The sequence below is a fragment of the Bos grunniens genome, chromosome 23 (assembly GCF_055505025.1).
Source record: "Bos grunniens cultivar Pamir isolate PY7600 chromosome 23, Bosgru_T2T1.0, whole genome shotgun sequence".
Classification (NCBI taxonomy): domain Eukaryota; kingdom Metazoa; phylum Chordata; class Mammalia; order Artiodactyla; family Bovidae; genus Bos; species Bos grunniens.
Window position 1 is genome coordinate 11,905,972 of NC_141187.1, and position 56,501 is coordinate 11,962,472.

The 56,501-nt window shown below is 49.1% G+C and overlaps 2 protein-coding genes, 1 non-coding gene and 1 pseudogene across 4 annotated transcripts; 3 read left to right on the forward strand and 1 right to left on the reverse strand.

The window, feature by feature from the left end:
- The first annotated feature begins 1,044 nt into the window (after positions 1-1,044).
- Positions 1,045-2,602, forward strand: LOC147346694 (BLOC-1-related complex subunit 8 pseudogene; annotated as a pseudogene). The gene has a single exon (XR_015152650.1). The product of XR_015152650.1 is annotated as a BLOC-1-related complex subunit 8 pseudogene (transcript).
- A 3,894-nt stretch (positions 2,603-6,496) lies between these two features.
- Positions 6,497-6,602, reverse strand: LOC147346695 (U6 spliceosomal RNA). Its single transcript, XR_015153307.1, has one exon. It is a non-coding gene; the product is annotated as a U6 spliceosomal RNA (small nuclear RNA).
- A 2,253-nt stretch (positions 6,603-8,855) lies between these two features.
- RAB44 (RAB44, member RAS oncogene family) lies at positions 8,856-47,261 on the forward strand. The gene is made up of 14 exons (XM_086371424.1): positions 8,856-8,928; positions 19,781-19,998; positions 26,589-26,700; positions 28,410-28,584; positions 30,266-30,412; positions 31,180-31,270; positions 31,677-31,772; positions 34,032-34,219; positions 34,975-36,425; positions 39,979-40,060; positions 41,393-41,507; positions 42,609-42,710; positions 44,891-44,967; positions 46,616-47,261. The coding sequence occupies exons 2-14, from the start codon at positions 19,792-19,794 to the stop codon at positions 46,704-46,706; spliced, it is 2,934 nt and encodes a 977-aa protein (XP_086227550.1). The 5' UTR covers positions 8,856-8,928; positions 19,781-19,791; the 3' UTR covers positions 46,707-47,261.
- A 4,952-nt stretch (positions 47,262-52,213) lies between these two features.
- LOC147346697 (galanin receptor type 3-like) lies at positions 52,214-54,449 on the forward strand. Its single transcript, XM_086370504.1, has one exon. It carries the CDS (start codon positions 52,557-52,559, stop codon positions 53,583-53,585), a length of 1,029 nt encoding a protein of 342 aa, XP_086226630.1. The 5' UTR covers positions 52,214-52,556; the 3' UTR covers positions 53,586-54,449.
- The last annotated feature ends 2,052 nt before the right edge of the window (positions 54,450-56,501 follow it).

Sequence of the window (56,501 nt, forward strand, 5' to 3'; positions counted from 1 at the left end):
CAGTCGTGTCTGACTGCAACCCCATGGACTGTAGTCTGCCAGGCTCCTCTGTCCATGGATTTCTCCAGGTAAGAATACTGAAATGGGTTGCCAATCCCTTCTCCAGGGGATCTTCCTGACCCAGGGATCAGACCCAGCTCTCCCACATTGAAAGCAGATTACCATCTGAGCCACCAAGTAAGCCCTTTAGGGAATTGAAAATTAGGGACTCCCTCCCTTCCCTGTTCACTTGAAACTATCACAACATTGTTAATCAGCTATACCCCAAAACAAAATAAAAAGTTGAAAAAAAAAAAAGAAAATTAGGGATTCCCTGGAGGTCCTGTGGTTAAGACTCTGGCTGGAGGACTAAGATCCTGCATGCTGCACAGCTAAAAAAATATACATGAAAATCAATCAATCAATCAATCAATAAACAGTTCCCTCCTGGTTCAGATGGTAGAGCGTCTGCCTACAATGCGGTAGACCCAGGTTCGATCCCTGGGTTGGGAAGATCTCCTGGAGAAGGAAATGGTAACCCACTCCAGCATTCTTGCCTGGAAAATCCCATGGACGGAGAAGCCTGGTAGGCTACAGTCCATGGGGCCGCAAAGAGCCGGACACGACTGAGCGACTTCACTTTCACTTTCACCTTATACAAATTTTTTTAAAAGAAAATTAGTAAGCGTGGAATTTTGCATTCACAAAACCATCTCACTGTCTTTGATGCTCGTTCCTTCATTCCGTTTTTGTAAAATTTTGTAAAATTTCCGAGCTTAGTCTAGTGACGTTGCATTTTCAAGTTAGCTCTACTGTGTCCCAAGAGGCCTGCATCTAATTTTTCCCCTAGCATCAAGCTATGTCTTCCTGCCAGCTGTCTCACGGGCAGGTTCCTCCCCTGGGGCCGGTGTGAGGGGGGAGGCCAGGCTGAGCTCTCACCACCTACAGATTGACTCTGTGACACAGGCTCCATCAGAGATGGCTGGACCTCCCCCTGCTGTCTCTGTGCCCTTTTGTTTCCACTGTTGGGCGGTGGGGTGGTGGGGGTGGGGGGAAATGGACTCGGGATGCCTTGAGATCCTGGGGACTTGATCTTAAAAATCCAAACTCACTCTACTCTCAGAGAAATGGGGAGAGTCCCTTGCTGGCGAGAAAAAGGTCCCAGATCTCCTGCAATTGCCCAAATACAGAAGCAAGCACGGTGGCCCTCCTTCCAGAATATATCCAGAGTCCAGTTGCCTCTCCTCATTACTTGTGGCTGCCCCCCTGGTTCCAGCCATCACTTGTCTGGATTATTGTAGCAGCCTCCTCGCGTTAGTCTCCTGCTTCGTTCTGCCTCTGCGTAACACAGTTTATTCTCCACAATGAAAGCAGCCACAAGGATCCTTTTAAAACCCACACAGGCCCTGTACCGGCTGCAGGACCGTGTGTGCCGCTCTCTGCCTGAGTTGGCCCAGCATAAGGCTGACATGCAGCGGCGGGAGGAGCAGAGCCAGGGAGCCATTTACACCGTGGAGTACGCCTGCAGTGCCGTGAAGAACCTTGTCGACAGCAGTGTCTACTTCCACAGCGTGGAGGGTCTCCTCAAACAGGCCATCAGCATCCGGCCATGAACGCCACAGCCCAGGGCCACAGCCCTGAGGAACCACTCCCACCCTCCTCAGCCTGATCCCGGAAGAGACTTGGAGGTGCTTTGGCCCCTCTGACCAGCCTGACCAAAGCTGGACTCTTTGACACAGCCTTATGGGACTTGGCAGGGACCGAAGACCAAGCAAGTGTGGCCAGTGCATCCCTCCTGCCTCTGGGCCAGCCATGAACGTGCTGAGACGAGACTTTGCTGCCCTTGGATTCTTACCCGCCCCTCACTGGCCCTGGACATGGCCATGGCCCCTCGGACCAATAACTGCTGCCACGACCACGCACCTGCTGTGTGTCCAGCTCTGTGCCGGGTACTTCACAGTGGTCATCTTTCATCCTCAGACAGCCCTGTAAGGGAGATGTCACCCCGAATACAGGTGGGAGAAGAGAGGCTCTGAGAGGTGGCGTCATTTGTGCAGCATCACACAGCTAGGGGAGAGCAGACCCTGGTCTAATGTGGCCCCAGCCCTGCCTCTGACTTGCTGTGTGACGTGGGGCCTGGCTCTCACCCTCTCTGGTCCTACCTTTCTCCATCTAGACAAGAAAGTGTGGACTGGAGCCTTCTCTACAGGCTGAGGCAGACATTTGTGTAATTTCCTGCCTGGACTGTGTTCTACCTCAGCAGAAATGCCCACCCCACTCAGGCCATATAGAGAAGACACCCTGACCCCAGGGGTAGATGTGGGACCCTGGCCTGACTAATCAGAGCGCCCCATCTCCCAGGTCACAGTGCTTGGTTTGAGATGGGTACGTGATCCAACGAGAGGTCTTCCCTGAAGATTTTTCTGGAAAAGTACAAAAAGTACCATCTTCTTTCTCGAGTTGGTAAGCTCAGCAGATGGAACGTGGAACCTAAGAACATCCAGCCTGGGACCTTGGATCTAGCTGTACCTAACACAGAAAAATCTTAATTCTTCAGTTTCATGAGTCCCTAAAATCACTGCATTTGCCAACATTGAATAAATAAATAAATAAATAAAACCCACACAGGATCTTGTCATCCTCCAAGTGGCTTCTGTCTCACTTAAAAAGCCGTGTCCTTACAGGGTGTACAGTTCGCACCTCTGGCCTCATCTCACTCTGCCCTCCACTACCTCTTCAACCACAGCGGTTTCCTCACTGCTTCTCATGTACACAAAGCAAGTTCTTGCCTCAGGGCCTTTGCACTCCCTGTTTCCTCTCCCTGAACATGCTTCTTCCAAAACTTCTTCCTCACGTACTCTATCCCAGTATCAGCTCCTTGGACAGACTTCTCCTGACCGCCACCCCTCCACGCCATCTAAAATATACCTCCCACCATTCAATCCCTTTGCTCTGCTTTACTTCTCTTCATACCACTTATGGCTATCAGATATTATATTGTATATGGATTTTCCCTATTTTTTTCACTTTTGTATTCTCAGTGCTGGCTCATATTAGACATTCAATAAATATTTGTTGACACAGGCCATAATAGCCATCATCAAAAAAAATCTACAAACAGTAAATGCTGGAGAGAGTGTGGAGAAAAGGGAACCCTCCTCACTATTGGTGGGAATGTTAATTGGTCCAGTTGCTACAGAGAACAGTATGAAGGGCCCTTAAAAACCTAAAAATAGAACCCCCATGTGACTCACCAATCCCACTCCTCAGCACTGCCCAGAGAAAACCATAAATCAAAAAGATACACGCACCCCAGTGTTCACTGCAGCACTATTTAAAACAGCCAGAGCACGGGAGCAACCTAGACGTCTGGCAGCAGATAAAGATACGGTACATGTATACAATGGACTATTACTCAGCCACAAAAAGACAAAATCATGCCATCTGCGGCAACGTGGGTGAACCTAGAGATTGTCATACTGAGTGAAGTAAGTCAGACACGGAAAAACAAATATATTGCATAATATGTGGACTCTAAAAAAAATGAGTACAAAAAGCCTTATTTACAAAATAGAAGTAGGGTCATAGATATAGAAAGAAAACATGGTTACCAGGGGTTAGGGGTGCGATAAATTGGGAGATTGGGATTGACATATACACATTACCATATATGAAATTACCAGTAGTAAGAACCTGTTGTATAGTGTAGGGAACTCTACTCATCCTCTGCAATAGCCTACATGGGAAAAAAGTCTAAAAAAAAGAGAGAGGATATGCATATCTGTATAACGGAATCGCTTCGCTATACACCTGAAACTAACACAGCATTGTAAATCAACTATGTGCCAATAACAATTACAAGAATAAAATTGTGAACAGATTTTTGTTGTATTAAAAATGAATTTTTATTTAGCTCAATAATGCCATGGAAACTCTGAGTACCAATTTTTCAGCAGTAAGAAGGGAGTGAAAATGATGGTTGGTTGTGAGAGTATGTAGTTTTTTAGAACTTAAGTTTATTCATCTTGGAAACTGTTTGTTTTGAAATCATTTCAGACATACAGAAAAGCTGCAAAAATAGTAGAATCATTCCCATAGAGCCTTCACCAACAGTCCCTAAATGTTAACATTTTACCACATTTCCTTCATCACTTTCTCTTTGAATATGTATGAATGATTCTTAAATTTATTTTTGAATGGATATTGTCTAACAAAATAAATGAAACATAAATCTCCCTGTTTGTCCATCACGATACTTCTTTCCAGCCTACCTGTTACCAGCTTCTTGTCTTTTCTGTTAGAAATATCCTATGCATTTACAAACATGTACAACTGTGTGTGCATTTATATAGCATAAATTCATCCACACACATGCACTTCTTCATGCAGAACACACTATACTCAGTGTTCTGCACTTCACTTTTTTCATTCAACAATATCTTCTGAAGGTCATTCCATATCTTCTCAAAGTCTTCCTGGATCTTTCTCGTTGTCCATCATATGCTTACATCAGAACTTATTAAGTATTAATAGTTTCCTGTTGGTGGAAATTTAGGTTGTTCCCAATCTTCTGCTACGACAGACAGTGCTGTAATGAATATCCTTTTATATCGTTATTTTGTACATCGCGCATAGGACAAATGAGTAGAAGTGAAATTGTTGAATAAAAGGCTTTTTGCATTTTAAATATTGATAGATATTATCACATTACTTTTCATGAAAGATGTACCAATATATATTCTTACAACTTGTGAAAATGTTTTCCTACATCCTTTATAACAGCATATTATCCCCTTTTTGTTTTGTTTTACCAACTGGTTAACTTAAAATGATATCTCATTATAGCTTTATTTTTTATTTCTTTTATCCTAAGTGAAGATAAACATTCTTCATGTATCTGAAAGCCATTTTATTTCTCACAAATTGTATATTCATAAATGATACCAATTTCTCACATGTATTACTGGTTTTTCATTGATCTATAGGAACTCATGATATATTAATAAAAAGGAAATTAGTTTATTTTCTATGCTATGTGAATACTTTTTCATAGTATGTTTACCTTTTGATTCATCAACGGTGAGGTTTTTTTTTGCCATTCAGTTGTTTTATTTTTTTCTTAAAAAAAATTTATATCTAGTGGACTAGCTCAGTCTTTTCTTTTATGGCTTCTAACACTTTGTAATATGACTGGAAAGGCCTTGAATGTGCCAAGATTAATTTTTAAATTACCCAGTAATTTCTTTTGGCATTTGTTCAAACATACACAAAAGTAGAGAGAAGAAAGGAACCAGCAGTACCCTCAACACTTCAACGGCAATCAGAACACGGCAGAGTAGGTTCTCTTGTGGCTCAGAAGGTAAAGAATCCGCATGCAATGCAGGAGAACTGGGTTCGATCCCTGGTTTAGGAAGATCCCCTTAAGGAGGGCATGACAACCACTCCAGTTTTCTTGCCTGGAAAATCCCATGGACAGAGGAGCCTGGTGGGCTACAGTTTATGGGGTCTCTAAGAGTGGGATATGACTGAGTGACAAACACTCTCACCTTCAGTCTCATTTCAGCTATGCCCCATGCATTCCTCCATCCCTTGACTATTTTGAAGCAAATTGCAAACAACATATAGTTGTATGAATTTTTTTATGTTTATAATTTAAGAAATATAAATGGTATATTTGTAAAGAGGTACAAAAAATAACAATGGTGAAATTCCAGATAGTTTTGATTTCCCAGTCACTTTGAGTATATTAAACAGTTATCTGCATCAGCAGAGAGTTCTTTTTTTCTATTTAATTTTTTTTATTGGTGTATGTTTGATTTACAATGCTGTGTAAGTTTCAGGTGTACAGCAAAATGATTTATACATATACATATATCCACTCTTTGTTTAGATTCTTTTCCCATATAAGCCATTACAGAGTACTGAGTAGAGTTTCCTGTGCTCTACAGCCATTTCTTATTAGTTATCTATTTTACCTTTAAAAAAATAATTTTGTGTATTTACTTGGCTGTGCTGGGTCTTCATTGCTTCGACGGCTTTCTCTAGTTGTGGCGAGTGGGGGCTACTCTCTAGTTGCGATGCGTGGGCTTCTTATTGCAGTGGCTTCTTTTTTGGAGCACAGACTCTAGAGCATTTGGGCTTCAGTAGTTGCGGTCCGTGGGCTCAGCAGTTTAGGTTCCTGGACTCGAGCACAGGACCAGTAGTTGTGGCTCACAGACTTGGTTGCTCCGAGGAATGTGGGATCTTCCCAGACCAGGGATTGAACCTGTTTCTCCTGCATTGACAGGCAAATTCTTTACCATTGAGCCACTAGGAAAGGCCCTAGTATATAGCAGTATGTATATGTCAATCCCAATCTCCTAGTTTATCCCTTCCCACCTTATCCATTGATAACCATGTTTGTTTCTACATCCCTGTGACTCTACTTCTATTTTGCAAAAAAAGTTCATTTGTACCCTTTAAAAAAAAAGATTTCCATATATAAGAAATATCATATGATATTTGCCTTTCTGTATTAAAAAACATGGAACACTCCATGAATTTGCGTGTCATCCTTGTGCAAGGGCCATGCTAATCTTCTCTGTATCATTCCAGCTTTAGTATGTATTGCTGAAGTGAGCACTTAAATGCTTAATTTTTTTTTTTTTTTTTTTTAGCCAGAATGCTTTATTTATTTACTTTGGCTGCGCTGGGTCTTCGTTGCTTTGTTCGAGCTTTCTCTAGTTGTGGTGAGCTGGGGCTACTCTTCGCTGTGGTTCGAGGGTTTCTCGCTGCAGCGGCTTCTCTTGTCGCAGGGCACAGGCTTCAGCAGTTGCAGCACACGGGCTTAGCTGCTCTGCACCATGTGGAGTCTTCCAGACCAGTGATCAAACCTGTGTCCTCTGCATTAACAGGCAGATTTGTATGCACTTGGCCGCCAGGGAAGTCCATGCCTGAACTTTTGATCTGGAATTCTTTTAGAGTTAGAGTTCCCACTTTGTTTTTGGCAGATATTTAGGCCATTCTTCCCACAGTTTATTGACTAAACCATCTTTTCTCTACTAATTTGAAATGCCATCTTTTTTGTGCAATAAATTCCCGTATAAAGTGAGTCTATTCCTTTCTATTCTTTATTTTGTCCCCATAAGTTCATCCATTTATATTCATGCTTCAGTACTGCACAATTGCACTCATCTCACACGCTAGTAAAGTAATGCTCAAAATTCTCCAAGCCACGCTTCAGCAGTATGTGAACTGTGAAGCTCCAGATGTTCAGGCTGGTTTTAGAAAAGGCAGAGGAACCAGAGATCAAACTGGCAACATCTGCTGGATCATTGAAAAAGCAAGAGAGTTTCAGGAAAACATCTATTTCTGCTTTATTGACTATGCCAAAGCCTTTGACTGTGTGGATCACAATAAACTGTGGAAAATTCTGAAAGAGATGGGAATACCAGACCACCTGACCTGCCTCCTGAGAAACCTGTATGTAGGTCAGGAAGCAACAGTTAGAACTGGACATGGAACAAGAGACTGGTTCCAAATAGGAAAAGGAGTACGTCAAGGCTGTATATTGTCACCCTGCTTATTAACTTGTATGCAGAGTGCATCATGAGAAATGCTGGGCTAGAGGAAGCACAAGCTGGAATCAAGATTGCCAGGAGAAACATCGATAACCTCAGATATGCAGATGACACCACCGTTATGGAAGAAAGTGAAGAACTAAAAAGCCTCTTGATGAAAGTGAAAGTGGAGAGTGAAAAATTTGGCTTAAAGCTCAACATTCAGAAAACGGAGATCATCCCATCAGTTCATGGCAAATAGATAGGGAAATAGCGGAAACAGTGGCTGACTTTATTTTTTGGGCTCCAAAATCACTGCAGATGGTGATTGCAGCCATGAAATTAAGAGATGCTTACTCCTTGGAAGAAAAGTTATGACCAACCTACATAGCATATTCAAAAGCAGAGACGTTACTTTGCCAACAAAGATCCGTCTAGTCAAGGCTATGGTTTTTCCGGTGGTCATGTATGGATGTGAGAGTTGGACTATAAAGAAAGCTGAGCGCTAAAGAATTGATGCTTTTGAACTGTGGTGTTGGAGAAGACTCTTGAGAGTCCCTTGGACTGCAAGGAGATCCAACCAGTCCATCCTAAAGGAGATCAGTCCTGGGTGTTCATTGAAAGCACTGATGTTGAAGCTGAAGCTCCAATACTTTGGCTGCCTGATGGGAAGAGCTGACTCATTTGAAAAGACCCTGATGCTGGGAAAGATTGAGGGCAGGAGGAGAAGGGGATGACAGAGGATGAGATGGCTGGATGGCATCACTGACTCAATGGACATGAGTTTGGGTGAACTCCGGAAGTTGGTGATGGACAGGGAGGCCTGGCGTGCTGCAATTCATGGGGTTGCAAAGAGTTGGACACGACTGAGTAACTGAACTGAACTGAACCATGCAGTTCAACAGTAAATTCTGGTATTAGGTTAGACTATTCTCTAAAGGTACTTTGGGTGTGGGCCTCCCCTGGATTTCCAAGACATGGTCTGAGGGTGAGGATCTGAGGTAAGGCATGGTGTATACACTTGGCTTTAGCCATAACTGTGCTCTTGAACACTCTGGTTGGGATAAGTTGAGGAATCCCTCTTGCAACCAGAGACTTAGGTCCAAGTTCTGACTTCACCGTTGAGAACTGGGCGACCTTACTTTTCTGAGCCTCTGATTACAGGGGTCTCTCCACCAGCTCCAGCTTTCTTCAGTTCCAAGATTTGAGGACTAGGGAGCCTCGGGAGTACCAAGCAAGATTGTGAAAGGATAACCAGTTGGTCACTTCGACAGGAAGTCCCATAGATTAGCACAAGAGATTGGCTTGCCACGGAACGGAAAGAGTGGTTAAGCAAGAAGCAAGACTGTTAACAGTTCCAGAGCTCGTGGTCTCCTGGGGGCAGTTTTTGCCTCATTACCGGGCCCAAGAGGTACGGGGTACATGCACGACTGGGAGCCTCTGAGAGGTGGGAGCGACCCGGAGTTGCAATGCTTCTTTTCTTTGGTGGCATGAGGATGGGGGAGGGAGCTGTGGTCCCCACCCAGCTGCTGGGATGAGGTGCAAAGGGCTGAGGCTTTTTCTCATGAATCTGGAGCTCTCTGCAGCTAGTGGAAGGCCTTTGGGCAGGAGACTTGGATAAATTATCTACCCTCAAATGGTCGTGTGACCCTGGGCAAGTCACCTGGCTTCTCAGAGCCTTGGTTTCTCTTTGAGGTTAGTAGGAGCAAGAGAGAGGATAAATATACTAGGGGGTCTCTTGGATCTGCCGACTTGGACAACCTGAGTTCTGTGACTATCGCTGTTACTTGTAGTTACTGAAGGAGGTGGAGTGAAGCACAGACCCAGGTCCTCACTCCTTTGAAGAGAGGACGATGGAACTGGCGAGGTGCAGGTGCCCTGTTGCAATTCTGCCCTGGTCCCCACAGCACCCTCTTACGAGGCTCTCCACTTCCTGAGGGAAAGCCTGTGGTCCCTGCTCCCTGAGCCGAATCCTACAATGGGGAGCTGATTTCTGGTAGGACTGGGAGCAGGATTCATTAGCCCTCAGGTCTAGCCTCAAACTTTATTTGATTTCTTGGGTGAGGTGGGGAGAGGGCACAGTGCCGGGGGTGTGTGTGCGGGCATGCGTGCGTTGCTCCCGGGCAGGATGGCATTTCCCACGGTTACAGGTGTGAGGCTGTGATGACCAGTGAGGGGAATGTGGGGTCTTCCCTGGTGGTCCAGTGGTTAGGACTCTGCGCTTCCTCTGCTGGGGGGCCTGGGATCCATTCTCGGTCAAGGAACTAAGATCCCACAGGCCCTGCAGTGCAGCTGGAAAAAAAAAGAAAAGAAGGGGGGATGTGGCGGAGGAGGGGGCGCTGACAGAGGGATGCCCCTGCTGGCAGACTCAAAGGACTTTGCTCTGAGTGACTCTGAGTGGGCAGGAACCTTGGTACACACCAGAGGTTGTGACAGGTGTCATGTCTGACTGTGAGGGAGTAGTGAGTGTGAGAGCTGACTGTGAGTGAGTGAGTGTGTGTGTGTGTGTGCATGCATATGCCTGTGTGTATGCACAGGTACACCTTTGTGAGAACTGACTGAAGGATGTTCCCGTTGTTTCTGAGTGCCCATCCCTGGCCTAGATGGGACACAGACTGTTTTTAGGGCACTGTTCTCAGCTGTGAGGGGGAACTCCCTGTCCCTGACTGATGGTGACAGGTATGTTGAGGCGGTGCTGGCCCTAGGGCACCTGCTGCCTTTTAGCCCCGGGACTCCTGACAGGCAAGGAGGGGGCCGCTGAGTGCCATCTGGGCAGAGAAGACTCGACGGGCTCAGAGGGCTGACACTGAGGCCTGAGGCATAGTGGGGACTGGCGAGGTGTCCAGTAGGCGCTGCTTCCTTACACAGTGTCAGGGGACTGGTGGAAATGGGGTGCAGCTCAACTAGAAACTCCCCCACAGGGTGCCAAGAGCATCCCATGTCCTGCGATGTGGCCACAGGGATTCTATTTCAGGATTGTGACTCCCTTCACTTGTGGGAGCCTGGCATCCTCAGTGACATGGCACCCACATCACAGCAGACTCTCCTCCCCAGGGCTTCAGTTCTCGAAGCTTCCACAACAAGAATCTTATCTTTCTGCCTCATGTGTGTTATCTCCATCAACGGAAGTGCACGCGGAACTTGAGTTTCTAAGTCTGACAGCCAGAGCAAAGCCTCCCACTCTGCCCTGTTTCAAAGCCCTGGCCCATCACGACTGCTCCGTCTGGCGTCTGTGATCCACAGAGGCGTCTCATGCCCACCAAGGAGGTGCTTCTCCGAGAAGCGGTCTTAGGGCAAGTCTGTCCTGTGACAAACCCAGAGAGTGGGTCTGGCATCAGGTTTGCTTCCAATGTCATGGCTTGGGCTGGTGGCCTCTGCCTTTCGGAACCCCCTCTCTCAGTTTTCTCACCTGTTGAGTGGGTATAAAATCATATCTGTACAACATCTGACTTTTATGAGACTCCAGTGGAATTTCACCCGCATCCATGCTATCACACCGATGTCATGGGCTATTGTATCCAGTGGTTATCCTATGCCATATTCGGGGCATAGTTCTGAGTGCTTTACATTGATTACATATTCAACAAATATTTGCTGAGCACTGACTGTATGCAGGGCACTGTTTTAGGCATTTGAAATAGAGCAGTAAACGGAAGAGGCTTCTATTCAGTAAGAGAAGATGCAAATTTTACAAAATAAATGAATAAAAGACTCTATTCTGGGAAGGTGACAAGTGTTGAGAGAAAGTAAAGCTGGGGACATTCCCTGGTGGTCCAGAGGTTAAGAATTCAAGGTTCCACTTCAGGGAGCGTGGGTTCGGTCCCTGGCAAGGGAACTCAGATCCTGCAAACCCCGTGGTGAGACCAAAAAAAAAATTAATGATAAAAAAAAGTAAAGCTAAAATGCGAGTTGGGCTCTGCTGGGAATAGGAAGTGGTGTTTCCAGTTCAACTGTCTTATTTCATCTTCATGGCAACCCTGTGTGGGAGACACTAGTCTCATGTCCCAGTGAGGAGAATAAGGCACGGAGATGTTATGTGACTTCCCCGTGGTCACATAGCCTGTGAGCGGCAGGGCTCGGAGAGGCAGAGTCTGCCTGACTAGAGCAGTGGGACTGGAAATCACTGCCTCTCTTGGCCTCTTTTTCCACACTTATGGGTCAAGAGGGTGTGATGGACCCTCTTCTGGTACCGATGCTCAGTGAGTGTTTCTTTGATTATAACATACAAGGCCCAAGGCCCAGCCCATTGGAAAGTCGTCGGGTCATGGAGGAAGGAGACCCCCCCTCTTAGGGGGACGGTGAGTGAGGATGGATGGTGACTTCCAAGTGTGGACAGATGCAGCCCAAGGAGGGGTGTGTATCTCGTCATTGTCTCCAGGGAGAGCTTGGAGGGTGATGTGGTTGTGGAGATACTGATACTAGTGGAAGGACAGTTGGATTTGTGGATGAAATTCTCTATTCTAACTCCTGGAATCTCATTCTTGGCTTGGTTTTTCCTCCTCTGGTTTTTATTTTTATTTTTTGGCCCTGCCCTTCAGCTTGAGAGATTTCAGTTCTTCGACCAGGGACTGAACCTGGGCCCTCGACGGGGAAGGTGCAAAGTCCTAACCCCTGGTTGCTGTCCAGTCGCTCATTTGTGGCGCTCTGCAGCCCCACGGACCGCAGCACACCAGGCTTTCCTGTCCTCCACTATCTCCTGGAGTTTGCTCAAATTCTTCCATTGAGTCGATGATGCCAGCCAACTATCTCATCCTCTGTCATTCACTTCTCCTCATGCGCTCAATCTTTCCCAGCATCAGGGTTTTTCCAATGAGTTGGCTCTTCACATCAGGTGGCCAAAGTATTGGAGCTTCAGCTTCAGCAGCAGTCCTTCCAATGAATTCAGGGTTGATTTCCTTTAGGATTGACTGGTTTGATTTCCTTGAAGTCCAAGGGATCTCCAGTGTCTTCTCCAGCATCACAATTCAAAAGTTAACCACTGGACAACCAGGCAATTCCCATCTCCCCTGCTTTTTATTAAGAAAACTTTCAAATCTACAAAAGTTGAGCAAATAGTACAATGAAAGCTATTGGACAGATGGCTCACAATTTGCCCCATTTATTCTCTCTCTACACACACACACACTTATTTCCTCTTAATTTGCTTATGTATTTACACAGAGCCATTTGAAAGTGAAATGCAGACATTATATATACTTCAGCATGAATCCCTTAAAGACAGAGATTCTTCTACATGATCACAACATGTGTCACACCGAAAAAATTTCACATTGCTCAGTGAATATCTGATATAAAGTCCGTATTCAAATTTCCCCAGCTGTCCACAAAATATCCCTTATTCTTATTGGTTTTTTTTGAAGGAGAATCCAATTAACAATCACATAATATATTTAGGTATCATTTATTTTTATTCTCTTTCTCTCTGTTTTCTTTTTGGCTGCTCCTCTTGGCTTGTGGGATCTTAGTTCCCTGACCAAGGATTGAACCTAGGCCCTTGGAAATGAGAGTGCAGAGTTCTAACCACCAGATGGCCAGAGAATTCCCTATTTTTATTCTCTTGGATATAGAACAGTCCCTCTGCCTTGTTTTTTCTTTTACAACATCAGTATTATTTGAGTCTACTAGTTGTCTACTAGAACATCCCACATTCTGAGGGACAGTGTGAATCAGAAGAGGAAACAGTGAGTAACATGAGGGCATGAGGGTCCAACACATGCCCAGAACAAGGCTGGGCAGCATGAGGGGATCCAGGGTTAAGTCTGATCTCTTCTGCCCTGGAAGTCACTGCTAAGTTATGTCACCTCCCCCAGAAAGTCTTCCCTGATAGACACTGCTGAGTGAGTTGCTCCTTTTGCAGTGCTCTCACAGCACTTGGCACACAGGTTTGCTGCCCCTTCCACACTGTGCTGTAATTAATCTTGTGTCTTCTTCTGCATGAAGCTGTGTGAGTACCTCCAAGGGAGACCAGGAGTTAGTCCACGCCTATATATGTAAAGGGCCAGGGGCTCCACTTGGGTATGTAGGTTGTGTCCTGCACAAAGGTGCCTGGGCAAACGGGGAGAGAGGGGACTGGACTCCAGCCAACAGTCCACTTGCCAACCCTTGGGCCCTGGCACTGGGCTGCATCTGCTGGGAGGAAGGAACACTTTTCCTAATTTGCCTGATGGAGCCACACACACCATGGCAGGCTCAGTTCCCACTCTGCCTGCATTCAGTTGGTGTTCAGTAAACAGTGGTCACTTAAATGCATGCTAGGTCTGGGAATGGATGTGCTTGTGATTGTTCTTTGGGGGAAGAAACTCTGATTTGTAACATTTGCTGATTCCCATGGTATAAATTGGTAGAAAAGTTATGACCAACCTAGATAGCATACTGAAAAGCAGAGACATTACTTTGCCAACAAAGGTCTGTCTAGTCAAGGCTATGGTTTTTCCAGTAGTCATGTATGGATTCGAGAGTTGGACTGAGAAGGAGGCTGAGCGCCGAAGAATTGATGCTTTTGAACTGTGGTGTTGGAGAAGACTCTTGAGAGTCCCTTGGACTGCGAGGAGATCCAACCAGTCCATTCTAGAGGAGATCAGCCCTGGGATTTCTTTGGAAGGAATGATGCTGAAGCTGAAACTCCAGTACTTTGGCCACCTCATGCAAAGAGTTGACTCATTAGAAAAGACTCTGATGCTGGGAGGGATTGGGGGCAGGAGGAAAAGGGGACAACAGAGGATGAGATGGCTGGATGGCATCACCAACTCGATGGATGTGAGTTTGAGTGAACTCCGGGAGATGGTGATGGACAGGGAGGCCTGGCTTGCTGTGATTCATGGGGTCGTAAAGAGTTGGACACGACTGAGAGACTGAACTGAACTGAACTGATGGTATAAATTGAACCCTCCTTTTTGGTGGGTGGGGGCAAGAATACTGGAGTGGGTTGCCATTCCCTTCTCCAGGAGATCTTCCCAACCCAGGAATTGAACCCAGGTCTCCTGTGTTGTAGGCAGACGCTTTACCGTCTGAGCCACCAGGGAAGTCAATGGAATGGGTGAATTTAACTCAGATGACCATTATATCTACTACTATGGGCAGGAATCCCTTAGAAGAAATGGAATAGCCATCATGGTCAACAAAAGAGGCCAAAATGCAGTACTTGGATGCAATCTCAAAAATGACAGAATGATTGATCTCTGTTCATTTCCAAGGCAAACCATTCAATATTATGGTAATCCAAGCCTATGCTCCAACCAGTAACGCTGAAGAAGCTGAAGTTGAACGGTTCTATGAAGACCTACATGACCTTTTAGAACTAACACCCAAAAAAGACGTCCTTTTCATTATAGGGGACTGGAATGCAAAAGTAGAAAGTCAAGAAACACCTGGAGTAACAGGCAAATTTGGCCTTGGAGTACGGAATGAAGCAGGGCGAAGACTAATAGAGTTTTGCCAAGAAAATGCAAACACCCTCTTCCAACAACACAAGAGAAGACTCTACAAATGGACATCACTAGATGGTCAACACCGAAATCAAACTGTTATATTCTTTGCAGCCAAAGATGGAGAAGTTCTATACAGTCAGCAAAAACAAGACCAGGAGCTGACTGTGGCTCAGATCATGAACTCCTTAATGCCGAATTCAGACTTAAATTGAAGAAAGTGAAGAAAACCACTAGACCATTCAGGTATGACTTAAATCAAACCCCTTATGATTATACAGTGGAAGTGAGAAATAGATTTAAGGGCCTAGATCTGATAGACAGAGTGCCTGATGAACTATGGATGGAGGTTCGTGACATTGTACAGGAGACAGGGATCAAGACCATCCCCATGGAAAAGAAATGCAAAATGGCTGTCTGGGGAGGCCTTACAAATAGCTGTGAAAAGAAGAGAGGGGAAAAGCAAAGGAGAAAAGGAAAGATATAAGCATCTGAATGCAGAGTTCCAAAGAATAGCAAGAAGAGATAAGAAAGCCTTCCTCAGCGATCAATGCAAAGAAATAGAGGAAAACAACAGAATGGGAAAGACTAGAAATCTCTTCAGGAAAATTAGAGATACCAAGGGAACATTTCATGCAAAGATGGGCTTGATAAAGGACAGAAATGGTATGGACCTAACAGAAGCAGAAGATATTAAGAAGATATTAAGATATTAAGAATCTTAATATTAAGATATTAAGAATGTGGCAAGAATACACAGGAGAACTGTACAAAGAAGAGCTTCATGACCCAGATAATCACAATGGTGTGATCACTCACCTAGAGCCAGATATCCTGGAATGTGAAGTCAAGTGGGCCTTAGAAAGCATCACTACAAACAAAGCTAGTGGAGGTGATAGAATTCCAGTTGAGCTATTTCAAATCCTGAAAGATGATGCTGTGAAAGCACTGCACTCAATATGCCAGCAAATTTGGAAAACTCAGCAGTGGCCACAGGACTGGAAAAGGTCAGTTTTCATTCCAATCCCAAAGAAAGGCAATGCCAAAGAATGCTCAAACTATCACACAGTTGCACTCATCTCACATGCTAGTAAAGTAATGCTCAAAATTCTCCAAGCCAGGCTTCAGCAATATGTGAACCGTGAACTTCCAGATGCTCAAGCTGGTTTTAGAAAAGGCAGAGGAACCAGAGATCAAATTGCGAACATCCGCTGGATCATGGAAAAAGCAAGAGAGTTCCAGAAAAACATCTATTTCTACTTTATTGACTATGCCAAAGACTTTGACTGTGTGGATCACAAGAAACTGTGGAAAATTCTGAAAGAGATGGGAATACCAGACCACCTGATCTGCATCTTGAGAAACCTGTATGCAGGTCAGGAAGCAACAGTTAGAACTGGACATGGAACAACAGACTGGTTCCAAATAGGAAAAGGAGGACGTCAAGGCTGTATATTGTCACCCTGCTTATTAACTTCTATGCAGAGTACATCATGAGAAACGCTGGGCTGGAAGAAGCACAAGCTGGAATCAAGATTGCCAGGAGAAATATCAATAACCTCAGATATGCAGATGACACCACCCTTATGGCAGAAAGTGAAGAGGAACTCAAAAGCCTCTTGATGAAAGTGAAAGTGGAGAGTGAAAAAGTTGGCTTAAAGCTCAACATTCAGAAAACGAAGATCATGACATCTGATCCCATCACTTCATGGGAAATAGATGGGGAAACAGTGTCAGACTTTATATTTTTGGGCTCCAAAATCACTACCGATGGTGATTGCAGCCATGAAATTAAAAGACGCTTTCTCCTTGGAAGGAAAGTTATGACCAACCCAGATAGCATATGGAAAAGCAGAGATATTACTTTGCCAACAAAGGTCCGTCTAAGTCAAGGCTATGGTTTTTCCAGTGGTCATGTATGGATGTGAGAATTGGAGTATAAAGAAAGCTGAGTGCCAAAGAATTGATGCTTTTGAACTGTGGTGTTGGAGAAGACTCTTGAGAGTACCTTGGACTGCAGGAGGTCCATCCAGTCCATCCTAAAGGAGATCAGTCCTGGGTGTTCATTGGAAGGACTGATGCTGAAGCTGAAACTCCAATACTTTGGCCACCTCATGCGAAGAGTTCACTCATTGGAAAAGACCCTGATGCTGGGAGGGATTGGGGGCAGGAGGATAAGGGGACGACAGAGGACGAGATGGTTGGATGGTATCACCGACTTAATGGACATGAGTTTGAGTGAACTTCGGGAGTTAGTGATGGACAGGGAGGCCTGGCGTGCTGCGATTCACGGGGTCGAAAAGAGTCGAACACGACTGAGCGACTGAACTGAACTGATGGTATAAATACTCCCACAGCAGCTGATCTCAAGCTGCTGAGTTGGGAAAAGAGACTTACAACTGGTTTTCTGCAAGCCCCTAAGAGGTGACTCCCGGAGAAGGCAATGGCACCTCACTCCAGTACTCTTGCCTGGCAAATCCCATGGACCGAGGAGCCTGGTAGGCTGCAGCCCATGGGGTCGCTAAGAGTCGGACACGACTGAGAGACTTCACTTTCAGTTTTCACTTTCCTGCATTGGAGAAGGAAATGGCAACCCACTCCAGGTAAGAGCCTGGAGAATCCCAGGGACGGGGGAGCCTGGTGGGCTGCAGTCTCTGGGGTTGCACAGAGTCCGTCACGACTGAAGCGACTTAACAGCAGCAGCAAGATGTGACTCCAGTATACCACTGCAGTTTGACATCTGTAATCGTTCTATAAAAAACAATTTGTTATTTATTTATTTTATGTTTGGTTGTGCTGAATCTTTCCTTGCTGCCTGCAGACTTTCTCTAGTTGCCGTGAGCGGGGGCTCCTCTCTAGTTTCGGTGCTCAGCCTTCTCATTGCGGCGGCTTCTCTTGCTGTGGAGCATGGGCTCTAGAGCATGTGGGCTTCAGTAGTTATGGTGCGTGGGCTCTGTTGTTCCGTGGCACGTAGGATCCTGCTGGACCAGGGTTCGAACGTTCCTCTGCATTGGCAGGTGAATTCCTATTCACTGTGCCACCAGGGAAGTCCCTTACATCTGTAATCTCAAAACTGCATCTGCAGCAGACTTTGAAGTCCCTGAGAGAGAGAGAGACAGATAGACAGAGACAGAGAGAAATGGAGAGAAACCAGGTGGACAGAAAAAAGCAGAAAGGGAACAGAAAAAGGCAATAACTGATGGGGAGCCAGTGAGAGACAGAGACCCGACTTCACTTAAAAGTTTGGGGCCTCCTCAAGAGTGAGGAATTGCTTCATTCAGCTCCTGTGCAACCTATGTAAAGGAACTTACTTAAGGGGAACCTAGACCGGTGGCCCCAGACTCCTGCCATGAGCCAGTTACCCCTCAGGCAGAGCCTCCCGACCCTTCTACTCTAATTGTCTGTGACCTTTGACTCCAACAAAGCAAGCCCAGAGTGGGTGTGGGGTTCCGCGGCCCCGGTCCCTTCACACACGCTGTTCAAGCCTTCTAAATCCTACCTGCCCTCTTTAGAGCTTTACTCAAGTTTCAGCGCCTGCACGAAGCTGCCTATGTGCACGTCAATCCCTTTCCCTCAATACAGCTTTACATGCCCATGACTTACTCCCCCTCAGGCCCCCTCCCTCCCACCAGCATAGGACCTGACTCTTCTCCTTCCAGACTCCAGCCTCCTTCTTTCCTACCTTGAGGCCTCAGCTGGACAAATCCTTATCCATCAAAATCCTTATCAACTGACTTACCTGACCTTCAGTGACAGACAAAAGCACTCCAATGAATGAATTGGACAACCGTTACTTGAGCATCTACTACGTCCTAGGGAGGGATTCCCAGGTGGCGCTAGTAGTAAAGAGCCTGCCTGCCAACGCAGGAGACCTAAGAGACCTGGGTTCGATCCCTGGGTTGGGAAGATCCCCTGGAGGAGGGCACGGCCACCCACTCGGACTTGACTGAAGCGACTTAGCACTGATGAATATGCTGGGGAGCTGGAGCAGTGTGGACTGAGGCACAGGGTGACTTAACATTCACATGCGTGAGCCCAGCACATCATCAGGCCACATAAAGTATGTGCTTGAGGTATGGAGGGGGCTTTAGGGAGGATCTCAGAGGAGGTGGCCTCTAAGGTGAGGGAGGAAGAGGTATCAGCTAGGCAAGGGGGTGGGGGAATGGGGGAGGTTTGGGGCAAAGGGAGGAAGCATGGGCAAGAGTCTGGAATTCCAGGAACCGTGGGTAGTTCAGAAAGGTTGACATGGACCATGATGGGATGTGGAAGTGAGGGGGCGAAGGGTGGATACATCTTGAAAAGCCATAAGAGCCACGTGGGGAGCTACTGATTCCCTGGTGCGTATGTCAAAGGGGTGGAGAAATGTTGAGGAGGAAAAAGAGGCTGGGGGCCAGCTGAGGCTGGGAGGCGGGGGAGAGGAGGGTGGAGGAGCAGTAGGAGGGATAGCTCAGCTGCTCCTGCTCCTTCAGAGCGAGATCCTGGACCGCCCTGAGTAACCGCCCCAAGTCAAAAAGTAGAACCTAGAAAGGCTGCAGAAGACTTTCCACAGTTGAGCGGAGAATTGAAGGAGATGAGAGTGTGCGGACAGCTCCAGGAAGGGCATTCATTCCAGCCCGAGGGAGCAGAAAGGGCAAAGGCCCCGAGTGAGACGTGTTGGAGGCCACGGGTCGTGGGTGGGGATGATGAGGTCCGAGAGGCCAGCACAGATCAGATCAGCCAGGGCTCCTCCACTGGCCACAGCAGATTTTCTCCAGGGGTGATGGGGAGTCGTGGGAGAGTTCTGAGCAGGGAGTGAGCGTGTTCAGCAGCCCAGTGCCCCCTCCCCTCTCTGTCCCCAAGGCCAGAGCACCATGGAGAGTGGACTCAGAGTGACCCGGAAAGGACGGAAGCTAGGCTCCAGCCGGCGGCGGCAGATGCGAGAGCCAGCTGATGGCCAGGATGTGCCGGTGGCCCCCGAGCCAGAGTCCTGGACCTCCCAGTCAGCTGAAGAACTGCAGAGCTTCTTCCAGGACTGCGGTGCCGAGGAGAGGGGCTTTGTCACTAGAGAGGATCTGGCGGTGAGCCCAAGGCCCCATCCCATCCCCTGGATCCCTTTGCTTCTCCTTCTGAGACTCCCCTTCCCAGGAAGGCAGACCATCCCTGCTCTTTTCCCTTTCTCTCACCTCAAATTTGCTTTTAGGAAAGGCTAGGGATTTATTTATACTAAGATGGGAATGACTGATCAGGTTTTGTATTACCCTCTTCCAGAAACACTTGCATTTTAATAAAGGAAAGGTTTTAAGTCAAAGAAGGAACTTGCAGATGGTATAATTTTAAGCCCATTGAGCAGGGAAGTTTATCTTGGGGAACAGTCAGGGCCCTGGAAATAAAACCCTGTTAATGTCAGCAAACTTCAGTGAAACAGATCAGCCAATGTTGTACATGCCAATAAGGAATCTTCGGCTGTGACCTAGACTGAGATTGGCTGATTTTTTTTGTTTGTTTTTTTCTTCATTTTCTACAAAGGGTCCTATGTGAGTTGTTGGCATCTCACTGGACCTGCTGTCTCCTCCTGATTTTGTTCCATGCTCTAGACTTTGACCTTTTTCCATCAAAACTGACCCTTCCTATCTGTATTCTACCCTCAGAGCCACAAAAAAGTAGAAATGGCTGATGTTAAGTTATAATTTTCAAAATGGTAAAGAAAAAAGACTTTTGAGTAAATATAAAATCAATACTTATCAAAGATCTAGCTAATTCATCATCATTGTTATTATCAGTCAGTGAGGGACTCAGTATGATGTTATGACAGGCTCAAGGAGCATTTGAGAAGCTGCAAGTATTTATGGGAAATTTGGGCTTCCATTGTAGCTCAGTTGGTAAAGAATCTGCCTGCAATGCAGGAAATCCAGGTTTGATTTTGGGTCAGGAAGATCCGCTGGAGAAGGAAATGGCAACCCACTTCAGCATTCTTGCCTGGAGAATCCCCATGGACAGACGAGCCTGGCAGGCTACAGCCCAGGGGGTCACAAGAGTTGGACACAACTTAGGGACTGAACCACCACCACCATAGGCAATTTGACAGAAGAGTGTTAGGATAAGTTTGGTGAGTTCATTTTTGAAAATGACTAATGTCCTATAGGCCACAAATCTTTGGGGTTGTCTGTACTACTAGACAAACTTATTTTCAATTCTCCTGGACAAAATCTACAAGTTAACAAGTAACTTCAATATGTCGGACTTTTCAAGGTAAATAATGAGATGAACTCAGTGCATTCCTCTTGTCTAGACAAGGCTTGGGTAGTCTTTACTCGCATATAATATTGAAAGGGTGTGCTGTGTGTCTTTTCACTTTATTTCCTAGTGTCCAGTAATTTCCTGTGATCATAAATAATCTCCAAAATTTACTCTTGACATAAAAAAGGCTGATCTCATTCGGTTTGGCTTGATCACTTCTGTAGGCTCTGCAAATCTGAAATTTTGAAGTATTGAGCTATTTCAGCTTCTCTCCAGAAGTTTTCATATGGAAGCTTAAGTTGAAATTGTAAAACCTCTGAAATTGGCTTTTCTATCTAGAGTGACCTTCTGTCCCTGTTTGCCTGCACTGGAGGGTTACCTGGGATGTGGGACTTTCAGTATTAAAACTGAGAAAGTCTTGGGCAAACTTAAACCAGCTGGCTTCCCTACTTCTATGGAAACCAAGCACAAGACTCTCTCCACTAGTTTTCACCTACACATGTGAAGGACTTCTCTTCTTGAGGTTCTCAATTTTTCTAAGGTCCCTCTCCTGCCCAAAAGTAACCTTTCACATTACCCGTTTTCAGGCCAGCTTTGCAGGCATTGTGTCCAAGGGCGCTCCTTACAGTGGACTTGTCACACCTGATTAAATGAGAATCACCCTTTAAATCAAAATCTGGTTAAACAGTTGATCTATCCAACTGTATCCCAGTAAAAAGGAGGACAGATTCTTACTGAACCTGTTGTAAATAACTATAGTGCCAGAGAAAGGAAGGAGATTCAGGAAAAGTATTGGTTTCTGAGTCAGGAAGGGATCAGTGAGATTCAAATACCACTTAAAATAGTAAATTTCAGTTTGAAAGTGAAGTAAAAGTGTTAGTTGCTCACTCATGTCTGACTCTTTGTGACCCCATGGACTGTAGCCCGCCAGGCTCCTCCGTCCATGGGGTTCTCCAGGCAAGAATACTCTAGTAGGTAGTCATTCCCTTCTCTAGGGGATCTTCCTGACCGAGGAATCGAACCCAGGTCTCCTGCATTGCAGGCAGATTCTTTACCATCTAAGTCACCAAGGAAGCCCAAATTTCAGTTTACAAAAGCATACTCTCCTAAACTGGGCTTCCCTGGTGGCTCAGAGGTTAAAGCGTCTGCCTGCAATGCGGGAGACCTGGGTTCGATCCCTGGGTCGGGAAGATCCCCTGGAGAAGGAAATGGCAACCCACTCCAGTATTCTTGTCTGGAGAATCCCATGGACGGAGGAGCCTGGTGGGCTACAGTCCATGGGGTTGCAAAGAGTTGGACACGACTGAGCGACTTCACTTCACTTCACTTCAAGAAGCCAGAGAGAGGACTTCCTCATAATATCCATAAAAGTAAAACAATAAAAAATAGTACTGGCTCTTCTTTGGTGGTCCAGTGGTTAAGAATCCACCTTGCAATGCAGGGGGTGCAGGTTCCATCCCTGGTTGGGGCATTAGATCCCACATGTCGAAAGGAAACTAAGCCAGAGTGCCGCAACTAATGAGCTTGTGCACCATAACTTGAGAGTCCAAGTGCCGTAACTAAGACCCAATCCAGCCAAATAAACAAAACAATAGTGATAACCATACCAACTATATTCCCAGCAAATAACCGTAACTCAATTTTCTTCAACCATCGATTTAGTTCCATGGATTAATTCTTGATCTACTGGATCTTGGGTAAGCTTCTGGACTGAAAAGAGTTCTAGCAACTGTAATCCACTGGCTCAGTCTGAAGGTTGGCTACTGTCAGCTTAGAACCCTGTACCCAAGCGAAGCAGCAATAGTTAGCAGAACCTGGTACAGTCCTTTTCCACATGGCTTTGACGCTGCACTTTGTGGAAGACACAAACTGAGCTGGTTTGTAACCAAGCCTTCAGGGTAGGTTGGAAAGGGTAGGAAAGCAGAAATGTGCTTAGTAATGAGACTCAAAGCCTGTGGCTTTTTTTTGCATTTTTTGTTGGCGTAGAGTTGCTTTACCACGTTATATTAGTTACTGCTGTACAACTTCGTAAATCAGTCAATGTATACTTACATCCCCTCCCTCTTGAGCTTCCCTCCCACCCACCCATTCCACCCCTCTAGGTCATCACAGAGCAGCAAGTGGAGCTCCCTGTGCTATATAGCAGCTTCCCGCTACCTTTTTACAGTAGCCTAATAGTGTCAGAATGGAAGAGAGTAAAATGGTCTGTTGGGATACAGTATATAACTATTTCATGAAGTTTGATCAGTATTTCCCCTAAAGAACATAGTTTGCATAGCAAAGACATTGAGAAATCTCTAGGGCCTTTCCCTAAAGCATGCAGTTTATGAAGTATTTATACAAAGGCTTTTTACCTATGTAAACTTAGCCTAGGAAAGGCTGGATATCTCTTCTGATCTGACAGTTCTTCCCATGATGCTCTTATAATAGTGATGAGGTATTTAACAAATAAAGAGAATGATATCTTGACATTTTTATTTTTTCTTCTAAATTTAGAATCTGATGTTGGGAGGGCAAACCCAAAGAGGTATCAGAGAAGGTAGGGCACTAGATTAAGATACAATCATGGGATCCTGAGAAATAGTATTTGGTTTCCTATATAATCAGTGACAATAAAATAAAGCATTTTGAAATAAACATAGAAGAAGGCAACACTTTTGCTGTTTAGTCTCTAAGTTGTGTCTGACTCTTTGTGACTCCCTGGACTGTAGCCCGCCAGATGCCTTTGTCCATGGGATTTCCCAGCCAAGAATACTGGAGTGGGTTGCCGTATCTTGCTGCAGGGCATCTCCTACATTGGCAGGAGGATTCTTTACTGCTGGGCCACCAGGGAAGTTCAACTCTATAAGAAGGCAATACTATTGCAAGGTTATTTAGCTCTTTTATATGGACAGTGGCTTTACTTTCTGTTTTTATGAAAATGAAAACACAACTGAGCCAAAACAAAGCAGAGAAAATTGTTCTGCTGAGACACGGAAACAGTTATCTGGGCAACTTACACGGAAGACTAATAGTAACCCTCCTTTAACCCTTGCATGGAGCTCTGAGACCAGTTTATCATTTTCATAGAGATGGAGCCAAATTCTAGTTTTGCATGAATATAACATGTGGCAGTCAAAGTTTCACAAGTTTTATATCTTTAATTATAAACGCATCAAAACTGAGCCAAATTTGTCAAGATGTTAACATAAACTTTATAGCTTATTTTCAGACTCAGGTATTATAAAATCAAGACAAATAAGATTCCCTTTCAACAAACCCTCTACAATCCCCTATATCCATTCAGATTTTGCCAGATACTTTAAAACAAAACCACCTCCTTTATCTCCTGGAGCAAAAGTACATCCCATTTTCCTTGCAGACACAGTTGTTCTTCTGCTACTCCTGTTTCTAGTATCAAGTAAAACATTGTAGTGATTATAACTTTTAACAAAGTAATCAGCTTTTATTTCCCAGAAAAAAATTGATGGGTAAAAAACTGAGAACTGTCTTGGACAGCATTTTAGTGAACAGCAAAGCTCACAAATACACATAACACAACTTTCTACAGTCGTGCATATGCCTTGCACAGCTTTAAAAAATTGTGACAGAATATACATAACATAATATTTGCCATAGAATGTATCCTTGTATTATATTAACATAAGTTATGGGAAACACAGACTGCTATTATTTATCTTTTGCAAACAAAAATTATTAAACCAATCTAATTGATCAAAGATTCACCTTAATTATCTGAACCCGGCTCCTTAAAAGTTTTCTGAGTTCGCTAGTTCTCATAAGAGGAACTTTTTTTTTTTTTAAGTCCAGCACATTTAAAGCCTTAGAAGTTTGGTTTCATTATTTTCTGTGACTTTGAGGGCCATTAGATTTATATAGACACTTTTTTGTCTCTACAAACCAATCCACCCAGAGCCCGTGTAAGGGATGTAGTACTCTAAATCATTAATACCCAGGTATAGAAAAATGCTCACACTCACAATGAGAGTTAAGGGCCTTTCTGAATTACAGTCTGGTTTCTTTTCTACAACTCGAACCACAGTTCAAAAGTAAACACAGAAACACAAAAACTTCAGTTCAGATTTCAAAGAGCTATTCTTCTCCCCAGTGGGCACAAAATTCTTAACCGATTTGAGGTCATTCACAGAAAAACAAACACACCACCACCAACAACAAAAGATTAGCAAACCAGATTTTCCACTGTGTCTCAACCGACAGACACTAGGTCTCCATCATGTATCCCATGGAGATCTCCACATGGTCAGTCCGTAAAACAGAATTCCCCATCATGGCTACCGCTAAAACCAAAAGCAGAAAATCTGTAAAATCAAATACATAAAAACCGGAGAAACAGAATCAGCAAGCAAAGTTCTATCACACTTGGGATTCCCTTCAAGAGCCAAGGAAAGGAGTGCCCAGGACTTCCCTGATGGTCCAGGGGTTGAGATTCCGTGCTCCCAGTGCAGGGGGCCTGGGCTCCATTCCTGGTCAGGGACTAGATCCCATATGCTACAACTAAGATCCAGCACAGCCAAACAAATAAGTTAAAAAAAAAAAAAAAATATATATATATATATATATAAAGTGCCTGTGTTCCCAGAGCCCATTTAGGGCTTTTCTAGCAACACAGTTTACTGGGTTATGACAGCCGAGTCCATGGGGCATCTCCATGGAACCTCCAAAACTGCTAAAGCAGAATTTCCAAGAAGATAAAATCATGACCCTTAGACAAAAATAAAATGAATCTATACCAGAGATTTTATTTAACTCATTTATTAATGGGAGATGTTCTGAATGGTTGAAAGAGCATTTGAAAAGCGGGATAACTTAACAGAGAAATGTTACAATCAGGTTGTTGAGGTAGGTTGCTTAAAGCTGGTTAATGAACAACAGGTCATAAATCTTTGGGATTATCTTGTTCCATCAGGCAAAAGTTATTTACACCTCTCTTGAACAGAATCTACAAGTTAACGTGACTTCATTTAGTCTGGGATCTCTAATCAGTACCATGAGACAAAGTGCGTTCATAGAATCTAGAAGATGCTTGGGTGGCCTTGGCCTCTGTAGAATACCAAAAGGGTGTGCTGTCCACTTTGGGGACTTATTTTCCAGTGTTAGGTAATTTTCAAATAGTGATAAACACGTGGGAAAGATTGGCTACTGTCCTTTATTACAGTCCTAACAGGATGAGACTCAGAAGAGGTAGGTTTTGATGCTGGATGAAGGAATAGAAAAACTGAGGATGAAGTTCAAGGCTCTGCTAGAGTCCAAGAGACTCAAGGACCGGTCTTGAGGTCAGGTTGAGGGTTGGACTCCAAAAATGGGGAGAGGGGAGGTGGGGGTGGCTGAAAATAAACACCTCTCCTTTTCTGAGAGTGGCCCAGAGCCTCCCCTGGTAGGAACATCACCCAACTTACCTCTGTCCTTGCAGGCAGCCAAGTTCAGCTTCCTGAGCAGCGAGGATGAGCTGGAGATGATCTTTGACTGGGTGGATGTGGAGCGGAAGGGACGCCTCTCCCTTGAAGAGTTCAGCTCCGGGCTCAGTATGTCTGTCCTGGGAGGGCCTCCCGAGGGGTGTGCCAAGCACGAGGCGAGGCTGAGCAGACAGGAAAGGTTGCAGTGACCCATCACAGAACCTTCACGACACCCCTGAGGGCAGTTCTGGGTGTGGATGACATATGAATGACCGCAGAGATGAGAATGCTAAGCCTCTCATAGGAGGCTCTCAACTGAGTGGGAAGCCAGTTGGTTCAAGGCAGAGCTGAGACTTAAGACTCTAGCCCAGGAGACCTCACTTCCTTTCGAACAAGAGCAAATCATTGCTAGGGGTGGGCGGGGTGTCCCCTGAGCATTCCCCTCCTCCAGGGAGGTCTCCAGGATTGCTTTCAGATGCCTCCCTTGTCTTCTCCCCAGTAAAAGCTTTCCCTTGAGCAGGAGGTTAGACACCCCCTGTTCTTGAGACCACAGGCCTTGTTTCTGCCTGGAGAAGGTCACATTCTGGCTTTGGTTAAAGGAATATGAGGCTCCAGGGAGCAGCAGAGGGTGATATTTAGTGGGTGGAGGCTTCCCAGACCCTTAGCCCCCACTGGGCAGGGCAACTCCAAACTGGCTTCTTAAGACAGGCCTAGAAGGACCTAGAGACATCAAAGCTGGAAATACACAATATTCCAGCTGAGCTCGATGGGGAAGACCTTTGTTCCAGGGAATGGAAGGAGTGGTGTCCTTGTAGAGACCCTAAAAAGGATTGTCAGCCTTTAATGCAGCCAAAGCCACCCCTAGTTCTCGGGTCTGCTGAGTCTCCAAGAGTTTGGGAGACAACAGAAAGGGGAGGCCAAGAATCTGCATTTATACTTTGGGCCCTCCCAAGAGATGGTTGCTCTGGCTCTGGTGATTGAGAGGCTCGGAGCAGGGAGGGGAAATTAGGGCCTGGAATCAGGGGTGCGGCAGACGGAACACTATTGTCCCTGTGGCCCAAGGAGCCATCTTCACATCTGTGTCCAGTTGTGTCCACTATCGGGAAGACTTCCCAATGCCTACAAAACAAAATTCAACTCCCTTCCCAGGGCCTACAGGCCAGCACTGCTGAGACCCTTCCAACCTCTTAGGCTCACGCAATACCACTCACCTCCTCCAGCCTGCCAATCTAGCTCCTACCTCAGGGCCTTTGCATGCACTGTTCTTGCAACCTGGAATATGCTTCCTGAGAAAACTACATCACTTGCTCCTTCCTTTTTAGTCACATCTCAGTTCCAATGTCACTTCCTCAGAACCCTCCTGACCACCCTCTCTAAAGTAGACCCTGTCTAGTCTCTTAAAGGAAATTACCCTGTTCCTTCCTTTAGCTCTCTTGGTAATTTTATTTATTTATTAAATGTGTCCTTTTCAGTATTCATAGAATGTCGGCTCCACCAGGGCAGAGGTTTTGGCCAATTTTGACCCCAGCACATAATAGATGCTCAATGATTATCCTTTGACCCAGTGAAAAGAATGTGTGGGCCACAGTGGAGCCGCTGTATGACTTCTAGCAAGTCTCTTGGCCTCTCTGAGCCTCAGACGCTCATGTGTAAAATGGGCGCAGGGTCTACCTTGAGTAGTCCCTGGTTGACGTGAGGAGTGTATGACCCTGGCCCTGTATAAATGTGACTGACACAGATAAAACCATTTCCCCAAAGGCTGGAGCAGGGCAAGGTAGGAAGTCAAGCGATGGAGCCCAACCCCACTCTGCTCCTTTCTGTCCCTCTTTGTTCCGCAGAGAACATCTTTGGCTCCAGCTCGAGCACCCACAGGCTCCACAGAAAGAGGCCACTGCTCTCCAAGCGAGGATCTGCAGCCACCAGCTTCCCGGTGGTGGAGGAGGCCAACAGTGAGGAGAAGGAGGCGTTCTTTGCCTTCATGGAGCAACTAGGAGCCAGCAACTCATTGCCTGAGTAAGGCCAGCAGGGTTGGGGGTGCGGGGGGAGGCACCGCCTGTCAGAGGGGATGAGCACTGGCCCAGACGCAGGATCAAACGGGAGCTGCCAGGTAGTGTTGGGCGGATATCCTGCTTTGGCCACTTATTGGCTGTGCGACTGCAGGCAAGTAGCCTAACCCCTTACCTGCGTTTCCCTGGCTGCAGGGTGAGCAGAAGAATTGCTGTGGGATTAAATGAAGCCCCGCATGGAGAAAGCCTACCCACTGGGAGTCCATCCCACTCAAGCCCTCCCTCCTTGTCCTGCCCTATAAGGTCACTCTCCAGAAAGATTGGCAAGTTGAAGGATCAGCTCCCTAAAGGGACCCACAATCTTTTTTGTTTCCTTCTTTTGGCCCCTTCGTGTGGCATATGGGATCTTATCTCCCCAGTGATTGAACCTGCACCCCCTGCATTGGAAGTGCAGAGTCTTAACCATTGGACTTCCTGGGAAGTCCCAGGACCCACATTCGCAAAAATACAAACCTCCCAAGGGTGCCTTTTCCCCAAAAAGAGAGTCCCCCAGTGGAGTGATTTCAGGTATGGTGATGCTCTGAGTTGGGCAGGCTTAGAGACAGGAGGGCTTGGAGACAGTCTTGGGCTCTGGGATTTTTGGGGTTCACTCATGCTTAGAGAGTCGGAGAAGGCAATGGCAACCCACTCTAGTACTCTTGCCTGGAAAATCCCATGGACAGAGGGGCCTGGTGGGCTGCAGTCCATGGGGTCACTAGGAGTCGGACATGACTGAGCGACTTCACTTTCACTTTTCACTTTCATGCATTGGAGAAGAAAATGGCAACCCACTCCAGTGTTCTTGCCTGGAGAATCCCAGGGACGGGGGAGCCTGGTGGGCTGCTGTTTATGGGGTCTCACAGAGTCGGATACGACTGAAGCGACTTAGCAGCAGCATGCTTAGAGAAAGGGACCCTGCCTAAAAATACCCACCGCACACCCCTCCAGGTCCCACTGGCTCTGTTAGAACTAGCAAGGGAATCACCCTCACCCATCTGCCCAGGTTTTCCCAGGTCCCCCTGCCCCACAGGGCTCTGTGAGGACAAGCTCTCAGAGGGTGGGGCAGGTGCTGTGGGCAGGCAGGGTGGGACTGGGGTACAGGTTGGCAGGGGAGCTGTGGTGGCAAGTGATTTACCTACTTGGCAGCTTGGCCTGGGCTCAGCCCTCAGGCATCTGTCTTCACGACTTAATTAAATCCATGTGAAAGCAGCATTTATGGAATGCCAACTCAGTGCCAGACCCCAGGCTGGTGCTCTCCACTGGGTGCGCCTCATTCTCCAGTGGCCATGTTACAAATAAGCTCAGAGAAGTTGTGGGACTTGCTAAAGGTCACGCAGCCACAGAATGGGAGAAGAGAGAAGGCAGATGGAAGCTCTGGGCCATCAGACTCCCAGATCCCCCCGCCCCACAATGAATCATCAAATCGTAGAGAGACAACGGGATGTGGGGATTCGTGAAGGGATAAGGGCACAACTGGGAGAGGTTCCTGGAGGAGGTGGCACTTGAGCTGCACCTTGCAGAGTGTAAGGAGATTTTTGTGACCCAGCTGCCACAGTCTCTTGGCGTGTGGCCATTAGAACCTAGGAGTGGGCTTCCCTCTGCCTCCTGGTCCCACTCAAGGTTGATCTCTGGCTGTCCTCCCCTCCCAGGCAGGCGGAAATCTGGCAGCTATGGAGAAAGCTGCGGCAGGAGGAGCCCCAGCTGGCAGGCAACCTGGAGGGCTTTCTGGCCAAGATGAACAGTTGCCTACAGGAGGCACGGGCCGACAAGGAGGTTCTGGAGCTGACTCTGAGGAAGTGAGTTGGGGCCGGGTTGGCACACAGTGGATGCTCTTTACATTAGTTGAATCTTTTTTATTTTTGGCTGTGCTAATGGCAGCGTGTGGGATCTTAGTTCCCCAACCAGGGATTGAATCCGCACCCTCTGCAGTGGAAACGCAGAGTCTGAACCATTGGACCACCAGGAAAATCCCTTAGTTGAATCTTAAGTGAATTTTCTCAGCTCCAGAAGAATGGAGGCCAGGGGTTCGCAGAAGAGCCTGGGAGCTGGATGGGCAGAGCTGAGCTAGAAGAAGGGGAAACTAAGGGAATCTACTGGGAAGGACAGAGTGAAGCCTTCAGCCAAAGAGGGGATGGGCCAGTGCGTCCTGGTGCAGGGTCACTGGGGCACCTAACTCCAGGGCACCACTCACGTAGATTGCCATGCATGTGGTGATCCTGGGGTTGGCATGGGCTCAGCCCTGCCAGGGAGTCTGTGCTTGGGGGTGGGGGTGGATAGGAGGATGGTGACAGCAGGAAGTGGGGACAGAGTGACTGGGGACTGTGAGACAGGAACCGACATCCCGATGATGGTTATGGAGTTAGCAGGGTGGGCTCAGATGATCCATATCAAGGGCCTTTGTCAAGGTCAGGAGCTGTTACTGGGATGACAGTTCCCAGGGTGACAGGGGTCAACCGCTGGCAGAGTGAGCCGAGCAGTAAGGTAGGCTCTGAACGTGGGCCCAGACCACCCCTGCAAGCAGCAGGGTGGCAGGGTGCTGCCTGACCCCCTCCACCCCTTCCAGGAGGGACACTGACCACCATCGCGAGGTCCGGCAGCTCTACGAGGAGATGGAGCAGCAGATACATCGGGAGAAGCAGCAGCTGCAGGCTGAGGTGAGCCCCCCGGCCCCAGCCAGCCTCTCCCCCAGCCCTGGATCTCTCTGCTGCCCGCACAGTGAGCCCAGGTCTGGCCAGCGTGGGGCAGCGGGAGGCCGCTGCGAGCAGATCGTCTCATCCCCCCCAGCGTCGGAGAGACAGTTTGCTCAGACAGACTGGGTGGGGAGTGCTCACTGCTGCCAGCTCTCAGGGGTCCCCCGGGGCCACTCCTCCCACTCTCTGGGCCTCTGTCTCCTTGTTGCCTGGGCCAGGGAAGTTGTCCTGAAACCCCCCTCCTTGTGGACACATCCTGGACCAGGCGCCCCAGGCCTGGGTGGAGGTGGCACGCGGGGAGGGCCAACCCAGGCCAGCTGAGTACTGGGCTCGGCCACACAGGGGGAGCTAAGACCTCTCTGCTCCCCAGAGTGACTCCCGGGGCCTGGCCCTCAGCTCCCAGATGCAGGAGGTGCTGGAGGCCAAGGAGCGCGAGGTGCAGCGGCTGACCGAGGGGCAGAAGGAGGTGAGTGAGAAGGGCTCCCCTGGAGGCCCAGTTTCTGAGGATTCACAGACCCTGATACCCACCTCCGGAGGGTTCACTGGGCTGCTGGGCTCCTGCACCAGAGGTGGCTCCCCTAGGAAAACGATGTCTCTGGCCCTTTTTCTGAGACGAGGCCAGGTAAGGGCAGTGGCAGCCCTGGGACATGAATCAGAAGGTCCAGGCTCAATTTCCTGCTGTTTCAATTAAAAGCCCCACAAATCTCAGGAAAGGACTTTGCTTGTCTCGGCCTTAGTTTCTCCATCTGTAAAATGGGCATAGCCACATCTACTGCAGCTCCCCGGCTAGTTGTATCAAAAGAGGTAATAAATGGGAAAGCCCTTTGAAGCCAGAAAGCACCAGGCAAACACAAAGTCTCAACATTGGAGAGGCTTGGTGATAAGGTGGGGCTCAGCTCTCATCTCTGCTGTCAGCTGAGTGACCTTGGGCAGGATTTTAACCTCTCTGAGCCTTGGTTTCCTCATCAGAGAAATGGAGATCAGAACTTTTGCCTTAGAAGGCTGCTGTGATGATTAGATATACTGTATTCGAGGGCCTAAGATGGTGCCTGGTGTGTAATAGGTGCTTTATATTGACTTGGCCAAAAAATGTGTTTGGGTTTTTTTCTTAACATGTTATGGTAACACCCGAACAAACTTTTTAGCCAGCCCAATACATCATAGTCGCTACTATCTCTGAACCTTACCTAGCTTCCTGGTTATAATACCTGCTACCCCAACACCCCAGGTCTCATAACCTGTAATCACTTGCAGATGGCATTATGGCTAAGCCTTTGGGTCTGAGACCCAGCCCCATTGTCTCTTCCTTCCTCAACTTGCAGGCCACTGGCCTTAGTAAAATCGCCATGTGTTGTAACCAGGACAACCAGCATCCTTTCATCACTGGACTAGGTTCCCACAGCCTTCCCTCCTGGTTCTGCTACCTGGTTTCACCCTCTTGACACAGGTTGATCTCCCAGGAGACTCTGTAGTAGCTGCCCATTGGAGACTGAAAGTGAAGTGAAAGTCGTTCATTCGTGTCCGACTCTTTGTGACCCCGTGGACTATACAGTCCATGGAATTCTGCAGGCCAGAATACTGGAGTGGGTAGCCTTTCCCTTCTCCAGGGGATCTTCCCAACCCAGGGATCGAACCCCAGGTCTCCTGCATTGCAGGGTTCTTTACCAGCCGAACCACAGGGGGAAGCCCTTGTAGACTTGGAGCCGTGGAGGCTGAGGCAGGCCCCTTTTGGTGAGAGAGGAGGTTGGACTTCCCACACAGGACCGTTCTGTCCTGTCCCCTGTGGACGTGAAGCCTCTCCCCCCAAGGCCGTTCATTCCTCCATCCAACCACTGTTTATGGTGCGCCCACTATGTGCCAGGCACTGCGCTAGCTCCCAGGGAACATAACAGACACATATCTCCTGCCTGTGGGGTTATTGTCTAGTCAGGGAGATAGGTGATAAACTAAATAAGCAAGTAAAGTCTATAACATATTAGATAGTGAAAGTGCTAAGGAGAATAAAGTAAAACAGGGCAGAAGGGTAGGAGGGTTTTGAGAGGAGGGGTCAAGGAAGCCTCACTTAAGATGATGACTTTGGAGTAAAGGCCTGAAGGAGGTGAGGCGTGGGCCCTGTGGTATCTGAGGGAAGAGCAGTCCAGGCAGAAGGCACAGCGAGTGCAAAGGCCCTGAGGTGGGCGTGACGCGCTGTGCGTGTTCAAGGACCAGTAAAGGGGCCTGGGGGCTGGAACAGACTGAGGGGGCAGGGAGCAGGGTCATGAGAGAGGCAGCCAGAGATGTAATGGGGGTGGGGTGGGGGCAGACTGCAGGTCCGGGAGGCTGTCGTGGGGACCTTGCCTTCCATTCAGCATGGTCAAGCAGCTCTCCATCTCCCGGTCTTGTGACCGGCCGTTGGACCAGGAGCTCCTTAGCGACCACACGGGCTCAGAGATGAGCAGCCAGTGCAGAGCACTGAGCAAAGGAGGATGTGGCCCCTGGTGCTGCTGGCCACCTGTGCTTCTTACGCAGTTCCCCCCTCCCTTCCCCACCCCGCCAATTCCAATGTCTCTTCCGGGTGGGAGGTAATGGAGCTAATTAGGCCAATGAGGGGGTAACACCCGATCCTATGTTTTAAGCTGGGTCTCCAGGAGCCTGGAGTCTGTGCCCCACCATGGTCTTGGGAGGCTGTTTAGTCCCCCCGAAGGGCAACTGGGCTTCTCTCCCCGTCACCCGCCACCTCCTGCAGCTGGAGGCCCAGCTCCACCGTCTCAGCAGCACACACCAGGAGGCCAGCTCGGAGAACCGGCAGCTTCGGGAGGCCGAGCGGGACCTGGCTGGGCGGCTGGAAGAGGTGCGGGGGCAGCTGCAGGTGACCCGGGGGCACCTGGATGCCGCCAGGGGCCGCGTGTCCTGGCAGATGGAGGAGGAACCCAGGCAAGTAGCTGCCATCCCCGGGCTGGGCTGCAGACAGAGGGCTTCCTGCAAGAGGGGAGAAAGGGTTTGAGTTCTCAGAGACTCTGCTCAGCCTTCAGAGCTCACGGTGCAAGTGAAAAGTGAATGTTAGTTGCTCAGTCGCGTCCGACTTTCTCTGTGACCCCATGGACTACAGCCCACCAGGCGCCTCTGTCCATGGGATTCTCCGGGCAAGAATACTTGGAGTGCGTAGCCATTTCCTTCTCAATGGGATCTTCCCAACTCAGGGATTGAACCAGGGTCTCCCACATTGCAGACTATCTGAGCCACCAGGGAAGCCACACACAGACTCCCTCCTTAAACCTCACAACAACTCCACTGGGCTGGGATTGTCATGCCTGTTTCTCAGACAAGGGGGCAGAAGGGGGAAAATCACATGCCTGGACACACACGACTCACACAACTAGGATTCAAGCCCACACACACACACACACACACAGAGGCTAGCGCAGTCCTGGATCCTTGGCAGAGTGGGATGGGCTGGAATAGTAGGAAGGCTTCCTGGAGGAGGTGAGGCTCCACATGGGCCTTGAAGGATGAGCAGGATTGGATGAGGAGAGGGGTGGGGAGTGAGTGCCGGGTGAGAAGTCCTGTGGAAGGGAAGACCTAAGGGAGGGCCAGCTGTGAGGTGTGCATCTGCTGCTGAAGGATGCAGACAGGATGGGTGTGACAGCTACCTGCCCCTCCCTGACCCTAGCTTCCTGCACCCTTCCTAGTGTCCCCAGAACAGGTGAGGAGAAGGCTCCAGATGCTCAGGCAGCCTCCTCCGAGGAGGCTCCCCTGCCTGGACTGTTTGGGGACAACGATGACTGGGACCAGCTCCTCAGCGGCATCGGCAGCACCCCCCTCAGTGCCCTGCAGCTCTCCTGGAGCCCACCCCCAACCCCGAAAGCCTCCTCAGGCCCCCCAACGCCCCGAGTGGTCAGGCAGATCTCCATCTCAGAGCCACATGCTCTTCTGTTTGCTCAGGAGCCCTCTTCAGATCCAGGGGGTTCTCCAAGGAGCCCCCCTGGGGTACCTTCTGGGACCGAGGAAGAGAAAGGAGCGAATCCAGATGGGCCAGACATGAGTCCCCCAGAGCAGACTGGAGAGCCCCCCAGCCAGGAAGCTAAGGAAGAGTCAGGGCTTGGCCCCGGGGTCCACTTCCCCTGGGGTCTCCCAGGGGTCTCAGCTGGGGAGCCAGGGAGCCTGGTGGCAGCTGCACTCAAGGTGCTTGTTCCTTTGGAGGATGGGTCCCCTCCCCAGGCCTCAGCTGGGCCCAGCACACAGCTCCAGACCTCATACCCAGATGATGAGGGCCCTGGCCCTGGGCCGGTCCCACCCAAGCCTCCCCGGCAGAGAGAGGCCCTCCATCAGGACCCCCATTCTGCTGGCTCTGAGCCAAGGCTGGGGTCCTTGGGAGCTGGAGCTCTCCTGGTGGGGCTGGATGAGCCCTCCCAGGGCTTGGTGCCTGAGGGTCCGGCTCCCATGGATGGATCAGAGTGGGGCAAGTGGAGCCCAGATGCACAAGAGGGCCATTCAGGGGAGCTGCAGGAGGCTCATGGCCAGGTCCCCGGGCTGTCCACTCTCCTCCCCCAGAGCCTGGAAGAGGAGCCCAGGGCTGAGGAAAGGAAAGCAGTGGACCAGGGAGAGTGGAAGTTCAGGTCAGAGCTGACCGTCGAGGCTCGTGGCCTGAAACTCGAGCACTCAGAACTCCCCCAGCTCAATCCCCAGCCCGCGCCTCGCCCACCTGACAGAGCGCAGGCTGAGGTTGAAGCAGAAGCCCCGGCTCCCAGGAAACCATCAGAGGGCTTTCTCCCCTTTCTCCCCATGGGGGCTCAGCCTGGGGATGGAGCAGGGCCCCCAGAGTCCACACAAACCCTTCCCACCAGGGCTGAGCTGGAAGCCCAACCCAGGCCCCAGCCTACAACTGCCCACGCAGAAGGAGAACAAGCCCCCTCTAAGTCCAGGAAGCCAAGGGCAGAGAACAGGCCTGAAGATTCAAGAATGGACTCTGGAGGTCCGGGGCTGACCCCATTCCCTGGGGACCGCACGGCCAACGAACCTTTGACCGACCCTGATTACACCTTCCATGTCATCTTCCTGGGAGACTCGAACGTGGGCAAAACCTCCTTCCTGTATCTGCTGCACCAGAACAACTTCGCCACTGGGCTGACAGCGACTGTGGGTAAGAGCCGCTTGCAGAGGATGGCAGGGGAGGGAGGGGAGAGCCGGAGGACCGGGCTGGCGAGCTGGAGCAGGCCCAGAGCAAACCATCCCCCAGCAAGCTGTAGGTTCTGCCCTCGCCACAGGCCCTGTGTTAGATGTTATTTTATACCGGCGTAACCTGGCTATTTTACTAATCATCTCTAATTATAGGTATTTTGCTTTCTCTGCATCGATCTGATGAGCTAATAACGTGCCACGTTAACAAAGCACCTACAATTTAGGTGGCAGCACTGGCCGATGGTGAAAACAAGCCGGTCTCCACCCACATGGCCCCTGGGCAGGCCACCTCAGGGACCCCGCTGCTTGAATTTGCCCAAGACCAGCCCTAGGCCAGCCAGCCAGGCTCTGGCAGGAAGCTACGTTGGGCAAGTTGAATATTTTACACAGAATGTATTTGTAGAGTAGGGTAAGTTAGGAACACCGGTGCTTGAGTTCAGAATCCAGTTCTGCCACTTACTAATGGTATGAACTTGGAGCAAATTATTCAAGCCCTCTGAGCATAAGGGGGGCAACCGTAGCGCTGACCTCTGAAAGGGGCTGTAAGAATTAGATCAGTTAATACATATCAAGGTCTTAGAATACTATCTGGCACGTATTAAGTGCTCAGTTAGTATTAGTTATTTTTATGGTTGTTATTATTATAAGTACTTTTGATAATGTCCAATCCAGTGGCTTTTGCAAGTGAAATGTCCTAAAGCCCAAAGCCTCCTCTCCCTAAGAACATTGGGATATGTGCCCCACTCGCGTAAAGCCATAGAAAAAAGCTCATGGGAATGTTCGGCTTGGGGTAAAAACGGAGGGATCTGCGTCTTTGTGTCTGTCTAGGTACGCGCTAACTGGGCACCAGTGGTAGACCAGTGGGTAAAGTTCTCAAACTTTACCTAGGAGACTCCCTCACCCCCTCACCCAGGACAGCTTCTTGAACTTTTCTCTGCCTGAGAAGCCTCACCTGGGGAGCCAGTTAAAAATGCAGTGTTGTCAGGAACAGGGGACCCATAGGAGGTCTGTTCTGATGTTGAACAGGGTCACAAGGTCTGCAAGGCCACCATCATTAATCACGCAAGCCAGGGGTCCCCAACCTCCAGGATCTAATGTCTGATGATCTAAGGTGGAGTTGATGTAATAACAGTGGACATAAAGGGTACAATAGATGCAATGCGCTTGAATCACCCCCAAACCACCACCCGCCCCCACCACCCTAGTCATGGAAACATCGTCTTCTATGAAACTGGTCATTGGTCTCAAAAAGTGTGAGGACTGCTGACCTCAGCTGCTGGTTACCGACCACCTGCAATGCACCAGGCACTTGCCTTATTCTGTGCCAGGGCCCCCTCACGCCTATGAGCCTCTCCCATTGTCATGTGGTAAGAAGTTTCCACGAAATTCAATAGAGAAAATACAGGTTGCGTAATTGTAAAAAGACAAGGCAAGCCTGCATGCACTGCTAGTCAGCCGGGAGGAGTGTGTGTGTGTGAAAGTGGCTCATTTGTGTACAACTCTTTGCAACTCCATGAACTATACAGTCCATGGAATTCTCCAAACCAGAATATTGGAGTGGGTAGCCGTTCCCTTCTCCAGGTGATTTTCCCAACCCTGGGATCGAACCCAGGTCTCCCACATTGCAGGCCGACTCTTTACCAGCTGAGCCACCAGGGAAGCCCTGATATCCAATCTGTCCCACACTTAGCTGTGGTGATCGCCATCCATCAGGCTTACCTGTCACTGGGGATGATTCCAGCTTCCTCCGTTGTACTCTCCCCACTCAGCATCACCCTCTGTTCCCACCCCGCTTTCTCGCCTGTCTGCCTTAGAGAACAGGGCTGGTGGAGGACCAGAGCCAGAGCCAATCGAATTATAGCTGACTGCGCATTTTTGTGAGGTTTCTCTGCAGCTATCCTCATTTTACACATGAGGAAAACAGAACTGAAGTCCTGGTGAACTTTTGGGCCCTATCTGGGCAGCAAAGTTCATACCTGGGGCCACCTGCCTTCAAAGCACAGGCCCTCACCCCAGAGGCTCTACGCTTTTATACGCTGAGCGCTGCCCACTCCCTGGGGTTGTTCACATAAAACAGCAGATTTCTTGGGAAGCAGAAGACATTATAGTTCTGACAGTTTATGTGGTTTAAGTTGTAACATGTGGGGATACGTGGGTAGACTGAGGGTGGGCGATGGGCAGGGAGGAGGAAGGTGGGAGTAATGCAAGTTACTAAATGCAAAGAATAATCATGAGGGTTGCTCTATAGACCATGCTGCGGATGTTTATGCAGAGACTGGATGTCATCACAGCGGGCGGGACTGGGTAACCGCAGAAGTTTCTGCAAACCCTGGGCTTCCTTAGACCTTCAGGAAAGGGGGCAGTAAAGAGAAATGGATGCTGCAGATACACTTCTGCTGAGGTCAGGACTTCCTGGCTGCCACTTCCCCCAGTCTCCTCTGGGGAGCACAGATGGGGGCGTCTGTGGCTTGTCACCACCGGGGGCAGAAGTAAGATCTTGTGGGGGTCACCATGTGTCACCTTGAGGAAGCTCTCTACTGGCTCGGGGATCATGTGAGGAGTTGCCTCTTTCCTGAGCTGGTTGGCGCCCCATGGTGGGCTCAGCAGGGGCAAAACAGCCCCTCTCTGTCACCCCCATCCCACTCACCCCCATCCCACTCACCCCCATCCCTGGGAACTGGGGGTTGGCAGGAAGTTGCTCCCCAAAGATTCCAAGCCTCCTGGGGATTTCACTAGTACATCCACATTTCCAGGGATAGGAGGGGTCTGGAACCATGACCCAGGGAAGGATTGGTCTGTGAAATTTTGAGGAGGTGGAGGTTCAGAAAGATGAGAATTCATAGTAGATAATAAAAATGACCACTTCCCAAGCAGCCCCTAGACATTGGACCAGACCTTGAACGTAAGTTATTCAATCCTCCCAATCACCCAGTGACATGGGTCTTTTTAAATTGCCACCTTGCAGATGAGAAAGGAAGGCTCAGAGGGGTGAAGTGACTCACACAGGCAGTAGAGCAGCAGAAGGTGGACAACTCAGAGCCCAACCGGTCCTCCTTGAAGCCGGCACTCCCTTTACCCACCCAGGTTGCCTGTCTGCCCTGCTGTCTGGGTAGAGAATAAAGATGCATGCAATAATTAGGAATGAGAGAAGAAGTATTATTAAAAAATAAATGAGTGAAACTGATTTTCCTGAGTAGCCTGAGGACTAAACATTGCCATGTAGTTGAGAAGACAGGTATTTTCGTAGTGGTGGAAACAAGGCAGGGTGCCTCATGTCAGCCAGCTGTCAGGGTGGGAGTGCAGTGGGAGCTGGGTAGGCAAAGCAGGATGCTCTTCTCGGAGGATGTGGACCCTCAAGTGCGGATGGGGTTTGAAGAGCAGAAGGGAAGCCCAGCTGCCAAAAGTTCCCACCCTCATGGCTGGTACTGGGAGCAGGTGTATATTCAGGCAGGCGTCAGCTCCAAGTCCTGGATGGTAACTAGAAAGTAGGCTTGACCCTCATCTGTGTGTCCTAGGAGTGGATTTTCGAGTCAAAAACCTGCTGGTGGACAACAAGCGCTTTGCGCTGCAGCTCTGGGACACAGCTGGCCAGGAGAGGTAATGGACACTGTCGACATTAGTGACTGAGCCTGGACTGCAGAGCAGTGGAGCCCAGCCCCGACCAGAGCCCTACCAAGTGCAAATGCAGCTTGTACCCGCTGAGGATTCAGGAGGTGGGGGATGGAGAGACGAGCCCAGGCCCAGGGCAGGAGACAGGAGAGCGCACCCAGAGGCCCCCTCAGCCTGGCGGGGTAACTGTGAGGGCCGTCCCAACGTGGCCCTCAGGGCACAGCTACTCAATCGCTTTTTTTTTTGGCCACGCCTTGTGGCATGTGGGATCTTAGATCCCCAACCAGGGATTGAACCTACACCCCCCGTGAAGGGGAGGCTTGGACTCCCAGCCACTGGTCCTCCAGGGAAGCTCTCTCACCTATCCTTCTGAAAATATTAGCTTTCGACTTTCTAGTTAAGCAGTAGCGATCAAAACTGAAAAGGGACATTATCTATGACCCGGAAGTTCTACTTCTAGAAATTCATTCTACTAATAAATTCATACTATATTATCAAAAGGACCAAGACTGTTCACAGCAATAGTGTTCATATTATGAAACGTTGGATGCCTCCTCAGCACCATCAGTAGTGAGCCAGTTAAATAAATTAGAGTCTCTTCACACAATAGAATATAATGAAGCCGGAGAAAAGATGGAGGATCCTCTTTATGTATCTTTGTGACCCCAAGGACTGTAGCCCTCCGGGCTCCTCTGTCCATGGAATTCTCCAGGCAAGAACAATGGAGTGGGTAGCCATTCCCTCTTCCAGAGGATCTTCCCAACCCAGGGATTGAACCTGGATCTTTGGCCTTGCAGGCAGGTTCTTTACCATCTGAGCCACCAGGAAAGTCACCCCTTATGTACCAATAGGGAAATATCTCTAAGACATTTTATTATCTGGAGAAAACAAAGAACCGAGTATTGAATATTAGTGAGTACAGTGTTTTACATTGTATTTGCTTAAACAGTGCGTGTATGGGTGTGTGTGTGTGTGTGTGTGTGAGTATATATATGCATTTATGTATATGCATGAAATATCCCTGGGAGACTATTTGAATAATGGGTAACTCTGGTTGCCTCTGGGGAGGAGGGCTGGGTAGCTGCAGGATGAAGGTAGAGTCGCCTGAGAGAGACTTTTCATTAGATGCCCTTTGGTACCTTTTGAAACCTGAGCCGTGAGGACTGTTAACCTGTTCAACAATAAGCACACCGGAAGAAGGAAAATACATGCACACCCCCTCTGGGAAGCAGTTAGAAGCTGATGTAGCAGCTGAGGCCTAGAGAGGCCGGAGCCTGGGGTCAGGGTGCCTGGCATCACTGGCGCGGACTCTCTGGGCAGGTACCACAGCGTGACCCGGCAGCTGCTCCGCAAGGCTGACGGCGTGGTGCTCATGTACGACGTCACCTCCCAGGAGAGCTTTGTCCACGTGCGCTACTGGCTGGACTGTCTCCGGGTGAGCTGCCGGCTGCTGGGGCTGGCCCCAGTGTGCAGTCAAGAGGGAACTTGTGTCTTTCCCACTCCTTTTTTGTCCCAGGATTACCAAGGACACAACGGACATGTGGGTGACAATCTGCTGAGGGCATGTGGCTGGATGGGCTGGGAGCGTAGTAGTACAAAGAAGCCACAACCACATAGTACGGTCTCCAAAACAAACTGCTTCCTGTTTCCTTCCTGTGACCATTTCTGTCCTATGCACCAAAGCTCTGTGATATATTCTTAACACCTGGGGATAATGCAAGTCTAGTGTCACTCTAGATGATCACTCCTTTGTCCATATATCTCTAGTCCTTTCCCCCACATATGTATTTTATATACGTAAGAATGAAATTCATATGCTGAAATTCTACAGCACGTACTAGCACAGAAGAGGGATATGAAGAAAGACATGTTGTCGTCTCTCTAGAAGTTTCTGGTCTAGTTTCATCTCTAGAAGAGATGCAAAGGAAGCAGAATAAAGTAATATTTGAAGGAAACTAGGTTCTGATGAGACCTGGGTTTGAATCCCAACTACCCCATCCTAACTCTGTAACCTCGGACAAGTGACTTAAACTCTCTGAATTCAATTGCCCAACTTTTCTCACAGAGGAGTTGTGAGGATTAACTTTTATAACTGCTTTCAGCACAGTACCTGGTATATAGTGAACTCTCCATTAACAGAAGCTATTATTATTATCATCCATTAAACAGTTAGGAGATGAGTCAAGGCAGCCCGTGTAATCTAACGCTAGGCTGTTCAGCACAGGCAGGAAACGACAGGCCTGGGCAGGAGCAATCCAGGAAGGCTTCCTAGGGGAGGTGACTTTGAGGTTGGCCTTGGAGAGTGGGTGACATGTTTGCTGGCTGAGAGGAGGGGTAAGTTCACTGCAGATGGAAGGGAACGCGTCAGAGGTGGGAAGAGCATGGAGTGGGTGTGATATAGAAAGTGGGCTGTGTGTGTAGGGTGGGTAGTGGCACAGGGTCAGCTTTTCCTGGAGGGCAGGGTCAGATCCACCCAGGGTCTGGCTCACAGCAGGTGCCCAACAGGTGTGGCTGAGGGGACATATTCTGTGTGCAGGATGCAGAGTCTGATGACGTGGTCATCCTTCTCTTGGGAAACAAGACGGACCGTGAGGAGGATCGGCAAGTGTCCACTGAGGCCGGGCAGCAACTGGCCCAGGTGAGCAGCTGGGCATCAGCCCCTCCCCCAGCCTGGACTGGGCAGACCTGTCCCTGGGGGGTAGTGAATAGGTCACCCTGGCCCGGGCCACAGAGAACAATGGGCTCCTGCCCCTGCTCAATCAGAGACTAACAGCCTTCCACCCCACCGGGCCCAAGACCCGGACACGAGACGGTAACAGACAGCAGGACATTGAACCTTACTGTTGCATTAGCAAATCCTCATAGTGTCCTGACCTACGTAAAAATTACCTTCAGAGTAAAAAGCTTTTCAGGCTTCACTTAAAATTCCCAATCAAATCTTCATTTTATCTCTGGTCTCTAATTAACATAACATTCCTTCTAATTTATTCTATCTTAAGACCCAAATTCTTCCCTGGAAAGATTGCATCAAAAGCCCCACCACCAGACAGGGGAGCATGGATACAATTTATTTTTGAGTAGAATTGAACTACGTTCCAGAAAATCTGGAGAATAATTAAGATGGAAAAAAGTCTCGCTCCCCACCCTACCTCTGACACCACCCCTCTTGACATTTCCATATTGTATTTCCTTCCCATTTCTTCTCTCATTTCTCCTAACCATGAGATCATCACTGTGGCTCCTGGTTGGTGGGAATTTTTTCCTCTTAAAAGTCGTAGCTCACTGCCTTTGACAGGAATTCCTTCTCTAGCAATTTATCCTAAGGAAAGAGTCAGAAATAATAGTTCCTAAGAGAAGAACGTAATAGATCCTGTGTATAATTGAACATGTTTGTATGAGAATGTTCTTTATGAGAACACTTGGCAACATTTGGTGGTTAATTTGTGGAGCTTCATGCAAAAAGGTAGCATTTGCAATTAAGAATCCTGTTCTGAAAAATATTTAAGGTTGTGGAGGAAATGCTTATAATATAATGTGAAGTCAGAAAAATAGCCATGTCTCTGGGGACAGGTTAGGTTGAATCATATGAGATTGCTGATATTTGACTGTTTGGCATCTATCAGAGCAGCAATTTCATACAGTTTAACCTAACAGTATAATGATATTTAGCCCACACTCCACACTCCCAATAATAAAGGGTCATATAAAAGAGAATGGAAATATTGGATTGGCCAAAAAGTTCATTCCGTTCTTTTCTAAAGAAGCTTTGGTCAACTCAACATATATTCAAACACTAACAAAAGTGGTTTATAAGTTGCACTTACATTTTCACTAAAAAAATTTATTTACTTATTTATTTATTTTTGGCTGTGCTGGGTCCTCATTGCTGAGTGGGCTTTCTCTAGCTGCGGCAAGTGGGGGCTACTGTCCAGTTGCGGTGGGCTGGCTTCCCACTGCAGTGGTTTGTCGTGTTGCAGACCATGTGCTCTAGGGAGCCTGAGCTCAGTAACTGTGGCTCCCGGACTCTAGAGCACAACCTGTATAGTTGCGGTGCGCAGGCTTAGTTGTATGGCATGTGGGATCTTCCCAGATCTGGGATGGAACCTGTGTCTCCTGCCTTAGTAGGCAGATTCCTTATCACTGAGCCGCCAGGGAAGCCCTGTACTTACACGTTTTTATGCTATATTTCCCAATGTTTCCCCCAATTCAATACTTCTGAAATTGAAAACATAAAAAAAAAATATATATATATATATATACACAAACAACGAATGACTTTAAAGAGCTTCTCAGGTGGCACAGTGGTAAAGAATCCATGTGCAATGCAGGAGGCGCAAGAGACACAGTTTCCATCTCTGGGTCAGGAAGATCCCCTGGAGTAGGAAATGGCATCCTGTTCCAGTATTCTTGCCTGGAAAATTCCATGGACAGAGGAGCCTGATGGGCTGCAGTCCATGGGGTCACAAAGAGTCAGACACGACTGAGCTGACACAGACAACAACTTAAAAATGTCCCCAAGGACATTTCTCCTAATTGGAACACGGGCTTCCCAACATTACTCTGAAGGCTGTGGGGTGTTTCTAGGTGGCGTCTTTGACACCTTGGCCAGCCAAAATGGAGAGACAGTGGGCAGAGGGGCAAGGCTGGGGACCATGGAGACGGGGAAAGAGACACAGGCTGCCTCGCCCCTTGGGGTTGGCTTGGGGATGTACTGGATGGGACTCTGTCTGATGGTCGGGCCTTTGGTGGTGGGGGCTGCCACCTGGACTCTCGGGGGTTTCCTCCACGGCACCTGTACCCCCATCTATCTGGCTGCAGGAGCTGGGGGTCTCCTTTGGAGAGTGCAGCGCTGCGCTGGGTCATAACATCCTGGAGCCCGTGGTGCACCTGGCCCGGTGAGTGCCGCCCTACCCCTCCCCGCCCAGAACCTCCCGGACAGCCTTTAGCTGACTCATGCGGGAGGGGAGGCCCATCTGAGGAAGCACCTGAGAAAGCACAGGGCTCAGAAGCCTGGGGAGGGAGTGAGAGCCCTTCGAGGAGTCTCCCAACTCCAGTTCCACCAGTCCTGTCAGCGGCCCCACCTCTGGGAAGTCTCCATCCCCTCTCTGAGCCTCTGTGCCCTCCCAAGCTTCCAGTGACTTCCACTGCATTTAGAATAAAATTCAGATGCCTCCCAAAGGCCCGGATAGGCTCCAGTGCCATCTCCCTGCCCCCCACCCGACCTCCTCAGTCATGAGCTTAAGCCACTCAGAGGAACCCTCCCTGACCACACCTGCTCCCACCACTATTCTGAACCTTGTTCTCTGTGTCCCTCAAAGCCCTTCTTCTTCTTTTTTTTTTTTTTTTTCCGGCTGCAAAGAGCAACTTGAGGGATCTTAGTTCCCTGACCAGGGATCAAACCCAGGCCTTCAGAGTGAGAGCTCGGAGTCCTAACCACTGGACTGCCAGGGAAGTCCCACAAAGCCTTTCTTGGCAAACTGTCGTTTCAGAGTTTGTCCATTTTCCTGATGCTGACTGCCTTCCCCACCAGGCTGGAGCTCTAGCAGGGCCAGGTCTTTTTGGTTCATCTCCTCCCGGTTCAGTCCCTGGGTCAGAAAGATCCCCTGGAGAAGGAAATGGCAACCCACTCCAGTATTCTTGCCTGGAGAATTTCATGGGCAGAAGAATGTGGTGGACTGTAGCCCACGGGGTCGCAAAGAGTCGGACATGGCTGAGTGACTAACACTTCCTCCCTCTGGAGCCTGGCGCATGTCGGTGTTCAATTAATGAATGAAATGAGTGAGGTGGGAGGGGTCTTAGATGACACATTATCTAGGCCCCTTCTCTGACAAAGCAACTTTCAGAGTGAGCTTGCTGAACTGCAAACCTGATCCCGTCTGATCCCTGGGACAGGAAACTGCTTGATGACTTCCTTTTGCTTTAGAATAAAAGCCCTACTTGTGGCTTCCTGGCTGGCAGAGCCCTGAATCCTCACTGCCTCCAAGGCTTCTTTCTGGCTGTTCAGTCCTTAGGCTCTGTGATTTAGGACAGTGCCAGGCACACAGGAAATACGCTGTGAATAAATGAATGAACGAAGAGGCTTTACTTCACCGATGCCCCAGCTCTCTCTTGACACTAAGCCTTTGCCCTCTGCCTAGAACTCACCCTTCCCTCTTTTCTGCAAGCGGACCCTTGTCCAGTGCTCCGTCTCGGCTCCAGCACTGCTTCCTTGCACCCTAAATCCCTCCAGGATCTGGTGTGAAGTCCCTCTGTGTGCCGCCCCATTCCTGGGTCCTGGTGGCCCCTTCCCGTCTCGGTCTCCCACACTACGCAAGGCAAGACCTGCTGGCTTCACGGTCATAATCAGAGTCTCTAGCCCCTGGCACGCAGTAGGCTGCAGAGAATGCTAGGAAAGAGACAGAAAGGTGTTTCATGCCATGTGGAACGCAGGGCAGGGGCAGAGCGGAAGTTCAGGGGGTCCAGCCCCCAGCTGCACCCTTGGGTCCCTCCCTGCTGTCTCTGGCAGGTGAGAAAGAGGACTGATGCCCGGGCATCTTCACGCAGGTCCCTCAAGATGCAAGAAGAGCGCCTGAAGGGCTCGCTGGTGGAGGTGGCCCCCGAGAAGCCTCCAAAGAGAGCTGGCTGCTGCTTCTGAGGTGCTGGCCTGTCTGGGGTGGGCTGGCCACCTCCCTGGGTTTCCTGTGCCTTGGCTCCTGTCCCACCCGCCTGGACACAGCAGTGACAGAGACGACTGGCTCAGAAGTTCTGGAAAACCCTCCTTGGGTCAGGACTCAGACCCCAGGGCAGAGGCTGCACTAACGCTGGCCTTTACACTCCCAGAGAGGGACTTTTCTGAGTAATAAGGTTGGTGGGGTGGGGATGGGGGGGCCAGTTAAAACTCTTTAAAGAAAGGAAAAGTCCAGAAAAAGGGCTTAAGGAAAATACACCACAGTATTGGCAAAACATCTCTAAGTGATAAAATTATAGGATAAAGGTGTGGCGGTGTTTTCCTTTTTACATGTATTTGTATTTACAGATCTTCTACGATGACTGGGTATTCCTTCTGTAGTCAGGAATAAGAATAAATCTTGAAGGGCGGGAGGGAAACTTTTAAAGAGCTTGCTTCGGTGCTGATTCCTAATTGAAATGGCCTGTTAATTGCAAAGTACTCTGTTTATTAAAGCAGTCCCACTCTTCCATGCCTGGCAAAGCTGGTGAACCTTGTCATTCTCAATGTGTCGGTTTGCAAACAGAGGGTTTCTTTCAAGCAGAATCTGATTCCTGGGCAAGAGCTGATGGCCCCTGGTATGTTCCATTCCCCTTATCTCCCTGAGCCCCAACCCCACTCTCTTTTCCCAAGATCTGCCTCTAAGGGCTCACATTTGGGGACCTCACCCCCTGCTCCACGCCATGGTGCCTCTGATGCCAACCTCGGCCTTAAGGATACACTTGTCAATTTCTGGATACACTCAAAGTGCAGCTGGGGTGTGGCTGGGGGAGCCTGGGAGCAGCAGGAAACTGGATTCAGATTATTCACAGGCTCCTCTTTGGAGTTTTTGTGAGAGTTCCCAGAATTACACAACATTCGCCTCCTGAAAGGTGGCTGTACGTTATAACCCGGGGCTGGGGATTTCAGTGCCCTTGGGGAGCTTGCTTTGAAAGCCTTAGATGGCCTCGGGTGTTGTGCTATCTCCTGTCATCAGTGTTTGCTGTAAATGTTGACTGTCACATCTTACCGTTAACCACAGAAATGCTTACCAGGTACTGTGGTCCAGAGTGGGCAGGTTGCTGAATCTGGTTCTTTGTAATCATTCGGATATTGGTGACTTCCTCCTCTGAATCAGAGGAAACCTCAGTTTCGTAGACAGACAAGCAAATTCAGTTCCAGAGACAGAGGTACAGAGAGAGAGACTGAAGGAGAAACAGGAGGGCAAGAGACAGCGGAAAGAGACAGCAGAAATAGAGACAGCGATGTAGAGAACAAATGTATGGATACCAAGGGGGAAGGGTGGTGGTGGGAGGAACTGAGAGATTGGTACTGACACCCATATACACTATTGATTAGGAACTCTACCTAATGCACGGCAGTGACCTGAATAGGAAGGAAGTCCAGAAGGGAGGGGACGTAGGATTACGTGTGGCTGATTCATTGTGCTGTGAAGTAGAAACTAACACAACACTGTCAAGCAACTGTACTCCAGTAAAAATTAATTATATATATTAAAAAAAGCCTCTGTTCTTGGTCCTTATCCCTCTGCTCAGTTCTAAAGGACTGAGCTGTCTGTCACTAGAGGCAAACAAGCAGAAGCCAGGGAACACTTGGCAAAGAGGTGAAGTGGAGAAGATTCCCGTATCAGAAGGCAGCAGAGGTTACATTAGATTCCTTTAGTGGGTCCCATCTCTAGTCAGTGCAGAACAATCCCTGTGATCAGCTGTTTCTCTTAGCAGTCTGGCTCACTGATTCTTTCTCAGCCCCTGTGTTTTCCCCCTCCCTGGGTCCTGGGAGCCCACAGCCCTCCTCCTGTTCTGAGCAGGTTTTAGGCCCTAGTGTGCTCAGAGAAAGACAGCCAGAGATAGCCAGAGACAGGAAGAGGCAGGCCGGCGTAAGTGATGCCGGGCCCTGGCTGAGAGTGGGGGGCAAGTCCTGCTGTGGCTCATGGCCCTCTCTCTGGAGTCTGGGGATCTGGCAGGCACCAGCATCTCTGTCCTACGGGCCAGCGAGTTAATGAGGCAGGTCGGCAGGGTGTGATTCCTGGGGGAGTGGTAGAGCGGATAGCGCCTCTGTCCTTTGGGGAATCTGGTACAGCAGTGGCCCCTCTGCCTGCCCCTCCCATCTCAGCTCTGTTCCCGCCCAGGGCAGCTAGCTCCTTGGAGGTGGGGTGCTAGAAGGAACGGCACCCCTGCCCAGAACCTTCTCTTAGCTTTCGCAGGCTGGATCCAGCTTCAGGGCAGAGCACAGCTGTGGAGGCGTCACCAGTCTGCCCTGGTGTCAAAGGGCTCCACGTCACCAAGCAGAGCCAAGGAACTTCCGAGCAGCACAGGCAGGTGAGGAGGCAGCAGGAGGAACTCAGGATAGACCTCAGAGTGAACTTCCAGGCAAGGGGTGAGTTCTCAGGGCATGTCCGTCAAGGGGGCTCTGGTCACAACTTAGCTTGAAGCTGATGAAGAAACAGAGGGTGGGACTACGTTGATGGGTCTCGGGGTTTGGAGTGAGAAGGGGAGGGCAGGGGGATAAAATGGAGTCTGGGCAGGGGTGGCAGAAAAGAGATTTTTTGGAACTGATAATGGGCAGGATCAGAACACTAGCCATCATTTACCAAGCACTTGCTACGCTAGGCACTGTTCTGAGCATGTAACTCGTATTACCTCATTTAATCCTCACATCAGCCTCACGAGATGGGGCCTGTTATTAATCCCCATTTTACAGATAAGGAAAGTTACGCAGAGAAGATCGAGTAGATTGTAGATGGATTCCCCAGTGGCTCAGTGATAAAAAAAGAATCCGTCTGCAATGCAGGAGACGAAGGTCCGATCTCTAGGTCGGGAAGATGCCCTGGAGGAGGGCATGGCAACCCACTCTAGTACCCTTGCCTGGAGAATCCCCATGGACAGAGGAGCCTGGCAGGCTACAGTCCATAGGGTCGCAGAGAGTTGGACACAAATGAAGCGACAAGCTCGCTCACACATGTATCTAAGCAAGTGGTTGAGGGAGGCTTTAAACTCAGGCTCTAGTGACTATAAGCTTAACCCTGAAGTTATAGACCTTTCTATAGACTACAGATCGGAGAAGGCAATGGCAACCCACTCCAGTACTCTTGCCTGGAAAATCCCATGGACGGAGGAGCCTGGTGGGCTGCAGTCCATGGGGTCGCGAAGAGTCGGACACGACTGAGCAACTTCACTTTCACTTTTCACTTTCATGCATTGGAGAAGGACATGGCAACCCACTCCAGTGTTCTTGCCTGGAGAATCCCAGGGATGGGGGAGCCTGGTGGGCTGCCGTCTACCGGCAGAGTTAGAGTCGGACACGACTGAAGCGACTTAGCATAGACTACAGATAGGGCAGCAGCAAGGTCCTTTGAGCCTTTTCTTTTCCCCATCCCTTCGCCCTTTCCCTCCCCTCCTCTCCAATCATATTTCACATCATTAGCAGGCAAGTCTGGGCCGGACGGAAGACACAAAAAAGCGATGACAAAGAACTGGAGAGTGGCATTCATCCGGGCTGTTAGGGTGTTAGGGGGTCCCTCAGTGGCATTCATCCGGGCTGTTAGGGTGTTAGGGGGTCCCTCAGTGGCATTCATCCGGGCTGTTAGGGTGTTAGGGGGTCGCTCAGTTTCTCCTTCCCCTGCAGTCCCTGGAACCAGAGTCTGAGACCTGGGGTGTCGGCAGCAGAATCTACAGCGACCTCCCCACCTACTGTCTCTTCTCAGGCAAGTGGCTGCCATGGCACCCTGAGAACAGGCAAAGCCTCTGCAGGAGGGACTCAGGGGACCCCTGGCTCTGAGCCAGCTGTAGAGGGGCTTTCCAACCCCCACTCCCTGTGCAGGAGACAAGGGGATGGAAACCAGAATCAGGATCCCACTGAACTGTCTTTTTTGCTGCTTGTTTGCCTAGTACCTGGTTCTGGGTAAATGCTCAGGAAATATTTATTTAGTTTCTGAATTAAGGGGTAAGCTGCCTTTCACTAAAGCTCTGGGGTCCTGGCCTGTCTGAGACATGCAAGACGAAGGCATCAGCCCCTGAGCCAGCTCTGGGATGACTTGACCCCGTCTCTCAGCCTGTGCGCTCTCACGCTGGGATTCCCCACATCCTCAGCAGAGGTGATGGGCTGGGTGCAGTGCAGCAGTTCCCCTACCCTGCCAGTAGGCAGCTCAGCATGGCCACTGAAGGCAGTGGTTCCCAAGCTGGTCTTTCAAAACTGCCAAAGCCCAAACCAGTCAGATCGGGTCTTTGGAGTGTGACCCATGAATTAATATTTTTTTGGCTGCACCAAGTGACATGAGGTATCTTAAATTCCCTGACCAGAGATTTGAACCCGTGCCCTCTGAAGTGGAAGCGCAGAGTCTTAACCACTGACCGCCCAGGAAGTCCCAGGATTAGTGTTATTTTGTTTTTAAACTCCTCAGCTGATCCCAATGTGCAAACATGCTTGGGAACCACTTGTTGGGGCTTTATTACTTTCTCAAAGCGCTTGCATATTCATTTTTCCACTTGAACTTCAAATTAAAACTTGCTCATTTCACAGGCAGCGTGAGGTTTTGTTTAAAAACATGTATAGTGCATATATATATTTATATACTAAATAAATATATATACTATGCTAAATATATAATAATATATATGCTATACTAAATACGTATACTACACTACATACATATACTACATAAGTATACTAAGTACAGTATACTTGTATGTATATGACACTAGTATATATATATAGTATACACACTACATATATGTAGTATACTTCTACATGTATGTAGTACACTAAGTATATCTATATATACTAAGTCTGCTACTGCTAAGTCGCTTCAGTCGTGTCTGACTCTGTGCAACCCCATAGACAGCAGCCCACCAGGCTCCCCCGTCCTTGGGATTCTCCAGGCACTGGAGTGGGTTGCCATTTCCTTCTCCAATGCATGAAAGTGAGAAGTGAAAGTGAAGTTGCTCAGTCGTGTCCGACTCTTCGAGACCCCATGGACTGCAGCCTACCAAGCTCCTCCGTCCAGGGGATTTTCCAGGCGAGAGTATTGGAGTGGGGTGCCATTGCCTTCTCCAATACTTAGTATATATAATACTTGCTATATATATATACTTAGTATACTACATATATGTAGTGTGTATACTATATATATATACTAGTGTCATATACATACTAGTAATATATATAGTATTATATATATTCTAATATATAATAATATATAATATATAGTAATATATAATATATAGTAATATACAATATTACAATATTATATATACTATAATAATATATTATATATAATATAATATATAATATTATAGTAATATCATATATATAATATATAGATATATATACTATATATATACTATAATAAACATATATACTAATATATAAATATTTATCAGATTCAATTTGTACTCCCTGCAAAATTTTAGAAATACAGCAGTTATGAAGAAAATGAAAATCACCTCCATCTCGTCCTTGAGGGACATTTACTGTTGACACCTGTTTTACTTCCTTTATTTCCTCGATTCCTTACAGATGAGGCTGAGCAGCACAAGCCACACGAGCTGCACACCAGACCGTGGCACTCCCAAGTAGCAGAGTCAGGATTTGAACCCAGGGCACTGACGGGGCACTGATAGAGCCCATCCCACCAGTTGCTGAGAGGTCTGGAGGGGCTGGGGCAGGCCCGGGGCACCCACCGTGTGCAGGGGTCTGCGAAAGGAGGGAGCTCAGCAGGGAAAGAGGAAGGCAGCCCGCGGGCTGGCTTCTGCGCTGTCCTCGTGGGCCTGGAGCAGCAGAATGCAGGCCAACACCACGTCCAGCGCCGGGCTCACGGCCACAGCCGAGCAACCACTTCGACTCGTCTTTGCGGGGGTCTGTGGCCTCATCCTGCTGGTGGGGTTGCTGGCCAATGGGCTGATGCTGCTGGTGGTGGGCCGGGGCCCGGGCGCCCCCTGCCCGCTCCTCTCCTTGACCAACAGCCTCATGGTGAACATCACGCTGTCCGACCTGCTCTTCCTGGCCTGTGTGGTGCCGGTGCTCCTGCTGAGCTTCCTGCAGCAGGACTGGTGGCTGGGCCCCACCGTCTGCACCACCAGCCAGGCCGCCAACAGCGCCACCATGTTCTGCACCTTCTACAGCATGGTGGCCACGGCGCTCCTGAACCACGTGGCTGTGGCCCGGCCCGACCTGGCCCTCCCGTCTGGCCCAGGTGCCCGCCGGCTGCTCTGCGGGGCCATGTGGGCCCTGGGCCTCACGGCCTCGCTGCCCACCTGGCTGTTCCAGCGAGCAGTCGTGGAGGAGGGGGCCTGGGCCTGCCTCTTGCTTCTGAACCCTGCTCAGACCTCCTGCTACTTCACGCTCCTGGGAGCCCTGGCCTTCCTGCCTTGCGTGCTGGGGCTGGGCTGCTCTTTCGGCCACATGGGCTGGCTTCTGTGGACGCAGCCCCGGGGCCCTGTCGGGGAGAGCGCCCGGGAGCATCGGGAGAACACCGGGCTCATCCTCATAGTGCTGGTGGTCTTCATGCTGATGTGGGGGCCCTGCTCCGTGCTGGGCTACGTGGCGGCTGTGGGTGACCTGCCTGCCACGCCCGTGGCTTACGTGGCCTCCAGCCTCTGCACTCTCCTGGCCTACTCCAATTGCGCTGTCAGCCCCCTCCTCTGCTTCTACCTCTCTCGCCCCTTCCGGGCCAGGCTCGAGGACCTCTTTCGCAGGCCACTGGCAGCCAGGCATCCCAGGGCTGCGGGCGGAGCTGGTGTGGTGATGGAGAGTGTCCAGCCTGGACGTGATGGGGCCTCGGGAAGCCCCTGGGGCCTGGTGGGGGTCTGAGAGGTTAGGCTGATGGGAAGGCTGAAATTCAATAGAGATGGGAAGACCCCTAATGACATTAGATCCCATCCCCTCCATTTTACCAGTGGGGAGACGAAGATCCAGAGATGGGAGGCAGCCCAGCAAAGGTGATGCAGCAGTTAAATAGCAACTAGATCAAGGCACGCGTTTTACCTTGGGGCTCAGATGGATACCTATGGGCTCCAGGGCTTTTTAGTTGTATAACCTGAAAAGTCCCTTAACCTCTCTATGCCTCAGTTTTCTTGTCTGGAAAGTAGAATCCTGATAGTACCCTTTACACAGGTTGTTACGAAGATAAACTTCCCGAATATACAGTGCTTAAAAGAATGCCTGGTGCTTAGTAAATGAGTATTGGTCATTACTATTATTAGTATAATCTCATTTTTGTTAATTCAGGGGCATTTGAAATGAGAGTGGGAAAGGGACTTCTAAAGGCTGAGAAGTGAGTAGCAGAATGATCTGAGGGCTGATAAACTGGGGTCCTCAATCCTGAAGGCCTGGAGATTGAATGGGCAGACTGAATAGGGGCTCGTAGTCTGGGGAGGGGGGGCCCTTCAATCTCCTCTCCCTTCTCTGCTTGCCCTCCCCCAGCTCTGCCACACACACACTTCTCAGCACACTATAGGAACCCCATGAAGTAAAGTCAAAGTGGAGCCATGAGTCTGTGAATTCCTGAACACCTTCTTCTCTGTGGTTTCTCTTCCTGATGTGGCCGGGGCAGGGATGCCTTTTGAGGCCTCTTCCTTCTCTCCAGAACCAAATGGCTTCACCTCTGCTACTCCATCCCCTCTGAGAAGTCCCAACTCCATGCCCTCCTTCAGGCCTCCTGGGGGAAAGCCTCAGGCTTTTGTGTTGGCCTAGGAACCAGGGAGATGTGTCTCTACTGATATTCCCAAGACAGCATGTTCTGCTTGGTGACGGTGTCACAGCTAGATACACACACACACACACACAAACACGCACACACACACACACGCACACACACCAGGGTCAAAAAGCTTAAGAAATGTAGTCTCTTTGCCATAAGACTAATCAGAGCCTCAAACACCCTGACAGCCCCTGGGACTCTCTGAGACGGGCTTGGAGCCAGCAGCTTCCCAAAACCCCTGCCAGGGAACCAGTGTTCCGTGGAACACATTGTTGGGAAAGAACTCAGGAGAGAAGCTACTGTCTATAGCACAGTGAAGACGCTCTCGGCGCCCTGGGGCAGCGGCTCTGAGCCTCAATTCCCCTGCCAGGCGGCGGTCTTCTCCTCCCAACCCTTTCCCATGGGTGCCCAAGGTGAGGGAAATCAGGCCACTGGTTATGGGAACTTCCTTCTTCTCGAGCTGTGACCCAACCCGGTTCCCACTCAAAGCGGATTGGAATGCAAGTCAGAGGGGCATCTAATTATAAGGATAGTGGTGAATCAGCTCTAATTTACTATAAAATCGTCAGAAGCAAGCACGTCCCAAACTTTGGTGTAATTAGTACAAGTGTCTTGTGATGTGCAGGTTGGGAATGGCTGCCTGGAGGGCTAATCCAAGAGCAAACTCTCCCAGAGAAGGGAGAGATCCCTTTTCCCTGTGATCCTGGGCCCTCATGGCCACAGGAGGCCATGTGTGGCCACAGGAGGCTTTATATGTGAACAGCGATGAGGAGGAAGGTGGTGTTTATTGCACACTGAGCGCAGCAGGTCCTGTGCATGTCACACGATTCATATGTGCACATCTGCATGTTATTCTGGCCCTATGACAGTCCTGCAAGGGAGGAGAGACGGCCCTGTCACACAGGTGCGGCAACTCATCCTGGACACATGATCTGTGTGTTGTCTAGGCTGGGGGTCCCTAACCCCTGGGCCACTGACTGATACTGATCCGTGGCCTGTTAGGAACAGGCCTACAGAGCTGGAGGTTAGCAGTGGGTGAGCAAACAAAGCTTCATCTGTATTTACAGCCACTCCCTATCGCTCACATTACCCCTTGAGCTCGGCTTCCTGTCAGATCAGCGGTGGCATAATGAATGTAATGTGCTTGAATTATCCTGAAACCATCTCCACAACCCCGTGGAAAAACTGTCTTCCAAGAAACCGGTCCCTGGTGCCCAAAAGGTTGGGGACCAGTGGTCTAGGCTGCCCCAAGAGTCCCCCTTTGGTACCCACAGATCCTGGCCCCTCCCCCTGGTTCCGTCTTGATACCCTAGGGTGGTAGTATTTATTGCTTATTTCTCCAGAGCAGGGGTTAGAGGCCTGTGAAGGGTGCGACTGTGTGTGAGCAGGGTCTCCAAACCTGAGCAGGGCCTGGCACTAATGCTCACTCAACACTTGCTGAGAGATGAGTGAGCAAATGCAATGAAGTCACTCACAGAATAATCTGATCCTGTTGCTCACCTCTCTCACCTCCTTAGTGGCTCCCTGATTGACTCAGAGTAACACTGAAGACCTTACTGTGACCCACAAGGCCCTGCACATTCCAGATTCTCCACCCCCAAGCCCATCTCCTGCACTGTCCCCTCCTTGCTGCTTTTGGCTGCCCCCTGTGGCATGCAGGATCTTAGTTCCCTGACCAGAGATTGAACCTGTGCCCCCTGCAATGGAAGTGTGGAGTCTTAACCACTGGAGCACCAAGGAAACGCCGCCTCTTCCCTCCTTAATGCAGGTTCAACCCACTGGCTTCCTGCTGTCCTTCAAACACACCACAGGGCCTTCTATGTGCTGCTCCTGCTCCTTGAAGCCCTCTTGCCTCAGAGACCAGTATGCCCCTCTCTCTCCTTTGCTCAGGGTTCATCTAACTGTCATCTCCTCGGAGAGGCCCCCTCCCCGACCACCTCATTTAAAATGTCACCTTGTCCCTCTCTATCCTCTTATTCTCCTTTGTGACACTTACCACCACTGGAAATCGTTATTTACCTATTCAT

What these genes read in the sequence shown, in the direction of transcription:
- RAB44 (XM_086371424.1), top strand. Translation starts at nt 19,792, where the DNA reads ATGGAGAGTGGACTCAGAGTGACCCGGAAAGGACGGAAGCTAGGCTCC. An exon ending in TGGGCTGACAGCGACTGTGG is followed by an intron (nt 36,426 to 39,978) that starts GTAAGAGCCGCT and finishes TGTGTGTCCTAG; the next exon opens with GAGTGGATTTTCGAGTCAAA. An exon ending in ACTGGCTGGACTGTCTCCGG is followed by an intron (nt 41,508 to 42,608) that starts GTGAGCTGCCGG and finishes TTCTGTGTGCAG; the next exon opens with GATGCAGAGTCTGATGACGT.
- LOC147346697 (XM_086370504.1), top strand. Translation starts at nt 52,557, where the DNA reads ATGCAGGCCAACACCACGTCCAGCGCCGGGCTCACGGCCACAGCCGAG.